This window comes from Callorhinus ursinus, unplaced genomic scaffold (genome assembly GCF_003265705.2).
Source record: "Callorhinus ursinus isolate GAN/ISIS: 27379988/994484 unplaced genomic scaffold, GSC_fseal_2.0 scaffold54, whole genome shotgun sequence".
Lineage (NCBI taxonomy): Eukaryota > Metazoa > Chordata > Mammalia > Carnivora > Otariidae > Callorhinus > Callorhinus ursinus.
Window position 1 is genome coordinate 6,462,031 of NW_027397116.1, and position 67,833 is coordinate 6,529,863.

At 43.3% G+C, this 67,833-nt stretch overlaps 1 protein-coding gene and 1 pseudogene across 4 annotated transcripts; one reads left to right on the forward strand and one right to left on the reverse strand.

Moving 5' to 3' along the window:
* Positions 1 to 31,669: 31,669 nt before the first annotated feature.
* LOC141371023 (cytochrome c oxidase subunit 7A2, mitochondrial pseudogene) lies at positions 31,670 to 32,020 on the reverse strand (annotated as a pseudogene).
* Positions 32,021 to 42,671: 10,651 nt separating this feature from the next.
* SLC30A10 (solute carrier family 30 member 10) lies at positions 42,672 to 60,568 on the forward strand. Of its 4 annotated transcripts, none has more exons than XM_073884059.1 (5): positions 42,672 to 44,090; positions 45,721 to 45,798; positions 52,467 to 52,706; positions 55,327 to 56,455; positions 60,127 to 60,568. In XM_073884059.1, the coding sequence occupies exons 1-4, from the start codon at positions 43,943 to 43,945 to the stop codon at positions 55,824 to 55,826; spliced, it is 966 nt and encodes a 321-aa protein (XP_073740160.1). In that variant the 5' UTR covers positions 42,672 to 43,942; the 3' UTR covers positions 55,827 to 56,455; positions 60,127 to 60,568. The 4 variants fall into 4 exon arrangements, with proteins under 4 accessions (XP_073740160.1, XP_073740161.1, XP_073740159.1 ...); XM_073884060.1 differs by having other exon boundaries at positions 42,678 to 43,440; XM_073884058.1 differs by having other exon boundaries at positions 43,948 to 45,061.
* Positions 60,569 to 67,833: the final 7,265 nt, after the last annotated feature.

The following is a 67,833-nucleotide window of genomic DNA, read 5'->3' on the forward strand; positions in this document are numbered from 1 at the left end:
TACTAAATAAATGATACCTAATGTTATGACCGTGCAGAGTCAACTGTAAGTTGCTCCTAATTTGTAGCTTTAATTAAGAATACTTACTTTGGCTTCTATTTTTTTTTTTTTTTTTCTGCAAGCATAAACGCTCTTAAGGACAAGGTTTTTTTAGTGGGTCCATGACAAAAGGTTGAAAAGTAGATCAGAGGCTAATAGCCACATTTTGTCCCATAGCCCATTTTTGTCCTATAGCCCCCCATAGATTTTGGAGGAGGTGGCAATCACTGGTGCAAAGACAAATCCCCAGACTATTTTTCAAAGTTTCAGATGAGTAGAACTAATTTCAGAAAAGCTTGAAGTTTGCCGCTTTCAAGGTATTCACTATTTTTTTTTAAGGTTATGTAGTTCCCTTTTTTTTAAATTTTTATTTTTTTTATTGTGTTGTTAGCACCATACGGTACATCATTAGTTTTCGATACAGTGTTCAGTGATTCATTAGTTGCGTGTAACACCCAGTGCTTATTACAACACATGTCCTCCTTAATACCTGTCACCTGGCTACCCCATCCCCCCACCCCTCTCACCTCTGAAACCCTCAATTTGTTCCCCCGAGTCCATAGTCTCATGGTTTGTCTCCCTTTCTTGATTTCTCCCCCTTCAGTTTTCCCTCCCTCCCCGTAATGTCCTCCCTGCTGTTCCTTATGTTCCACGTGTGAGTGAAACCGTATAATTGTCTTCCTCTGCTTGACTTATTTCACTTAGCATCATCCCGTCCAGTTCCACCCATGTTGATGCAAATGGTGTTCATCCTTTCTGATGGCTGAGTAATATCCCATTGTATATACGGACCACATCTTCTTTATCCATTCGTCTGTTAAAGGGCATCTTGGCTCCTTCCACAGTTTGCCTATTGCAGACATTGCTGGTAAGAACATTGGGGTGCATGTGGCCCTTCTTTTCACTAAATCTGTATCTTTGGGGTAAATACCCAGTATTTACTAGGTAAATTGCTGGGTCATAGGGTAGCTCTATTTTTAACGTCTTGAGGAACCTCCATACTGTTTTCCAGAGTGGCTGCACCAGCTTGCATTCCCACCAACAGTGTAGGAGGGTGCCCCTTTATCCACATCCCCGCCAACAACTGTCATTTCCTGACTTGTTAATTTTTTTTTTTTTTAAGATTTTATTTATTTGACAGAGAGAGACGTAGCGAGAGAGGGCACACAAGCAGGGGGAGTTGGAAAGGGAGAAGCAGGCTTCCCTGCGGAGCAGGGAGCCCGATGTCAGGCTCCATCCCAGGACCCTGGGATCACAACCCGAGCCGAAGGCAGACTCTTAATGACTGAGCCACCCAGGCGCCCCTCCTGACTTGTTAATTTTTAAAGGTATTCACTATTTAAAGGAACTCTCCAGCAAGTAATTATGTTAAGGAAGGAATCCTTCACCCCAAATCTGCTCATGATAAATTGCTTTCTTTCTTAAATTGAGGTTCAGCTAAAATACCAAAACTTTTTCAAACATCTTAAGAGTGGTGCTGCTTTTCAAGAGGGTGCATAAACCTGAATCCAAAAGAATCCAAAAGATATCCTTTAAGAAATGATCAGTATTTTACATGCAGATGACGGCCATTAACTAAATATAATGACCGACAGTCACAGAAGTGATTCTGAGCCTCGTGTTTGTTGCAGCAAAAAGAAAACACACAGGTCAGGGGATATTTACTGCCAGCTCTGCTCACTGGGACTACTAGTGTGTATTACCTGTTAGCCATCTCTAGGTTCATCCGTGACTGTTTAAAATAGTTCTTAATTATGCAGGTAAATCATGGGAAGCCTTTATTAGAATCAGTAAGAGCACCTCATCCGGCCTGCTGCTGCAGAGGCTGTGAGGCTTGAGATCACAGACCACTCCACAGAGCGAGCAAAGAGAAGACATTTTGGCTAGAGAGTCTGCACATAGCACCCGACTTTATGCCTGATTGTGGCTGTAAATAGTAAGTCATCTGTTACGAAACTCCGGTTTTTAGGGGTTGTCAGCGTCAGAAGTCTGGGGAGACAGTTGCCGCTACCCTGTTCTTTTCAAACCTGTCTTTGGCCCTTTGCTTGTCACTTTCTCTGTGTCTAGAAAATGCTAGCCATTTATTTAATAAATTTGAGTGCCTGCTCTGTGCAAAGTGCCAGAGCATCTAGTAGTGAGTAAACATGATTTTTCCTCCTCTTGGCTTTATCTCCTTGATGTCTATTTTAGCTGCAAAATCAAGCAGTTGAGTGGACAGGGTGGTGGAGCAATGACCCGGGCTGAGCACTGTGAGGAGACGTAGCCTCGGTGAGGTGATCCCTGCCAACAGCAGCGTGCTGACGGCTATCCTGTGCTCGCCATCATAATAGCTGGAAAACTAAATCAACCCCGTTCTGCCACACCGCCAGGCTTAAAACTACAGATACAAACACATTTCCATGGCTCAGTGTCTTTGTTCAACTTTACTGGAGGATTTAAGAGTTTGGAACGTCAGTAGTACTGAAATGATATAAAAATGTTTAAAAATAGCAACAAAAAGTGTTTTATTAATTAAGTCTCATGTAATAGGGATATTTCAAAATATATTTTAGGTATGTTACCAAAACTAAATTTTGGCACTCACTGGGCGGCTCAGTCGGTTAAGTGTTGACTCGGTTTTGGCACAGGTCATGATCGAGCCCCACGTTGGGCCCCATGCCCAGTGCGGAGTCTGTTTCAGATTCTTTCTCCCTACCCCTCTGCCCCACCTCGTGCTCACTCTCAAATAAATAAAATACTTAAAAAAATAACCCTTTCTTGATTCCATATCCCTTTAGCCTTAAAGTAAAGCTTTTGTCTACTTGCCAGCTCTGATTCGTCTTTTCCGTTCTCTGGAACCCACGTCATTTGCCCTCTTGCTAAGGTCACCGATGGCCTCCACAGTGGTAAATTGAGCCATCGTTTGCACTCCTCCTTTTGCTTGCTCTCAGCATTTGCCTGGCTGATTCCCCCTCCTCTTTGAAACACGTTCTTCCTTGGCCTTCAGAATACGGCACCCTCCTATTTTTCCTTCTGTGTCTCTGGTCCTTCTCTCTCATCTCTTCGTATTTTCTTCTCTTCCCAATTTTCTCCGTTTCCTTGGTGACCTCCTGCTTGTCAGCATTCAAGTTCGTGTATTCCCAGCCTGTCTGTCTCCCCTGAACTCCAAACTCAACACCTACTTAGCATTTTGACCTGGCTGTCTAACAGATACGCCAAACAAGGGCATTTCTACCCCTTGTTCCCACCCTGACCCTACAGCGGCCGTCTTTGTCTTACCTTCATTTCAGTTGTAACATCAGGCCCAAACCCTAATGTCACCTTGACTGTTCCCTTCATACCTCACTTCCAATTGCCCAGCCAATGCTATTGACTCTAACCTCAAAACATGTTGGGATACACTCATGTGTATGGTGGGTGTGCACCTGTAGAGCCACACAGGGCCCTGTGCTTGGTTGAATGCTCCGTGGTTGCTATCTTGAAATTCTTTTTTTTTTTTTATAAGATTTTATTTATATGAGAGAGAGAGAGAGAGCAGGGAGAAGAACAGAGGGAGAGGGAGAAGCTGACTCCATGCTGAGCACAGAGCCCGATGTGGGACTCCATCTCACAATCCTGAGATCATGACCTGAGCCAAAGTCAAGAGTCAGAGTCTTAGCCGACTGAACCACCCAGGCGCCCTTGTCTTGCAATTCTTAATAATGGAAAAAAGATTGCAATTGTGATGGAATGACAAAATTTATCATCGTAACCATCTTTAAGTGTATGCTTAAGTATTAAGTATATTTGCATTTTTGGGGAACCAATTAGCAGAACTTTTTCATCTTGCCAAACAATGTCCCCTTCCCCTCAGCCCCCTGCAACTACCATTCTAACTTTCTGCTTCTATGAATTTGACTACTTTAGATAAAGAGCTCATGTAAGTGGAATCATACAATATTTGTGTTCTTGTGTCTGCTTGTTTCACATTGCATAGTGTCCTGTAGTAGCATGTGTCGGAATTCCCTTCCTTTTTAAGGTGGAATAATATTCCATTGTATGTACACATGTATGCATGTATACACATGTATACATACACACACACACCACGTTTTGCTTATCCTTCCATCTGTCAATGGACGCTTGGGTTGCTTCCCCCCCTTGGCTATTGGGAATAGTGCTGCTATGAACATGGGGGTGCAAATATCTCCTTGAGAGCCTGCATTCAATTCTTCTCGATATATACTAGGAAGTAGAATTACCGGATCAGACAGCAGTTCTATTTATAATTTCAGCTTAAAGTTGCTTTATCTTTTCTGAACACGAGGAATGTTTTTCTTGTCTTCTTTATGGAGAATGTTTGGAAGTAGGGTTCTTGTTTATTGCAGATCAACGGACAAGGCAGTAGAAAAATCACCCTAGCTTCATCTTTGGCTTTTACTAATTGTAGCTCTGATCAGTGGCTTAGTGACCCCTAGAGATGTTCCCTGTTCCATGCACTTAACAGAATTCAAAATATTTACCCACCGGCTAGACAAGACATGATGTTCACGTCAAATGGCTCATCTCACCAGAGTAGTTATTGTACACCCCGAGACTGGAGAGGCTGAAGCCACGGATGGGCTTCTGCATGATTCAAAGACACAGAGGCTCTTGGCTTTTGTAATGAAACACACAATAAACAAACAAACTCCCCTCGAGTCTGCATTTGAAGCTGGTGTCTTCACTTTCCATAAGTCCCAGTTCACGTGACATCTCTTGCTTAATTGCCCTTTAAACTGTTTTATAGCTTTATAGCAGCCTATAAAAGGTGATTTCCAAATATGACAAGTGCTGAAAGGCTGAAGGGGAGAGTTATCCAGGAGTCATAACAACTAAATCTGTAGCTTGCTCCCCTAACAGCTCACCCTTCCCAGGAGAGGGCGAGGAATAAGCCTGAGAGCCGGGCGCCATGGGGTGATACTCGGAAAGAAGCTTCGGATTAATCCTCATGTGCATCGTGAGCATCCTCCTTGTGGTGCAGCTAGTGATCGCCCACATAAGCAGCTTCCTCTCCTTGGCCTCCGATGCCTTCGCTGTCCTCTCCCACTTGGTGTCCATGATCATAGCTCTGTTTGGCGTGAGGGCCAGCAGCATAAAACAGAACAGGAAGAGCACTTACGGCTTTCTCCGGGCAAATGTGGTGGGAGCATTGGGCAACTCCATTTTTGCCGTGGCTCTGATGTTCAGCATCCTGGTTGAAGCTGTCAAAAGGTATATTGATCCCCTGAAGACAGAGGAGCCCTGCTTGTTCTCAGTGCTGGAATTATCAGGCTGTTCTTCAATGTCCTGAACTATGTCATCTTGGACTGTTGCTACTGCTCGGCACACGGGCCCCTGGGGGACGCTGGAACAGGTAAATAGTCCTCAGATGTGCTAGCAGATTTGGTGGGCCTCACGTCCGTGAATTTCCAGGAGATCTTTCTCAAAGGAATTGCCTCCAGTCCACCGTTCCTTGCGAGCTGGTGGGGCAGCGGGCTGCTTTCATCTTGGGTGAGGGGGTGGTCTTTTTTTAAGTTTTAGTCACCGGGAATGAAAAGTGTTCAGAGAGGTAGAGAGGGAGTAAAGGTATTGATCTAGTACGAAGGGAGCCATTTGAAAGGAAGCAGATATTGAAAACAGTCTCATTTAATTAGAGGCCAGATGCAACATGGCTGTGTTTGAATTTAAAAATAATATTTTTGTGTTCCCCATAAAATACGTTCAAAAAAAATACTAACCTACCTAACCAGCTGATATCAAGCCAAGTGTCAAACAAGTGGCTGGGCTGATAAACTCTTAGGAATATATACTGGAAGAATTTATGTAAAACAGAGAAAAAAATAGAGGAGATGATCTAGTGACTTAGTTCTTTTTAAGATGGAACTATTTGTACTTATTCATTATATGCATCCATCCTATTTGGGAAAAAGGAAAACTATTTCCACGTGAACCTTTAGGTGGGACTTAAGGTGGGTACCAAATGTACTGGGTCATCTGTCAAAAGATGGAGTTAAATCTTGGATGAGAACAATAAATCTAAAGTAATAAATTCATAAGATAAATTAGGAGATGGAAACATGTTTCTTTATTGCCACAATAGGAATTAAATATATATATAAAAACTTCTTGCAGAAGAGAGAAATTTCCAGCCCCATCACATGAACAGACCAGGTTCAAATCCTGGCTCTACCACAGGGCAGCATTAGAGTTAGCTCACCTAGCCTGTCTGCCCACAGGTAATACGGAGGTAGGAAGGACTAAGTGAGATCCTGTGTGTTCAGCACTTAACAGGCACTTGGTAAAGAGTAACTGTTGTTTTTTAAAAAACCAACATGCAAGACTCTGAATTATGTAATAATCCAGTAGCACTGAATTCTAATTGCTCATCTGGACTCTAAGAAATTTCAAGATATTTCTTACTTGATGCTAATGAGTTTCCTCTCACTAGTAGGGGTGTTCTGCTACTAAGTCTGGGGAGCCTTGGCTCTAAGATTGCATTTTTCATTGTATTCCTCCTGTGTTTGCTACCAGTGTTAATTGTGTCAGTTGAGTCCAGTCCCTGATCCAATCTCTGTCTACATTTTCCTATTGGAAGAATGTATGTTATGAGAGCACCTATAGTATGTAATAACTATAAAAGGGAACAAAGAAGAAACTAGAACCAATATCTTTATTCGTTTTAATGAATCCATGAAAGCCTCATCTTTGAAAAAGACAATAATGAATTAACTTGAGACCCTAAACGTTGTTTCCATCAGTCATCATGTAGATATTATTACTGGAGATTCCAGATTATAAAATTCACATATTTGATATAAGACAAGTATTCATTTCTTATTGCTAATTATAATTTCAAGGCAAGGAAGTGGATTTCTAGCAAATGATTAATGGAACTGTTGCCGTCACTGAACTTCCCATAATGTTTCAGACGTGATATACACCTGCATATAGCAAAGGAAATTTAGGTAAAGGGTTTGATTCTTTGACCAGTGTGAAAATTGATAGACAACTGTAATTTTATTTTTATAAATTGAATTATCGGGTAGGTCTTAGTTCAGGTCTTGTTTGGGAAGTGGTGCTTTCCAATGTCTATGTCCATGCTAAGATGACAAAAAGAGGCTTAAGACAAATATTTATTTCACCCTGACCATATCAGTTTCTATTGCCTTAATTCCAGAATATCTATCTTCTTTTATTTTTTTTAAAGATTTTATTTATTTTTTAACAGAGAGAGACAGCGAGAGAGGGAACACAAGCAGGCGAGTGGGAGAGGGAGAAGCAGGCTTCCCACCGAGCAGGGAGCCCGATGTGGGACTTGATCCCAGGACCCTGGGATCGTGACCTGAGCCGAAAGCAGACGTGTAACGACTGAGCCACCCAGTCGCCCTATCTTCTTTTAAAGGGCTGGATGCTATATATTTTGCTACTTTAACCAAGTATAGTGTTAGGTATACACATACAGCCAATAAGACCCATAGTCTTGTTCACTTCATTTTGGTAGCTTTTGGTACTGCATTATTCTATTAGAAATTTCAGAAAGTTTAAACCCTCCAAGTAATTTTAGCATTGTTACTTAGCTTCTATTACATTCTATTTTGAGTTAGGTTTCAGCACTTTTACTAAAACGTACATTTTGATATCTTTCCCATCACTTAAATAAGTTTAAAGTAAACTTTTGGATGAATTTCATACACTGACATTAACCTAATTTTAATTGTCTTCTGTTTCAAGAAGAAATGTGATTAATCCATACATATTAATTTATACCAGGAGGTATACAATATGAGAGAAAAAATGACTCTTGACTTTAGAAGATTTGACCTAATGGATAATTATTATATCCTAATTTATTAGGATAAAGAATTTCTATGTGTCTAGAACCCTAACTTGTAGCTCTGTGGTACCTCCTGGTTTAGTGATCAAAAGCAAGATAACCCATCACTGTTTCCATGGGATCTGTGGCCAGAGAGAGTGTTTACTTAGCAAGCCTTCAGTCTTTCCTGGAGACTGTGGATCTTTAACTCATTCTGCTTGATCTGTCTCATGTGGGAATTGATACCAGTTACATCTGATGTTTGACATCATAGGAAAGTAAAAAATAAGGCCACTAACTTTAAATTAAATATGAACAGAATAGACTGTCTATACAGCTAAGTCTTAAAGCATCTCTGGGATTCATGGACTAAGACAAGTTGGAGAATCAGACAGATGGAGCCAGAAATTAAACAAAACAAACAAACAAACAGAAGAAAACAAAAAAATTCTGCGAGAAAGGAATGTGTAGAAGATTCAGCTGAGATGAAGGAGCCTGGAAGTTCTGGGTCAATCCCTTGCCGGCATGAGTCCATCCCTAACATGAAAAGTGATAGGGGAGGCAGGTGGTTTTGGCTAAAGTAAAAGGCAAAATGAAAAGAGTAAAAATCTCAAGCATGAAAGAAAAAACAGACAAGAGGGAAAGTCTGAAATGTGGATGGCTACGTGTGTGTTTGCAGAAATGGCAGGGGGTTAAAACAACATGTAGATTCGGATCCCAGGAGATATGTGACACCAAGGATTTTCTTTCTCTAAACTTAGGAACTAAATGTGCTTTGTTTATGTTTTTTTCCTACTCCTTGTTTATTTTATTTTCCTTGACTTTCACTGTCTTTTATATCTGTATTTTATTTTTGATTATTTCTCAGGATTGAGTTTTCTTTAAAATGAAACGAATAGAACTCTCTGTACCCTTACCCAAAACTTGAACAGATAGATACCTTTATGTGCATTGGCCTTTATTTTAAACCGGAGGCAATTTCATGCAGCCCTTTCTGGGCTGGATTAGGCTTGCCATTTAGGTAATGTATAGGTGACAAATTTATATCTGAAATATCTGCTTTTTATTTTATCATTTTTTTTTTTTTACAAAATGCCTTTCCTTTGAATTTCCTTGAATTGTTTTTGAGTCCAAATTGTGCTCATTTTCTCCCTCCCCCCCTCCCTCCCCCCCTTCCTTCCACCCTCCATGTTCTGTCCCCCTCTTTCTCACCACCTCTGGGGCATGATGTTCCTCCAACCACATCTCTGGAGGCAGTGGCAGCACAGTAATCCACAAAATTCCTGGTTGCTGAAGGTTTTAACACACTGCTAATTGGTTGCTCTCATCAGCTCCTAGTCTAAACTAGTCAGGACTCAGGCCTCTAGCCTGACGGGAGCCTTTCACCTGGACAGTCCTGTAGCCCCTGAAAGCAAATCTAGTTTCCTTTCCTCGTAGAGTAAATTCGATCCAGAGACTAGCAAAGCAAGCAAGGCTCTGAGAGTTTCAGGAGGGGCAAGAGGGAATCTGCTTCCTCCTCCCAGTAGCAAATACCATGCATTCACTAAGGGGGCAGAAACCGCCCAATCGAACGTAGCTTTTCACACTAATCGTTCAGAGGCAGGATTGGAATGATTGGGAATTTGCAATAATTATTGTATAATTTTAAGAATCACGCTTAATTCCTGAAGCTGGTACTTTGCCGTTTGTCCATATCTGACACCGTTGTTTTCCAAGCACTCCCTCGGGTTTTGAACAATTAACTTCCACATGTGGGTTCAGTGGTAAGTAAACACACGCCTGTCACAGCGCACAGTATCTGTCCCACGGTAGATGCCTCACGTACTCCCTCACGTCTCTTTCCGTCTGATCGTGGCGCCTTGGGGAGCCCCTGCCCCCTCTGGTTGCCCAGTGACAGGGCCCTGCGTCAGTTCTAGGGAGTGAATAAGAAAGATTAACTGAAGATTGAAACATAGGAGCTATTTCACATTTGTGAAGTCAAATTCAACTGAAGAAAAAAAAGAGGATAAACCAGCTCCTTGTTCTCAGCCATTTTCTTCTAACATATAGAGGCTGCTCTGACTGATATCTGGGTTAAATTTTCATGAAAACCAAGTGTTTATTGACATCTGTGGGATGTCAGGCACTTGGAAAGTGTACAGACAATAGTCCTAGCACTGTGGGCATACATTTGGAGAACTGTATGTTTTATGAAAGAATTAAAATGCATTGCCTTGAATTGGAGAATCGTATGTATTATGAGACAATATTTGCCTATTTTCATTTACAGACAAGAAAACAGAGGCTGAGAGTCAGATCCGCAATTCCATAGGTAGTTCATGGTAGAGTTACAAAGAAATGACAAGGTTGAGGCTAGGCCCTTAATTAAAGGCCCTATTCTGCTTCACCAAGAAAAGAAAAACCGTGGAAAATCGCTTGGCAATAATCACAAAATAGCACGTCAAAAAGTGCCAGTGAATACACCAGAAAGCAAATCCCAATTCCAGTAGCTTAGTGACCTCCAGAAAATTACTCAAACTTTCTAAACCTCAGTTTCTCCACCTGTAAAATGGGTAGGTAGGATCTATCTCATAAGGGTGTTGTGAGGATGAAATTACAGTGTGTGTGTGAACTGCTCAACGTAGCACCTGGTGGTGGTGGTTGGTAGTGATTGTCTAAGGGCTAAAGGGACAAGGAATGAATGAAATATGAGGAAGACCCCCTCTGCAGACAAGTCCCTTGCTCTACCCCATACCCATGACTGGCAGCCCGCCTTATCCCTGGCCAACACTCATCATTGTTTGCTGTTAGTTATACATTTGATCAATACAGGTCCATCTCTAGTCCTGGAAAACCACACAAACATCTATCTTGCTGATGACTGGTTAGCAGCATCCTTAGTGGGGTAAACCAGGAGGAGCAGGGACCAGTAACTGGAAAATACAGGCTCTGGAACTTCTTCCCTCATTCCCTGGGTCTGATAATGGAGAAGATACATAACGATTTTGAGCCTCATCTCATGTATCATTTCACCGATTTTCAAGAATTGATATGCTTTTCTTTTGATAAATAATAATACCTTCACCATGCATGATTTTTCAAAGGGTTCTTATAAACATTACCTTCCTTGTCTTTCAGTGCTCAAGGTAATACTTTGTAGAAGGGCATTGCTTATATTTTTCAACTGTTAAAAATTATATATTTTAAACTGTTGTAATGGTATTAACATCAGACTATGTCACTCATTAAAATAATGCAAATGAAGCTCGTATTTCCAAGTTGCAAACAAAGAAACTGAGGCACCAAAGGTTTTAAGGTTAACCCAAAGTTGATGCTAGAACCAGGACTTCGCATTTCCATATCTCTATCCTGCCATAAGGTGATTTGCCTTTTAAACATTTCCCTATAGTTCTGTCTAGCGAGTAGTGACATTCCCATTTTCTTTACTGAGAGGCTTCATTTTCCAAGAAGGTGGGCTGAAAGTAAGCTAATTATTTTGGTTTTCTTTTGGCCAGATGCTTACAAGATATAAAGAATATATTTATTATTTTTCTCCTCTGCCTTGGTCTTCCGACAGAGACAATAGTCAATGTGGTTTTTATAAAACATTATGTATCATTGTCTCTGATGACTATGATAGGCCATCATTTTTTGTAAGTGGCAATAAATCTAGTGACTCCATTTTCTTAGAAATATCTTCCAAAGTCCATGTCCTGATATTTTTTGTCTACCTCTGAGAAGGCGTCTTGAGAAAATTTTGAGGGAAGTAAATTTCACTGAAGTATATCTGCTCTTGTTTTTTTTTTTTTCAAAGATTTTATTTATTTATTTGTCAGAGGGAGAGAGAGCACAAGCAGGGGGAGCGGCAGGCAGAGGGAGAAGCAGGCTCCCCGCCAAACAAGGAGCCCGATGCAGGGCTCGATCCCAGAACCCTGGGATCATGACCTGAGCCAAAGGCAGACGCTGAACCGACTGAGCCACCCCGGCGCCCCTGTTCTCTTGTTCTTTATCTGCTGGGACAACACTAAAAATGTATCAGTCCAATAGGCAATAGGAAAAAGATGATCCTTAACTCAGGCCAATGAGAACTCGAGGTTGGTTCCTTAGAGGAGAGCGGCAGAGAAGTCAGGTTGAAGGAGGCACTGTCTGGATGGGCCACCTGTTTTCTGTAGAATTCTTTACCTGAAGAAACTGCCTTGAGATTTGGTAGGACCAGATAGAATGGAACTAACAACCAGTTTTATAGCTGGTGCCTAGAGTCAACTGAGGACATTGTTGGGACATTATGGGACCAATAAATAACTTCCACCTTGAGTCTAGAGCTAAGTGAGGATTAACGGATCAAAGATAGGTAACAATAAAAAGAGTAGCCTAGTTCCTGATAAAAGCTGGATTGGAGAATGTACCTTGAATGTCACAATAGGCTCAGCAGTAAACTTGCCCTTCCTCTTAGAAGCAGAACTCAACAACTGGGGGAGCAGAAGTGGGCCCCCAAACAGAGAGTGTACATTCTCTGAGGCCAGGCTGTTGGAAGGGTAAAGCCCAGGAGGGGCTGAACCAGGCTTCTTCCATTCCTTCAACTAAACCCACCAGTGAGAGAAGACCTTCCCACTCCAGGAGTGACTTCTTACCTGAAAGTTGGAGCGGGAATGAAGCGTGTCAGACAGAGGACCCCTTAGCGGGACTCTCATGGAAACACGAGACAAGCAGGAACAGAGATCTCCCATTTACCCTCTGCTGCTTCGTGTATTCTTCACTTGTGGCTCTCCTTTCGGGACTAGAGGAACAGTTAACAGGACAGAGTTGCCCACTTTCTGAAGGCTTGGGCTCCCAATACCAACCACTGTTTCCGTTGGGTATTCTTGGGACCAGTGCTTGGCAATTTTGATACCCGCTAAGGACTGAAATTGATTAGAACTGTAAGTGTATCAGTGAAATCAACCCTAAGACCACAGGTGGTCAGTATTGCTCACTAGAAATTACACAGTGACATGAAATGATAGCATCAAGATATTTTCATAATTCAATTTCAGCAATATAAAAACACCCCCAATTTAAATGTGAATCCCTTCACAATATCAAATTAGGAGAGGAAAATTAAAACCCAAATTAGATATGTTTGACCTGATGCGTTCCTATCCAGAGAAATCAAAGCGTCTGATTATTAATTTAGAGGACAGATCAAAGGTGTGTCAAAATAAAACCATAGAACCCCCAGTCTTGTTCACTTTGAGCTCAATCTCAGGTTGAGTGTCTTCTCTGCCTGGTAGAGCCAGGGTTCCTCCAGTAGTTTTAGCTTGGGTTGTTTTCCACTGGGATGAATATCATTCTTCAGGACGTCCATGTTGGATAAGTTTGGCACCAAGACTTCCATGTACTCTGCCTTTTAAAGATCTCTTTGTCTTTGGAGGGGCGCCTGGGTGGTTCAGTGATTTAAGCGTCTCACTTTGGCTCAGGTCATGATCTCCAGATCCTGGGATTGAGCCTCACATCAGGCTCCCTGCACAGCAGGGAGTCTGCTTGTCCCTCTGCCCCTCCCCCTGCTTGTGCTCTCTCTCTCTCTCTCTCTCTCAAATAAATAAATAAAATCTTTTAAAAAAAGAGGGGGAATGCCTGGGTGGCTCAGTCAGTTGGGTGTCCAGCTCCCCACTGAGCGAGGAGCTTCTCTCTGCCCCTCCCTCCCCACTCTCTTTCTCTAAAATAAATACATCTTTTAAAAAAAGATCTCTTCATCCTTGGTTTTCTTCAGTTTTGCTACAATTTCCCTACATAAATTTCTTTTTATTTATCCTTGTGCTTCCCAAATCTAAGCATTTGTCTCTTTTAAATTCCAGATTTTCAGATACCATTTCTTCTAGTTTTGCTTCTCCCCTGTTCCTTCTATTTTCTCCTCCTGCAACACTAGTTAGATAATATCAGATCTTCTCATTCTGTCCTCCACATTTTGTACACTGTTTTTCATATTTTCCCCTTTATGTTGTTCCATGTTACATTCTAGATAGTCTGGGCAGTTCTTCAGATCTGCCTTCACTTTTTCAGAAACTGATACTGGTACAATGTGTGTGTAAAGCTCTGTGCCACTTTGCCACATGTGTAGATTTGTGTAATCACCACCAAAATCACGATACAGAGCTATTACATTACCAAAAGGCTGTTCCTCTTGCCATGTTTTTATAGTCATACCCACTGTCCCTACACTCACTCCCTATCTCTATGCCCTCAAAACCGCTTCTCCGTTTTCATCTTTATTATAATTTCAAAAATGTTATGTAAAAATAGAATCATACATATGTGACCTTTAAAATTGGCTTTTTTCTTTCAGTATAATGCCCTTAAGATCATCCAAGTTCTTGTGTGTATCAGTAGTTGGTTTCTTTGTATTGCTGAGTACCATTCCATGGTATGGATGTAGTCGGATTTTTTAAGCCATTCTGCCAATCGTATGCCTTTGAATTGTTATATTTATACCATTTACATTCAGTGCAATTATTGGAGGTGAGGGCTTAACCATTTCGTTTTTATTTTCTGTCTGTTCCTTCTGTTTTTCATTTCTCTGTTTTCCTTTTCCTGTCTTCCTTGAACATTTTTTAGAATTCAATTTTGATTGTCCTATTTTTTTTAGTTTTTGAGTATATCTTGGCATAGCTTTGTGAGTGGCTACTTTAATCATTGCATGGCACACACCTAATTTATCCAAGTGTGTCAATATTGTGTCAGTATTTCACCACTCTGAGTGAAGTGTAGAAGACTTACCTCCCTTTATGTTCCATTATCTTCCCCCATTGATTTATTATTATTGTTATTTTTAGAGGAGGGAGGAGGGGCAGAGGGAGAGGGAGAGACAGAATCTTGAGCAGGCTCCACGCCCAGTGTAGAACCCAAGATGGGACTCGACCTCACAACCCTGAGATCATCACCTGAGCTGAAACCAAGTCAGACGCTTAACCGACTGAGCCCCTATGTTTCCCCATTTATCGCTGTTTTAGGTCACACTTGTCCCTGAGACCCTGCTCATCCTCTTTTTAGGAGTAAGTAGAATTTTAATCCTTAACTTATTTTGGAAACATTCATTTTCTTTGCTTTTTGGTTTTTTGAGTGGTTTTCAGCCTCTTTTTTTTGCCTCTTTAAATTTTTTATTGTTATGTTAATCACCATACATTACATCATTCGTTTTTGATGTAGTGTTTCATGATTCATTGTGCATAACACCCAGTGCTCCACGCAGAACGTGCCCTCTTTAATATCCATCACCAGGCTAACCCATCCCCCCACCTCCCTCCCCTCTAGAACCCTCAGTTTGTTTTTCAGAGTCCATCATCTCTCATGGTTCATCTCCCCCTCCGATTTACTCCCCTTCATTCTTGCCCTACTGCTATCTTTTTCTTTTTTTTTTTTCTTAACATATGTTGCATTATTTGTTTCAGAGGTACGGATCTGTGATTCAACAGTCTTGCACAATTCACAGCGCTCACCATAGCACATACCCTCCCCAATGTCTATCACCCAGCCACCCCATCCCTCCCACCCCCGACCACTCCAGCAACCCTCAGTTTGTTCCTGAGATTAAGAATTCCTCATATCAGTGAGGTCATATGATACATGTCTTTCTCTGATTGACTTATTTCACTCAGCATAACACCCTCCATTTCCATCCACGTTGTTGCAAATGGCAAGATCTCATTCCTTTTGATGGCTGCATACTATTCCATTGTGTATATATACCACCCCTTCTTTATCCATTCATCTGTCGATGGACATCTTGGCTCTTTCCACAGTTTGGCTATTGTGGACATTGCTGCTATAAACATTGGGGTGCACATACCCCTTTGGATCCCTACATTTGTTTCTTTGTGGTAGATACCCAGTAGTGCAATTGCTGGATCATATGGTAGCTCTATTTTCAACTGTTTGAGGAACCTCATACTGTTTTCCAGAGTGGCTGCACCAGCTTGCATTCCCACCAAAAGTGTAGGAGGGTTCCCCTTTCTCCACATCCCCGCCAACATCTGTCCTTTCCTGACTTGTTAATTTTAGCCATTCTGACTGGTGTGAGGTGGTATCTCACTGAGGTTTTGATTTGGATTTCCCTGATGCCGAGCGATGTTGAGCACTTTTTCTGAGTCTGTTGGCCATTTGGATGTCTTCTTTGCAAAAATGTCTGTTCATGTCTTCTGCCCATTTCTTGATTGGCTTATTTGTTCTTTGGGTGTTGAGTTTGTTAAGTTCTTTATAGATTTTGGATACTAGCCCTTTATCTGATATGTCATTTGCAAATGTTTTCTCCCATTCTGTTTGTTGTCTTTTGGTTTTGTGGACTCTTTCTTTCTCTGTGCAAAAGCTTTTTATCTTGATGAAATCCCAATAGTTCATTTTTACCCTTGCTTCCCTTGCCTGTGGCGATGTTTCTAGGAAGAAGTTGCTGCGGCTGAGGTCGAAGAGGTTGCTACCTGTGTTCTCCTCTAGGATTTTGATGGACTCCTGTCTCACGTTTAGGTCTTTCAACCATTTGGAGTCTATTTTTGTGTGTGGTGTAAGGAAATGGTCCAGTTTCATTCTTCTGCATGTGGCTGTCCAATTTTCCCAACACCATTCGTTGAAGAGACTGTCTTTTTTCCATTGGATATTCTTTCCTGCTTTGTCAAAGATGAGTTGACCATAGAGTTGAGGGTCCATTTCTGGGCTCTCTACTCTGTTCCATTGATCTATGTGTCTGTTTGTGTGCCAGTACCATACTGTCTTGATGATGACAGCTTTGTAATACAGCTGGAAGTCTGGAATTGTGATGCCGCCAGCTTTGCTTTTCTTTTTCAACATTCCTCTGGCTACTCGGGGTCTCTTCTGGTTCCATACAAATTTTAGGATTATTTGTTCCATTTCTTTGAAAAAAGTGGATGGTATTTTGTTGGGGATTGCACTGAATGTGTAGATTGCTCTAGGTAGCATGGACATCTTCACAATGTTTGTTCTTCCAATCCATGAGCATGGAACGTTTTTCCATTTCTTTGTGTCTTCTTCAATTTCTTTCATGAGTATTTTATAGTTTTCTGAGTACAGATCCTTTGCCTCTTTGGTTAAATTTATTTCTAGGTATCTTATGGTTTTGGGTGCATTTGTAAATGGGATTGACTCCTTGATTTGTCTCTCTTCCGTCTTGTTGTTGGTGTATAGGAATGCCACTGATTTCTGTGCATTGATTTTATATCCTGCCACTTGACTGAATTCCTGTATGAGTTCTAGCAGTTTTGGGGTGGAGTCTTTTGGGTTTTCCACATACAGTATCATATCATCTGCAAAGAGTGAGAATTTGACTTCCTCTTTGCCGATTTGGATGCCCTTTGATTTCTTTTTGTTGTCTGATTGCTGTGGCTGGGACTTCTAATACTATGTTGAATGGCAGTGGTGATAGTGGACATCCCTGCTGCGTTCCTGACCTTAGGGGGAAAGCTCTCAGCTTTTCCCCATTGAGAATGATATTCGCTGTAGGTTTTTCATAGATGGCTTTTATGATATTGAGGTATGTACCCTCTATCCCTATACTCTGAAGAGTTTTGATCAAGAAAGGATGCTGTACTTTGTCAGATGCTTTTTCTGCATCTATTGAGAGGATCATATGATTCTTGTTCTTTCTTTTATTAATATATTGTATCACGTTGATTGATTTGCGGTTGTTGAACCAACCTTGCAGCCCAGGGATAAATCCCACTTGGTCACGGTGAATAATCCTTTTAATGTACTGTTGGATCCTATTGGCTAGTATTTTGGTGAGAATTTTTGCATCCATGTTCATCAAGGATATTGGTCTGTAATTCTCCTTTTTGATGGGGTCTTTGTCTGGTTTGGGGATCAAGCTAATGCTGGCCTCATAAAATGAGTGTGGAAGTTTTCCTTCCATTTCTATTTTTGGGAACAGCTTCAGGAGAATAGGTATTAATTCTTCTTTAAATGTTTGGTAGAATTCCCCTGGGAAGCCATCTGGCCCTGGGCTTTTGTTGGTTGGGAGATTTTTGATGACTGCTTCCATTTCCTTAGTGGTTATAGGTCTGTTCAAGTTTTCTCTTTCTTCCTGGTTCAATTTTGGTAGTTGATACATCTCTAGGAATGCATCCATTTCTTCCAGGTTATCTAATTTGCTGGCACAGAGTTGCTCATCATATGTTCTTATAATTGTTTGTATTTCTTTGGTGTTGGTTGTGATCTCTCCTCTTTCATTCATGATTTTGTTGTTTTGGGTCATTTCTCTTTTCTTTTTGATAAGTCTGGCCAGGGGTTTATCAATCTTGTTAATCCTTTCAAAGAACCAGCTCCTCGTTTCGTTGATCTGTTCTACTGTTCTTTTGGTTTCTATTTCATTGATTTCTGCTCTGATCTTTATTATTTCTCTTCTCCTGCTGGGCTTAGGCTTTATTTGCTGTTTTCTCTCTAGCTCCTTTAGGTGTAGGGTTAGGCTATGTATTTGAGACCTTTCTTGTTTCTTGAGAAAGGCTTGTATTGCTATATACTTTCCTCTCAGGACTGCCTTTGCTGCATCCCAAAGATTTTGAACAGTTGTGTTTTCATTTTCATTGGTTTCCGGGAATTTTTTTAATTCTTCTTTAATTTCCTGGTTGACCCATACATTCTTTAGTAGGATGCTCTTTAGCCTCCATGTATTTGAGTTCTTTCCAAGTTTCCTCTTGTGATTGAGTTCTAGTTTCAAAGCACTGTGGTCTGAAAATATGCAGGGAATGATCCCAATCTTTTGGTACCCATTGAGACCTGATTTGTGACCTAGGATGTGATCTATTCTGGAGAATGTTCCATGGGCACTAGAGAAGAATGTGTATTCCGTTGCTTTGGGATGGAATGTTCTGAATATGTCTGTGAAGTCCATTTGGTCCAGTGTGTCACTTAAAGTCCTTATTTCCTTGTTGATCTTTTGCTTAGATAATCTGTCCATTTCAGTCAGGGGGGTGTTAAAGTCCCCCACTATTATTGTATTGTTGTCAATGTGTTTCTTTGCTTTTGTTATTAATTGCCTTATATAATTGCCTGCTCCCATGTTAGGGGCATAGATATTTACAATTGTTAGATCTTCTTGTTGGATAGACCCTTTAAGTAGGATATAGTGTCCTTCCTCGTCTCTTATTACAGTCTTTGTTTTAAAATCTAATTTGTCTGATATGAGGATTGCCACCCCAGCTTTCTTTTGGTGTCCATTAGCATGGTAAATGGTTTTCCACCCCCTCACTTTCAATCTGGGGGTATCTTTGGGTCTAAAATGAGTCTCTTGCAGACAGCATATGATGGGTCTTGTTTTTTAATCCAATCTGATAGCCTTTGTCTTTTGATTGGGGCATTTAGCCCATTTACATTCAGGGTAACTATTGAAAGGTATGAATTTAGTGCCATTGTATTGCCTGTAAGGTGACTGTTACTATATATTGTCTGTGTTCCTTTCTTGTCTATGCTGCTTTTAGGCTCTCTCTTTGCTTAGAGGACCCCTTTAAATTTTTTTGTAGGGCTGGTTTCGTGTTTGCAAATTCCTTTAGTTTTTGTTTGTCCTGGAAGCTTTTTATCTCTCCTTCTATTTTCAGTGACAGCCTAGCTGGATATAGTATTCTTGGCTGCATATTTTTCTCGTTTAGTGCTCTGAAGATATGTCAGTCCCTGCTGGCCTGCCAGGTCTCTGTGGATAGGTCTGTTGCCAATCTAATGTTTCTACCATTGTAGGTTACATACCTCTTCTCCCGAGCTGCTTTCAAGATTTTCTCCTTGTCTCTGAGACTTGTAAGTTTTACTATTAGATGTCGGGGGGTGGACCTATTTTTATTGATTTTGAGAGGGGTTCTCTGTGCCTCCTGGATTTTGATGCCTGTTTCCTCCCTCACATTAGGGAAGTTCTCTGCTATTATTTGCTCCAATATACCTTCTGCCCCTCTCTCTCTTCTTCTTCTGGGATCCCAATTATTCTAATGTTATTTCATCTTATCATATTGCTTATTTCTCGAATTCTGCCCTCATGATCCAGTAGTTGTTTATCTCTTTTTTTCTCAGTTTCTTTATTCTCCATCATTTGGTCTTCTATATCACCAATTCTCTCTTCTGCCTCATTTATCCTAGCAGTTAGTGCCCCCATTTTTGATTGCACCTCATTAATAGCCTTTTTGATTTCGACTTGGTTAGATTTTAGTTCTTTTATTTCTCCAGGAAGGGTGTCTTTAATAACTTCCACGCTTTTTTCAAGCCCAGCTAGTATCTTTAAAATCATGATTCTGAAATCTAGGTCCGACATTGTACTAATGTCCGTATTGAGTAGGTCCCTGGCAGACGGTACTACCTCTTGTTCTTTTTGCTGAGGTGATTTTTTTCATCTTGTCATTTTGTCCAGAGGAGAATAGATGAAGGAGAGAACAAAATGCTAACAGGTTAACAATGTCCCCAGAAAATATAGTCTAAACAAATCAGAAAAGACCTGAAACCAGGGGAAAAGAAAGGGAAAGAAAGAAAAAAGAAAGAGAAAAAAAAAAAAGATAAAGAAAAAGATAAAAACAAACAAAAACAAAACAATACAAAAAAACCAGAATATGATCAAATATGATCAGGCTAGTGCATAGATCAGTGCCACACACTAGATTTTGGGTGTATTTTGGTCTGTTAGAAAAAAGTGCCTCCTAAAATTTTAAAGAAATAAAGACATATATGTACAAAATAAGGGTTGATACAATGAAGGGATGGAATATGACGGTAAAGATGTTAATTATAAAAAATTTTAAAAGAGGAATTGATAAGGTGTTTGGAAAAAGAAAAAGAGGATTAAAAAAGAAAGAAAGAAAAAAAAAGGGGAGAGAATGTGATCAGGCAGGATACTATAACAAAGCCATACACTAGTGATTTAGGGTATATTTTGATCTGTTAGAAGAAACTGTATCTCAAAATTTTAAAGAGAGAACAGCTTATATATATGTGCCAAAAATAAAGGTAACTACGATGAAGGGATAGCATATGACTCTAAAAAATGAAAAATAATTTTTTTTTTAAAAAGGGATTGATAAGATGTTGGTTGAAAAGGGGAAAAAGAAATAAAAAAAAACAGTTAAAAAATTAACTTTGAAAGACTAATGAATCATTGTAAAAAAGCCATGAATTCTATGTGCAATATTCCCCTAGTGCTGGAGTTCTGCCATTCTCATTGATCGGTAAATTTGGTCTTGGCTTGCTGGCTGTTCCTGCTGATCTTCTGGGGGAGGGGCCTGTTGCTGTGGTTCCCAAATGTCTTTGCCAGAGGCGGAATTGCCCCGCCCTTGCCGGTCCAGGCCATGTAATCTGCTCGGCTTTGCTCTCGGGAGCTTTTGTTCCCTGCAAGCTTTTGGTACAGCTTTGGAGAATGAAAGTGAGAATGGCGGCCTCCCAATCTCCGCCCCGGAGGAGATGAAAACCCGGGGCCCCGCTCCTCAGTGCGCCCCCAGAGAAAAGCAGTCACTCCCGTCTCCCTGGTCTCCGGCCGCACTCCGTGCTCACCGGGCCTGTGACCGAGCGTTTCTATCTCTGGCACCCGACCCCATGTGGAGTCTCCAAACCCAGCAGATTCCCTGCGGTGCGCTCCCGCGCCGCTCCTCCCGGGGGAGGGAGGGGAGTCTCCCCGGATCTGCCGCTTGTTGGGTCCCTGCTGGAGGAGCCGTGCCCCGACTGGGCCGCGGGTCACAGTCTATGGCAACCCCGAGCTGAGAGCCCGCGCCTCGGCTCCGTCTCTGCAGCCGGGTTCCCCGCTCCGATCCCTGGGAGCTCTGCCGCACTCAGGCACCCCCGGTGTTTCTGTGACCCCGAGGGTCCTGAGACCACACTGTCCCGCGAGGGTTCCACCCCCCGCTTAGCCACTGGAGTGACATCCCTCCACGGAGCCGACTTCTAAAAGGTCCGATTTTGTGCTCCGCGGCTCTAGCACTTGCCAGAAGCGGCCGACGGAGGCCCCCTCCCCCGCCGTCTATCCTCCCGACTATCGCCTCGGATTCACTTCTCCGCACGTCCTTCCTTCCAGTAAGTGGTCGCTTCTCTGTTCAGAGAGTTGTTGCTACTCTCTTCTTCGGTCTCCTGTTGAGTTCGTAGGTGTTCAGAATGGTTTGATCCCTATTCAGCTGAATTCCTGAGACCAGATGAAATCCAGGTCTCCTACTCCTCCGCCATCTTCCCCCTGCCCCCAGCCTCTTCTTTTTGAAGTGTTTCTTTTTTCTTAATACTTTTCACATCTCTGTGATGCCGCCAGTGTTCCCAATCCGACTCTCGTCTAAGCTGCTGGGGACTGGCATTACCTTTGCTAGCCATTGCACTCACACCAATGCCATCAAACTTGGATCCCATGTTTTCATCCAGCAGGTGACCATACTCTTCAGCAGATGCACACAAACTGGAGTCATTGTGATTTCTCTTTTGTTTTCTCAGTATATTACCCATTCATTATAAAGGATATGCTTAGGAACAGCCAAATAGAAGAAATGCCCCAGGCAAGGGATGGACGAAGGCATACAGAGCTACCATGCCCTCATTGGGTGTGCCATTTTGCCAGCACCAACCCAGAAGCTCCTGTTCAGCTTCCCCCTCCTTTCTCTCTGTTGTTCAGATAGGGTACTTTCTATTATCTTCAGGTTAGCTGATTTTTTCCTTTGTCTTCTCCCCTCTACTGTCAGCCCCATCCACTGAGGTTTTTTTGTGTTTTGGGGTTTTTTTTGGTTATTGCATTTTTCAGTTTTAAAATTTCCATTTAGTTCTTCTCTATTTGTTGACACTATTTTTTCATTTATTTCAAGTATATTCATAATTGCTTGCTGAAGTATTTTTATGATGGCTACTTTAAAATCCTCTCAGCTCCTCCTAACATCTGTGTCATCCAAGCATTGGTATTATTTTTCATTCAAGCAGAAATTTCCCTGGGTTTTGGTATAATGAAATATTTTCAGTTGAGTTCTGGACATTTGGGGTCGTAGGAGACTATGGATCTTATCGACATTTTCTGTTTGAGCAGAACTTCTCTGACACTGTGCTTGTGGAAGGGGTCCTGCTTGTCATTGTAAGATGGGAGTAGAGGGGCACTTGGGTAGCTCAGTCGTTAAGCGTCTGCCTTCGGCTCGGGTCATGGTCCCAGGGTCCTGGGATTGAGCCCCGCATCGGGCTCACTGCTGGGCAGGAAGCCTGCTTCTCCCTCTCCCACACCCCCTGTTTGTGTTCCTGCTCTCTGTCAAATAAATAAATAAAATCTTTAAAAAAAAAAAAGCTGGGAGTAGAAGTCCACATTCCCACTTGGCCTCTGTTGACATTGGGCAGGAGTGAGAGGTCAGGCTCCCCGTCAGGCCTTCACTGATAACACTCCAGCTAGGAGGAGCAGGGGCACCTTCTACTGAGTACTTAATTTTAGCTGTTTTTCATTTATGTTGCTTTGGTCTCTACTCACACTTTCCACATCTTCCTTTATTCCTGTATATTAAATATACTTAGTTTATGTTCTATAGCTGTTGTTTCAACATCGGCAACTTTTACATGTCTGATTTTGCTGTTAATTATTATTTTTTTAATTTTTAAAAGATTTATTTACTATTTTAGAGACAGAGAGTGGGGGAGGGGCAGAGGGAGAGAGAGAGAGAGATTCTCAAGCAGACTCCTGGCTGAACGTGGAACCTGACAAGGGGCTCAATTTCATGACCCTGAGATCACGATCTGAGCTGAAATTAAGAGTCAGACGCCCTACCTACTGAGTCACCAAGGAGCCCCTGCTATTTATTATTTTTGCTGCTTCTCTCAAGGTGGCTTCCCTTCTCTGGTTTTATGTGTTTCATGATTTTTTAGCGTTGAACTCACTCAAGTTCAACGGAAATTTCTCTGAGGGAATTCTTTGAGGAATAGACTTTAAGTACATTCTTCTACACAAGATACGCATTTGTTTCTGTCGGGTACCTGAGGGTATTACCAGCTTGTGAGCACATAATAAAATTCTTTGCTTGAGAGCTCTTGTTGTTGTTGTTGTTGTTACATGACAACACAGGTAATGTAAACTTAGACGGCATTCCCACATGAAGCCATAGTATAGTTTCAACTTCCTGTGGGAGAGTTTTTCCTCTTCCCCCATAACCAGGGCTGAAACATGCAGTTTCTTTACTGTCTCCTTTGTGTCAGTGAGGTTTTGTTTGTTTGATGGTTTTGTTTCACTTCAACCTTTCACCAAGGAATTTCTCTTTGAGGGGATCTCTGATCCAATGTCCCGCTTTGCATGGATCTAAGTTTTGTCTCTGATGGCATCTGTGTCTATATGGCTATTAAAATCCAAGGCTGGAACATTTGTCTTTATCAGAAAGATATTCCTAAGTCAGATTCTGGCTTCAGCTCGTCTTGTTGGATTTTGAGTTTCACTTCATTTTTGGCCCCTGGGTATTATCTTAATTTCCTGTCACACTTTTTTGAAGAGTTCAAAGAAGTTTGACAGAACCACATAATGGTATCCCAGAGTTAGAGCCCTTAATATAGATGTAGGTTCCCAGAACTCAGCACCTAGGAGCGCCTGGGTGGCTCAGTTGGTAAAGCATCTGACTTTTGATTTCAGCTCAGGTCATGATCTCAGGGCTGTGAGCTCGAGCCCTGCATTGGGCTCCGTACTCAGTGGGGAGTCTGCTTAAGATTTTTTCTCTCCCTCTGCCCCTCCCCTATGCATGCGCTCGTTCTCTCTCTCTTTCTCTAAAATAAAAATAAAAACCAAAGAACAAACCAAAAACATTTTTTAAAAAAAGGACTCAGCACTTAGAATAAGCCAGGCCCTCATTACCTCTTACAAGGACTAGCAGAGACTCAAGGCTGTCAGGGACAGAACAGCAGACAGAGGGCGTCCTCTGGTTTTCCGCCTCTCTACAATGCCAGCAAGATGGAGCCAGACTGGCCAGGGCCCAGACCCGCATCCTTAGCTCCAGTGGTTACAAGAGGTTAATTATGTACCAAGTTTTCCACATCTGGTAAACACACTGCATCCTCTCCCAGAGAGTGACATTTAAAATATTGCTGCCCGCTCACAGAATTTAGAAATTTGCAGCAATGGTATCCCAGGCTCCATATTTTATTTGTGGCATTTTTCTTTCCCAATCAGTGTGCATGTGTGCGTGTACGTGTGCGTGTGCGTGTGTGTGTGTGTAAGAGAGAGACAGAGAAAGAGAGGGGAGAGAGGAAGGGAGGGAGGGGGGAAAGAGGGAGGGAGGGAGGGAGGGAGGAAGGAAGGGATGAAGGAACATTTTGGATTCCATTTCCATCTTGAGCTCCTGTGCTCTGTTTACACTCACTCTCCTGTGAGCAGGCTTTATTCAATGGAACTTCCTCTGAGGGAATTCTCAGGGACTGTTGCCCCTGCCTTTAGCTCCAGAACCACTGAGGTTTGGGAATCCTCCTCTCTGAGGAAGCTTCTCCCTCACTCCACGTTTGATCCCACCTGAGTGTCGGGCTTAGCAGATGTCTGAGCTGAAGCTATTTTGAATGTGTGCAGGTGATCCTATCGCTCCCTCTCCTACTTTATGCTTCTGCAGACATCGTCTTTCCACAGGCTGGGGATGTTTCAGGCCTTGGGTGGCGTATCATCCTGCTAAATCTTTTGTTCTGACATTTGGGAGGGAGGTGCTTCTAGTGTTTTGCTTCCTTTGTGTCCTTTTCTCAGAAACGCTCAGTGGAGTTGCCAATGATTTAATGGTTTAATCAAGTTCTTAAAACTGTTCTTTCCTTCTCCACCACACATGAGGCCGGCATTTTTGTTGGACCTTTTTTTTTTTCACTTTGTCATTGTTTTTTTGGGGTCAGACTTTTGTTTTTCCCACATAGATTTTTTTTCCTTATCACAGTGAGAAAAGTGAAGTCAGTGTTTTCTGGGTCTGCCAAAAGCAACTGTTGTCCAAACAAATCATGTCAACTCTCACCTCTCTGAGTTGGATCACCTCATGTGAGAAGCATTTTCCACTTAAACAAAAAATTTAACCCTATCCTATTCTTGCCTCAAGCCCCTTCCGCGTGTTTCATTCTCCCTGAGCCAGTCCTGGAGTCCTGACTGTCCTCTTCTGGGCCTGTCCCCACAGGACACAGGCAAACCCCTACATCAGCAATAACTGTTTTGATTTGAAGCTCGCCTAACAATGCCTTAAATATTCTACGCTAGTCTTCCTAGGCTTCTTCTCTCAAAGAGTTCCAAACTTTATGGAAGCTTTGTATAGCCGTGCCAATCTTTACACAGTGGTTCCTTGTTCTGGTTGCTGCATAATGAACCACCACAAATGTAGTGGCATAAAACAGCAATCATTGTATGATACTTGGGATTCTGTGGGCTGGAATTTGGAAAGGAACCAGTAGGAACAGCCTGTCTGCTCCACGATGTCTGGGGCCTCAGCTGGGAAGACTCTGTGGATGGGTTAGCGGCTTGATGGCAGGTGGCGGCATCATCATCCGGCTGGAAGCTCTCAAGGTCTAGGACTGCTGACAGGACCACTGGCCAGGACGTCTCAGTGTAGCTTGGCTTCCTCACCCTGGAGTGGCCCCTGAATGTCTTATATGGTATCTCAGGGTCTCAAACATGAGCACTCCATCGAACGAGGTAGATGCATCAAAACCTTTTCTGGTCCAACCTCACATTCTGTGGATTACAAGCAAGTGACATCATAGAAGGCGTGTCAAGCCCATGGACCCACTTCTTTTTTTTTTTTTAAGATTTTATTTATTTATTTATTTATTTGAGAGAGAGCATGCCTGAGTGGGGGGAGAGGCAGAGGGTGAGAGAGAAGCAGACTCCCCACTGAGCAGGGAGCCCGATGTGGGACTCCATCCCAGGACCCCGGGATCATGACCTGAGCCAAAGTCAGATGCCTAACACTCTGAGCCACCCATGAGCCCCCTATGGACTCACTTCTGATGGAAAGAGCATCTGATGGAAGGAGCATCAAGGTCACCCTGTGGAAAAACATGTAGAATAGAAGATATGGTTGTGCCCATGTTTGGAAGAAGCAATCCGCACAGTCTGCCCTCAAGCTAACAAAGCATATCACTTCCACATACAGAATCCACTCCCCAGGACTGAAGTGTCCTCCCATGGGCCACCAGCTTCTGGCCCAGGCTCTTGGTCATCTTAGTCGGGGCCAGGCCGAATGAGGCTCCTCAGGCGCAGTTCCTCAAGTATCTTCCCTCCATCTGAAGATCTGTGAACTAGAGATACAAAGGACCTGCTCTCCGTCTACCCAACAAACAATGGTGGGGAGGTGGGGGGGGCAGGACAGACATCACGTAGCTGCCGTATTCCCCAGTTGCTTTTACTTCAGACAATAGTCACAGCTTTAAAAGGATGACTTTTAATAGTTCCCCAGACCTGGTTCTCTCTGGTGAGGGTGGAGGCATTCCAGAGCCCAGTCAGCTATCTGAAATCTTGCCTTTCTGCCTCTGAACTGAAGGACTTCTTTGGTTCCCAGTCCCCAGGCTGATCTGATCTAATCCCCTCCTTAAGAATATTTAGAGATGTGTGCATTTCCCTTTCTTTTTTGTGTCTGTTTCACTTCGGGAAAACTGCCTTCCTCTGGTACAATCTTCTTGTTTCTGAGAGCAAACTACTCTCACTCTCCCTCACTGCACAGTAAGACTGAAGCATAGAGAAAAACCAGTCTTAAAACTTAAAATTAAAAAAATAAAAATGATAAAAATTAAGAAAATAAAATAAAAAATAAATTTAAAATAAATTAAATAAAAAATAAAAGTATATACATAAATTTAAAAAATATAAAAAATTTAAAAACCGCATGCTCATGAGGGCCTATTGAAACAGCAGGCATTTTTTTCTGGAAGGCAGTGAGCTGCTGTGATTCGTCAAGGTCAAAATACTGCCAGGCTCACACTGGAGACTTCAAACCTCACAGCACCTGCTCTGGTCCCTCCAGGAGCCTCAGTCTCCACGGGCTACTTTGGCCTGTAGATTCTTAGCTTAATCCTTCTCCAGGCTCCTGCCAACCAGGATGTTAGGGCTTTAGGGACTAATAAGTTATACCCTTCTCTTACTCTCCTAGGTTTGGAAACAACTGATAGATAAGATATAGATGACATCTGAACATAATGCCAACTTTATTGTAGATATGACATAGTCCAGGATATGGCTTAGATGCGGAGCAGCAAAGAGCTTGTTAATAGTTCTTCCCAGAATTAAACTCATCCACCCAGTCCCAGACCTCCCTGCACCAGGGCAGTGCCTTAGAGTCCCTCCTGGACGTGCGGACCTGGATTGCAGGTCTCTGTGGGGACGCAAATCTGGAGAAGAAAGGTCAGAAGAAGTCAACTGAGCATGCTCCGCACTTTCCCCCACACCTAGGAATTGGAGTAGTTACTCTGCTTCTGAGAAAAGCTGCGGAAGGGACAGAATGAGGTGAGGAGGGTTATTCCCCGTGGAGGTGTCCCTGAGGAAATGCAAAGCTTGGGGAATGGAGAGTCTCCTTAACACAAACAAACCGCTGTGAGCTCAAATGTGAACCACGTTCGTTCATTCCCTTCTTCCTTCCTTCCTTCTTTTCCTCCTTCCCTCTTTCTTTTATTCTTTTGTCTGTTCTTTCATTTCCTGTCACCCTGTGGGCCACAGAGGGGGCCAAGTGTCAAGGAAGTCTCCCTGAAGAAGTGGCTTTTGAGACCTAAGACAGGAGGAGGAGGAGTTGAGTGGGGTAGAGAATGTTCCAGGAGGAGGGAATAGCTTCAGTCAAGTCCTGGAGAGTGGATTGGGTGAGATAACCAAAGGGATGAGCTTGGATAGAGAGGAGTAGTGGGCTTAAGACTGTCCTGGGACACGCCAACATTTAGAAGTGGAAATGGAAAACCAGGAGGGTACATTATTCAGCAGTTAAATGGAGAGTCTTCAAAAAGGAAAGCAAGGTTTTCAGTAACAAATGTTGCCTAGGATTCCGAGATGAGCATAGAAAACCAGTGGATTCCGGCATGAGGAGCTCATGAGTAACTTTCACAAAGCCCTGTCCATGGTTTGGTGGAGAGGGAGGTGGCATTGTGGGACGGGGGGGTGGGGGGTGGGGGTGGCAGAGAGAATGGTATTTGAGGAAATAAAGACTATATGACGGTGTTTTCTGGAGTTTTTCCTTTGGAGGGAGCAGAAAAACGGAGTAAGAATAAGTTCTCCTGCATTGCTGAGGAATCGAAGTAAGGAAAGGTCATATTTAGTCGGCCATTTTATTTTTTTAATTATTAAATTTATATTTCTCATGAGTCATGAATGTGGAGAAGAGGAGAAAACCATTCTTAGCACTTTATAATAGGCATAGGTTCTTGGTCAACAACTGACCAGAAGGGTCTGGCTGCAAGTGACAAAAACCCACCTTATGCTTGCTTAAGCAAAAAGGGAACTTTTATGGGTTCACATAATTAACTTGGAACCGGAGACTGAAATTCCATTAGAGATTCTCTTTCACTGTCTCTCATCTCTTTCTGCTTCCTTTCCTGTTGCAGAATGAAGGATCTGGGGAAGAAAGCAAGGGGAGACATAATTATTAGGCGCTCTGAGTCACCTCCTCACTGCCTTAGTGGCCAGACAAGACAGGGAACCTCTCTCTCTGATATATTTTGAAAACTTCAAGAGAAGAACTCTGGCCCATATTGGATCAGGTGCCCATCATTTGAATCAAGCACTGTGGCCAGGGAATGAGGAACTATGTTTGGCTCAACCTTAGTTATATGCCCACGTCTGTGTCCAACGGGACAAGACATCTTACCAGAAGGAAGCAGGGAGGGGTTCTAGGCAGCTGAAAACCCTGGTGGCACCATTTACATTAGTGGTGGTTACAAATAGCAGTGCTTGCTTTCTAGAACTCATGTTGATTGTGGCTTCTTCATTGTAACAACAGCAATGCCTTTTATTTGTCTATGTATTTGTACCTTCATTGTCTTGTTTGATGTTCAAAATATCGACGTGCACTGAGTAGTAGGAGGTTCTTATTTGCATTTTACAGATGAGAAAACTGAGGCTCAGACATTTAGTGACTGGTCTAAGTTGTGCAGTAATTCAGCACCAGAAGTCAAGAATCTTAGCTCTCCAGATATCATTTTAATACTTAACACAACTTCTCATTTTGTGACGGTAATAAAGTTCTCTTTTTTGGTCCAGTCACCTATCTCTGTTCTTCTGCCACGTGATAACAGATGAGAGAGTCATGATACACAAAGAAACACAATAATGATAGCTGAGAAGTTGGGAGTTTCAGATTTGTAAAATATTTGAAAGTATTTTTATATACTTAAAATATTTTATTAATCAAAATATTGATTCATAATGCATCTTATTAATATTTTCATTCCTAATACATTTTACTAATCGATAGCTAATTAGTTCTAAGCCAGATAGATTATTTGAACCCAGGGGAAATAGACAATCTTATGAAAAACAGGGTAATCTAAATAACTGTGAGGACGCCTGAGTGGCTCAGTTGGTTGGGCGACTGCTTCGGCTCACGTCATGATCCTGGAGTCCTGGGATTGAGTCCTGCATCGGGCTCCCTGCTCAGCAAGGGGTCTGCTTCTCCCTCTGACCCTCCCCCCTCTCATGTGCTCTCTCTCTCTCTTTCTCTCTTTCAAAATAAACTTAAAAAATAAATAAATAAATAACTGTGAAGGGGATGGCCCATTGTTACTTATCAGAAATCAACAATATTGCTTTTTGGAGCAAGATGGCAGAGGAGTAGGAGACTTGGATTTCCTCTGGTCTCAGGAATTCAGCTGAATAGGGATCAAACCATTCTGAACACCTACGAACTCAACAGGAGACCGAAGAGGAGAGTAGCAACAACTCTCTGAACAGAGAAGCGACCACTTACTGGAAGGTAGGACGTGTGGAGAAGTGAATCTGAGGCGATAGTCGGGAAGATAGACGGTGGGGGAGGGGGCCTCCGCCGCTTCTGGCAAGTGATAGAGCCGCGGAGCACAAAATCGGAACTTTTAGAAGTCAGCTCCGCTGAGGGACGTCGCTCCAGTGGCTAAGTGGGGGGTGGAATCCTCCCGGGACAGTGTGGTCTCAGGACCCTTGGGGTCACGGAGAGACCGGGGGTGCCTGAGTGCGGCAGAGCTCCCAGGGATCTGAGTGGGGAAGCCGGCTGCAGAGACGGAGCCGAGGCGCGGGCTCTCAGCTCGGGGTGGCCATAAACTGTGATCCGCGGCCCAGTCGGGCCACTGCTCCTCCAGCAGGGACCCAACAAGCGGCAGATCCGGGGACACTCCCCTTCCTCCCCAGGGAGGAGCGGCGCAGGAGTGCACCGCAGAGATCTGCTGGGTTTGGAGACTCCACACGGGGTTGGGTGCCAGAGATAGAAACGCTCGGTCACAGGCCGGGTGAGCACGGAGTGCGGCCAGAGACCAGGGAGCCGGGAGTGACTGACTGCTTTTCTCTGGGGGCGCACTGAGGAGTGGGGCCCCGAGTTCTCAGCTCCTGCGGGCGGAGATTAGGAGGCCACCATTTTCACCCTGGTCCTCCAAAGCTGTACCGAGAGCTTGCAGGGAACTAAAGCACCCGAGAGCAAAGCCGAGCAGATTACATGGCCTGGACCGGCAAGGGCGGGGCAATTCCGCCTCCGGCAAAGACATTTGGGAACCACGGCAACAGGCCCCTCCCCCAGAAGATCAGCAAGAACAGTCCGCAAGCCAAGACCAAGTTTACTGATCAAGGAGAATGGGCAAACTCCAGCACTAGGGGAATACTGCACATAGCATTCATGGCTTTTGTACCATGATTCATTAGTTTTTCAAAGTTAATTTTTTTAACTGTTTTTTTTAATTTTTCTTTTTCCCCTTTTCAACCAACATCTTATCAATCCCTTTTTTTTTTTTTTTTTTTTTTTTTTATTGATCCCCAAAGAAGAACTCATTTATTTATCTGGTCCATAGAGAGCAGAATGGAACTGAACCAACTGCCTGCTGAGATGATAAACTGAAGTCAATCCTGCTTCTTGGGAAATGAAGCCATAGCTAGCTGATATATGGCATATGCTGTTCCACCAACTGTAAGGATCATAGTGGCTCTATACAGGAGGGCATCAGCTACTCCACCCTTCAGATGCACTGGAATTCCATTATCCTCCTGAAATAGCTTTTGTTTCTCTGGAACTTTATTTTCAAACTGCCTGCGTGAAGCAGTACTTATGGTCCTCTGGGCAATCTGACGAAGAGCCAGCCGATTCCACATCTTGGCTCAGTTACTATCCACTTATCAATCCCTTTTTTAAAAAAAACATTTTTTATTTTTCATTTTTAGGGTCATATTTTATCCCTTCATCGTAGTTACCCTTATTTTTGGCATATATATATAAGTTGTTCTCTCTTTAAAATTTTGAGATACAGTTTCTTCTCATACCTCAAAATATACCCTAAATCACTAGTGTATGCCTTTGTTCTAGTCTCCTGCCGATCACATTCTCTCCCCTTTTTTTCCTTTTTTTTTTTAATCTTCTTCTTTCGTTTTTCAAACAACTTCTTATCAATTCCTTTTATAAAATCTTTTATAATTTTCATCTTTACAGTCATCTTCCATCCCTTCATTGTATCAACCCTTATTTTGTACATATATAAGTCTTTCTTCCTTTAAAATTTTAGGAGGCACTTTTTTCTAACAGACCAAAATACGCCCAAAATCTAGTGTGTAGCACTGATCTATGCACTAGCCTGATCATATTTGATCATATTCTGTTTTTTTTTGTATTGTTCTGTTTTTGTTTTTATCTTTTTCTTTTTTTTTTTCCTTTCATTTTTCTTTCTTTCCCTTTCTTTTCCCCTGGTTTCAGGTCTTTTCTGATTTGTATCGAGTATATTTGCTGGGGACATTGTTAACCTGTTAGCATTTTGTTCTCTCATTCATCTATTCTCCTCTGGACAAAATGACAAGATGGAAAAAATCACCTCAGCAAAAAGAACAAGAGGTAGTACCGTCAGCCAGGGACCTACTCAATACGGACATTAGTACGATGTCGGCCTAGAGTTCAGAATCATGACTTTAAAGATACTAGCTGGGCTTGAAAAAAGCGTGGAAGTTATTAGAGACACCCTTTCAGGAGAAATAAAAGATTTAAAATCTAACCAAGTCGAAATCAAAAAGGCTATTAATGAGATGCAATAAAAAATGGGGGCACTAACTGCTAGGATAAATGAGGCAGAAGAGAGAATTGGCGATATAGAAGACCAAATGATGGAAAATAAGGAAACTGAGAAAAAGAGAGATAAACAACTACTGGATCACAAGGGCAGAATTCGAGAGATAAGCGATACGATAAGACAAAACAACATTAGAATAATTGGGATCCCAGAAGAAGAAGAAAGAGAGAGAGGGGCAGAAGGTATATTGGAGCAAATAATAGCAGAGAACTTCCCTGATGTGAGGAAGGAAACAGGCATCAAAATCCAGGAGGCACAGAGAACCCCTCTCAAAATCAATAAAAATAGGTCAACACCCCGACATCTAATAGTAAAACTTACGAGTCTCAGAGACAAAGAGAAAATCCTGAAAGCAGCTCGGGAGAAGAGATATGTAACCTACAATGGTAGAAACATTAGATTGGCAACAGACCTATCCACAGAGACCTGGCAGGCCAGAAAGGACTGGCATAATATCTTCAGAGCACTAAACGAGAAAAATATGCAGCCAAGAATACTATATCCAGCTAAGCTGTCACTGAAAATAGAAGGAGAGATAAAAAGTTTCCAGGACAAACAAAAACTAAAGGAATTTGCAAACACGAAACCAGCCCTACAAAAAAATTTAAAGGGGTCCTCTAAGCAAAGAGAGAGCCTAAAAGCAGCATAGACAAGAAAGGAACACAGACAATATATAGTAACAGTCACCTTACAGGCAATACAATGGCACTAAATTCATACCTTTCAATAGTTACCCTGAATGTAAATGGGCTAAATGCCCCAATCAAAAGACAAAGGCTATCAGATTGGATTAAAAAACAAGACGCATCGATATGCTGTCTGCAAGAGACTCATTTTAGACCCAAAGACACCCCCAGATTGAAAGTGAGGGGGTGGAAAACCATTTACCATGCTAATGGACACCAAAAGAAAGCTGGGGTGGCAACCTCATATCAGACAAATTAGATTTTAAAACAAAGACTGTAATAAGAGACAAGGAAGGACACTATATCCTACTTAAAGGGTCTATCCAACAAGAAGATCTAACAATTGTAAATATCTATGCCCCGAACATGGGAGCAGCCAATTATATAAGGCAATTAATAACAAAAGCAAAGAAACACATTGACAACAATACAATAATAGTGGGGGACTTTAACACCCCCCTGACTGAAATGGACAGATCATCTAAGCAAAAGATCAACAAGGAAATAAAGACTTTAAATGACACACTGGACCAAATGGACTTCACAGACATATTCAGAACATTCCATCCCAAAGCAACGGAATACACATTCTTCTCTAGTGCCCATGGAACATTCTCCAGAATAGATCACATCCTAGGTCACAAATCAGGTCTCAATGGGTACCAAAAGATTGGGATCATTCCCTGCACATTTTCAGACCACAATGCATTGAAACTAGAACTCAATCACAAGAGGAAACTTGGAAAGAACTCAAATACATGGAGGCTAAAGAGCATCCTACTAAAGAATGAGTCAACCAGGAAATTAAAGAAGAATTAAAAAAATTCCTGGAAACCAATGAAAATGAAAACACAACTGTTCAAAATCTTTGGGATGCAGCAAAGGCAGTCCTGAGAGGAAAGTGTATAGCAATACAAGCCTTTCTCAAGAAACAAGAAAGGTCTCAAATACACAACCTAACCCTACACCTAAAGGAGCTACAGAAAAAACAGCAAATAAAGCCTAAGCCCAGCAGGAGAAGAGAAATAATAAAGATCAGAGCAGAAATCAATGAACTAGAAACCAAAAGAACAGTAGAACAGATCAACGAAACGAGGAGCTGGTTCTTTGAAAGGATTAACAAGATTGATAAACCCCTGGCCAGACTTATCAAAAAGAAAAGAGAAATGACCCAAAACAACAAAATCATGAATGAAAGAGGAGAGATCACAACCAACACCAAAGAAATACAAACAATTATAAGAACATATGATGAGCAACTCTGTGCCAGCAAATTAGATAACCTGGAAGAAATGGATGCATTCCTAGAGATGTATCAACTACCAAAATTGAACCAGGAAGAAAGAGAAAACTTGAACAGACCTATAACCACTAAGGAAATGGAAGCAGTCATCAAAAATCTCCCAACCAACAAAAGCCCAGGGCCAGATGGCTTCCCAGGGGAATTCTACCAAACATTTAAAGAAGAATTAATACCTATTCTCCTGAAGCTGTTCCCAAAAATAGAAATGGAAGGAAAACTTCCACACTCATTTTATGAGGCCAGCATTAGCTTGATCCCCAAACCAGACAAAGACCCCATCAAAAAGGAGAATTACAGACCAATATCCTTGATGAACATGGATGCAAAAATTCTCACCAAAATACTAGCCAATAGGATCCAACAGTACATTAAAAGGATTATTCACCGTGACCAAGTGGGATTTATCCCTGGGCTGCAAGGTTGGTTCAACATCCGCAAAGCAATCAACGTGATACAATGCATTAATAAAAGAAAGAACAAGAATCATATGATCCTCTCAATAGATGCAGAAAAAGCATCTGACAAAGTACAGCATCCTTTCTTGATCAAAACTCTTCAGAGTATAGGGATAGAGGGTACATACCTCAATATCATAAAAGCCATCTATGAAAAACCTACAGCGAATATCATTCTCAATGGGGAAAAGCTGAGAGCTTTCCCCCTAAGGTCAGGAACGCGGCAGGGATGTCCACTATCACCACTGCTATTCAACATAGTATTAGGAGTCCTAGCCACAGCAATCAGACAACAAAAAGAAATCAAAGGCATCCAAATCGGCAAAGAGGAAGTCAAATTCTCACTCTTTGCAGATGATATGATACTGTATGTGGAAAACCCAAAAGACTCCACCCCAAAACTGCTAGAACTCATACAGGAATTCAGTCAAGTGGCAGGATATAAAATCAATGCACAGAAATCAGTGGCATTCCTATACACCAACAACAAGACAGAAGAGAGACAAATCAAGGAGTCGATCCCATTTACAACTGCACCCAAAACCATAAGATACCTAGGAATAAATTTAACCAAAGAGGCAAAGGATCTGTACTCAGAAAACTATGAAATACTCATGAAAGAAATTGAAGAAGACACAAAGAAATGGAAAAACGTTCCATGCTCATGGATTGGAAGAACAAACATTGTGAAGATGTCCATGCTACCTAGAGCAATCTACACATTCAGTGCAATCCCCAACAAAATACCATCCACTTTTTTCAAAGAAATGGAACAAATAATCCTAAAATTTGTATGGAACCAGAAGAGACCCCGAGTAGCCAGAGGAATGTTGAAAAAGAAAAGCAAAGCTGGCAGCATCACAATTCCAGACTTCCAGCTGTATTACAAAGCTGTCATCATCAAGACAGTATGGTACTGGCACACAAACAGACACATAGATCAATGGAATAGAGTAGAGAGCCCAGAAATGGACCCTCAACTCTATGGTCAACTCATCTTTGACAAAGCAGGAAAGAATGTCCAATGGAAAAAAGACAGTCTCTTCAATGAATGGTGTTGGGAAAATTGGACAGCCACATGCAGAAGAATGAAACTGGACCATTTCCTTACACCACACACAAAAATAGACTCCAAATGGTTGAAAGACCTAAACGTGAGACAGGAGTCCATCCAAATCCTAAAGGAGAACACAGGTAGCAACCTCTTCGACCTCAGCCGCAGCAACTTCTTCCTAGAAACATCGCCAAAGGCAAGGGAAGCAAGGGCAAAAATGAACTATTGGGATTTCATCAAGATAAAAAGCTTTTGCACAGAGAAAGAAAGAGTCCACAAAACCAAAAGACAACCGACAGAATGGGAGAAAACATTTGCAAATGACATATCAGATAAAGGGCTAGTATCCAAAATCTATAAAGAACTTAACAAACTCAACACCCAAAGAACAAATAAGCCAATCAAGAAATGGGCAGAAGACATGAACAGACATTTTTGCAAAGAAGACATCCAAATGGCCAACAGACTCATGAAAAAGTGCTCAACATCGCTCGGCATCAGGGAAATCCAAATCAAAAACCACCTCATACCAGTCAGAATGGCTAAAATTAACAAGTCAGGAAAGGACAGATGTTGGTGGGGATGCGGAGAAAGGGGAACCCTCCTACACTTTTGGTGGGAATGCAAGCTGGTGCAACCCCTCTGAAAAACAGTATGGAGGTTCCTCAAACAGTTGAAAATAGAGCTACCATATGATCCAGCAATTGCACTACTGGGTATCTACCACAAAGAAACAAATGTAGGGATCCGAAGGGTACGTGCACCCCAATGTTTATAGCAGCAATGTCCACAATAGCCAAACTGTGGAAAGAGCCAAGATGTCCATCGACAGATGAATGGATAAAGAAGGGGTGGTATATATACACAATGGAATAGTATGCAGCCATCAAAAGGAATGAGATCTTGCCATTTGCAACAACGTGGATGGAAATGGAGGGTGTTATGCTGAGTGAAATAAGTCAATCAGAGAAAGACATGTATCATATGACCTCACTGATATGAGGAATTCTTAATCTCAGGAAACAAACTGAGGGTTGCTGAGGGTTGTTCAGTGGTGGGGGGTGGGAGGGATGGGGTGGCTGGGTGATAGACATTGGGTAGGGTATGTGCTATGGTGAGCGCTGTGAATTGTGCAGGACTGTTGAATCACAGATCTGTACCTCTGAAACAAATAATGCAACATATGTTAAGAAAAAAGAAAAAGAAGAAGATAGCAGGAGGGGAAGAATGAAGGGGGGGAAGTCGGAGGGGGAGACGAACCATGAGAGACGATGGACTCTGAAAAACCAACTGAGGGTTCTAGAGGGGAGGAGGGTGGGGGGATGGGTTAGCCTGGTTGTGGGTATTAAAGAGGGCACATTCTACGTGGAGCACTGTGTGTTATGCACAAACAATGAATCATGGAACACTACATCAAAAACTAATGATGTAATGTATGGTGATTAACACAAAAGTAAAAAATTTAAAAAAAAAGAAATCAACAATATTTCTGGGAATGATGCCAGCCAGAAGGTAAAGAAAGCAGCCACTTTTTGTCAACTGTTTACTATTAGAGCACCATGCAGGCTCTCCACTATGCTATCTCCTTTGATTCTCACAGCCACCGTGTGACAGGATGATATCTCTACCTCCAGATTATAAATGAGAACACGGACCTCAGAGAAGTTAAGGGATATGCCCAGTTGCTAATAATGGATAGAGCCAAGATTATATCCCAGACTTGAGTGGCTCCAAAACCTAGGTGTCTCTCCTACATAACCTTGAATGCTGAACCGGTGCCTTTGGCAGATAAAGGTAAATGTATTTATTTATAGGTTTTATTTTAATGCACGCACAATTATTCCCGCAATTTCTTGGGCAAATGGACTCTCTCATTTTCATATACAGTAGTTGCGTGGGGTATGTTCTAGGACCCACAGTGAATGCCTGAAACCACAGATACTACCAAACACTATATATACTATGTTTTTTTCCTATACATACATATCTATGATAAAGTCTAATTTATAAATTGGACGCAGTAAGAGATGAACATAACAACCAATAATAAAATAGAATAAGTATAGAAATGAACTGTAATAAATATTATGTGAATGTGGTTGCTCTCATAATACCTTACTGTACTGTACTCACCCTCCTGGTGATGATGTGAGATTTAGTACCTTCATGATGGCATGAAGGCAGGTGGACGACGTAGGCATCGTGACATTGTGTTAGGCTACTATTGACTTTCTGAGGCTACATCAGGAGGGTCACCTTCCAGATCATACTGGAAGGTGTGCAGGTGACCAAAACTGCAGAGAGTGGAACTGTGGATGAGCGGTGGAGGGATGGACCCTAGTCTAAAGAATAAGGCGAAGCTAGCGGTGAAGAAATTTGCTGTTTGTGTGGAAATGTTTCTTTTTTTTTTTAAGATTTTATTTATTTTTTTATTTTTTAAGATTTTATTTATTTATTCATGAGAGACAGAGGGAGAGAGAGAGGGAGAGAGAGAGAGAGAAGCAGAGGGAGAAGCAGGCTCCCAAGGAGCAGGGAGCCCGATGCGGGACTCGATCCCAGGACCCCGGGATCATGACCTGAGCCGAAGGCAGACGCTTAACCATCTGAGCCACCCAGGCGCCCAGTGTGGAAATGTTTCTGATGGCATTCAATAACACGTGTAAAAGCTTTTTGTAAATTATTAAGTGACACGGAACTTAACTTATAGCAAAAACGATTCCTGGGTTTAGAATGCATATTGGGCAGGGGGAGAGTTTCTCCGTTTCTTGTACCTCTGAAGGTTTTTGTTTTGTTTTTTGCTTCCATTTGAATTGGAAATGGTCCAAAAGCTGATTTTTTTTTTCTCCTATTCACCAAGCAGGAAGAGTCACACCCAAATGCTGTCAGTAAGTGATGAGTTTTGGATGATGTATTTCTTGACTTCCCAGTTTTGCCTCTAATCCTTTCCCCCTTCCTCCCAATAGCCATGTCCCTTTCCACTTGCTTGTTCTCACTTACCTCCCCTCCCTCCCCAGATGTCACTCATAGCACTTCCCAGTGAGTGTCTCGGGGTGCCCTTGGGATCTGCAGATGGTAAGAAGCACACAGACCAGAGCTGCGGTGCCCACAAAGACTAGCCGACCCCAAATAACATGGCATTGTTACTGCCAAATGTATCAAATAGCCCAATCTCATTATCTCTGGTGGGGTATACAAATCTAGCCATTTGTTTATACCTGTGCACTCAACAGTTGGTAGCTTGCCTTCCGATACTTTGTCTTAGTCCATTAAGGCTGCTAACGAAATACCACAACCTGGGATAAAAAATAGAAATTTGTTTAACACTTATTGAGCCCTTCTTATAAGCCCAGCACTCCACTAAGCAATTTACATACATTTTCTCACTTAAGCCTCGTGACAACCCCATGAGATAGATACTATTATTATCCTTGGTTCACACACATGAATAAAAAGAAAGTTGTAAGGAACTTGCCCCAAGTCTCTCAAGTGAGTAGCAGAGCTGGGATTTGGTTCTGAGTCTGTCTGACTCCAAAGGTCAAATTATTATTTTTTTTAAAGATTTTATTTATTTATTTAACAGAGAGCGAGCGAGAGAGCACAAGTAGGCAGAGAGGCAGGCAGAGGGAGAGGGAGAAGCAGGCTCCCCGCCGAGCAGGGAGCCCAATGTGGGACTCGATCCCAGGATCCTGGGATCATGACGTGAGTTGAAGGCAGGCGCTTAACCGACTGAGCCACCCAGGCGCCCCAAAGGTCAAATTATTAACTGCCACGCTACTCAACCTTTGAAGTTTTCTTAAAGCAAGTGCAAAATTAAAATTACCTAGAGTCTTTTTTTTTCAATAAGAAAGTTGTATTATTTGATGTTGTGATGAGGCTTGCATTCTGACCACTGCCTAGTGCTAGGAACAGATGCACCACTTTGCTATAAGAAAGTGGCATTTTGGAGAAATCATGGGGGTGCCACTTGGCAGGCTGATGGGCATAGCTGTAAATTCATGTGGGAGCCACCTCCTTCTAAGTGGGCTGCAACTCACAGCATTGCTGAGTAATTCGCCCATTCAAAGTGGAGTTGACCACTACCTACTTCTAATCTTTTTTACACCTCATGCCTCTATCATTAAAAAAAAGTGTGGTTAGGGGAGCCTGGGTGGCTCAGTCGTTGGGCGTCTGCCTTCGGCTCAGGTCATGATCCCGGGGTCCTGGGATCGAGGCCCGCATTGGGCTCCCTGCTCCATGGGAAGCCTGCTCCTCCCTCTCCCACTCCCCCTGCTTGTGTTCCTTCTTTCGCTGTGTCTCTCTGTCAAATAAAATCTTAAAAAAAAAAAAAAAGCGTCGTTACCTCATGTAAAGGATCTCTTGAATTTAATGTATTCTAAAAACTTTGAGGGACAAGATGCATACTTTTGGGTACAGAAAGTATCTGTGTTACAAATTGTTACAAATATACATATTTATAACACGTGTAAAAGCTTTTTGTAAATATACATAAATTCACCAACAAGGAGCATAGGAGAGATTCCTCAGCTGCCTGGAGAAGCCATTTCCTTTTAGAAAGTCCTCAAGTATTATCATGCTCTGAGGGTTTGGAGCTGGGCTAATGGTGAGAAGTATCCAGTTTCTGATGATGTATTTAAATTCTGGAGGCAGGAGCTATGGGGAAAAAGAGCTACATCCTCTTTGGAATAATAACTCAGTCCCTTGGATGAGATGTCCATTCTCTTCCTTGAAGGGAGCATCATCTCTGGTCAACTAGAACAACAATAAAAAATGAAAACAAAAACAGCTGCTTTTTCAATTTCTTAAAAAAAAAAAAAAGTTGGTTAGTTTCTGGTTCAATACCGGTGTAGGAAGAACTTTCAGTGCTATAATCTCTACTTTATAAATTGTAGCACATCAAGTCCTACTCCAACAAAAAGTGAACTTAAAAATATCCTTTCATTTGTTTAGAACAAAAGGAGTGTTGAAAGTGATCAAATTAGTATGATGTGGGGGCGAGGAATGTAAGCTCCCGAGTCTGATGCCTGGATCGGATCCCCATTCTATCACTTAACATATTGTGTCATCTTGGGCAAGTTACTTAAAATCTCTGGGCTCTAGGTTCTTCACCTATAAAACAGTGCTTGTTTTATGAGTCAGTTGTGAGGATGAAATGAGATTATGTCTATAAAGTGCTCAGCACAGGGTTGGGCAGTCAAAGCCCAATAAACAGAAAGAAGCTGTTGAAACCTCCCCATCTACGGGAAAGTGTTGGAGACAGTCTAAATTTTTGTCACTTAACTTAGATTATATATGTTCTTTTTCTATATATAAACTATATATATCTATCTATCTAATCATGGTTAGCTAGTCAAAGCATTTCTCTTGAGTGCATTTTGTTGACACCCTCAGCCTATCTTGAATTCAGGAACGAGGCCCTGGGCAGGGCCCCTCACACAGAGCTCCTTCCTCTGCCTTCCCAGCTGCCTGCCAGGTTTTCCAGTTCCATCAACCACCCTCCTGGGGCAGTGACACAATTCTCGTTATCTGCCTTCTGTTAGGAGAGCGACTGGGTAACAGGCACAAGCGATAGATTTCTGCTGACCTGGGGTTTTTCTTTCAGCTGAGAGTGACACAGAAATGCAATCAGCAGGGCCTGGGTGAGCTCTGTCAAGTGATTTCCACCAGGCCCCTGTCTTGTTTCCACTGCTTTGCTTGCTGTCATATGTTACATGTTGCAGAGGCTTCATGGTTTGAAGACAGGATAAGCCAGAAACCGGGGTATCTTTCTCTGTGACCGAGTGTGACATCTGGGGTTCAAAAGTAATTCTTGCATGCATGTGCCATCGTGCTAATATTAATACTAGTGTGCTGATGATAACGTGTGCCCACGTTGCCCATCCCTCCTCCTGCCCAGTCTCTTCTTCCTCACCCCACACTTTTTCTTCCTGTCTTTTTTTTTTTAAATCAACAGCTAACAAGTTGTTGAGTGCTTACTATGTGCCAGGCACTATTATAATGACTTTACACATATTAACCCACTTAATCCTCACAAACATATGAGAAGACACTACTATTATTCCCTTCCTACAGGAGTGAAAACCAGACCAGGCATTAAGGAATTTGTCCGAGGCCAAACAGCTTCAAAGCTTTCATCAGCCTTTCTATGACTCTTTATTTCTTTTAAATCACTGACCATTTGAATACTCGTGTTTAGAGATACTTTTTTTTTTAGAAGATTTTATTTCATTTATTTGAGAGAGAGAAAGAGTGAGAGAGAGAGCACAAAAGGGGGTAGGGTCAGAGGGAGAAGCAGACCCCCTGCCGAGCCCGGAGCCCGATGCCAGGCTCCATCCCAGGACTCCGGGATCATGACCTGAGCCGAAGGCAGTCGCTTAACCAACTGAGCCACCCAGGCGCCCTAGAGATACTTTAAATGATCAGTTTCCTCAAGTTCTCAGTGTAGGGGTATTTTCTTGGAGCCGGGGAGGGAAGGCTCAGTGGGCTTCTTGAGTTTGGATGCTCATCTTGTGTAAGGTGGCACCTTCAGGTCAAGGACATTTTAGCATGCTTGTCAGGGTCCCTTAGCGCTAGAAGACCAGATTGGGGTTCATAAGGGTAAGACAATGAATGAGGCGAGAATCAGAGTGTGCTACTAGTGGACACAGTTATTTCCAAGTCCAAACCACATGTGTTTCAGGAATGGTTAAAGTTCAGGGGTTAGGGACAGGAGGGGGGAATAGAGAGCACCAGACTTCACAGTCAGATCCTTTTTTGGGAATGAGAAAAGAATACAAAACAAAAAGAAACCAAGAAAGAAAATTGCAAGGGCTCTCCCACCCCTTTCCCTGAACACCCAACAGCAAACACCCTTCCTTCTTCAAGGATTCTGGTGGGCGGCCTCTCCCAGAGTCCTGGGGACAGTTCTCTTTTGGATAACTTTTAATTGGAACAGAGACTGTCGTCAACAGGAAAGGCTTTATTTGGAGTAAACCTTCATGGAGGTCAGTAGATTGAACTTTGAGTATCAGGTCATGCTGTGAGGGACACATGGGGGTGAAGGGAATATTCTGTGCCATGGAAAAATGAGATGACCCAGAGGAGGCCTTGTCCTGACTTCTTTGGCGGTCAAGCGACTTGCGTCGACCCCCCCGGGGAAACTGATTTCTGAGCGCTGGGTGGGCGGGCCATGCTTCCAAAAAAGTATGATCTGTGCTCTCCTCCAGGGCTGCCTGCAGCTCACCTGGGGAGGGAGGCGCTGGGAGGGGAGAATGGGGGACAAGGGACCACGTCGTGCCCTGAGGCGGGTGACGGGAAACGAGAATGCACTCTCGGCGCGAAGGCCACGCGCAAGGAGGGCCGATACAATAGCTAGAGCGCGCGCGCCAGTGGAGCGGGCATGCCGAGCGAGGGCTCAGCTCCAAGCTCACGAAATGCAGGGCAGGAAGCCCCCTGAAGGTTGGGCAGGGTTGGCCGGGGCCTCCCCGGGCTAACGTGGAATCTGTAATGCCAGCAGCGTCCGGGCCCGTACGTGAAGGTGTCCACGTCCACCGCGGCGAACACGCCCCACAGCAGTCAAGGTCCTTACCGCCAGGAGTCAACAGTCAGGTCACGGGGAGGGGAGAGACCCGGGAAGCGGGGTCTGGATCGGCAGGTGAACCCCCCCCCGCCCCGCCCCCCGCCAATGCCTCAGGGTGTCTGGGAGGAGGGCGCTCCAGACACGCCCCCTGTCCCCAGCAGCTCCCCCTCTGCCCAGCGCTATCCTAGAAGGCCAGACATTGGCCCGTGGCCACCTGCCAAGTGGGGCCGGGACCCGGGACCGGGGGAAAGGGCCTCGGAGGCGGCCTGAGGGCCCTCAGAGACTGCCGCCGCGGCCACTCCCTTAGACTCTGGACGTGCGGGGACCGGGGGCGCTCTGCCTCCGCCGTATAAGAAGCGGGAGCAGGGCCCCGCAGCGAGGCCGGAGGCGGGCTCGGGGCTCGGCCGCGCAGGGGCGCCCCCACCGGCGGCGGCTCGGCGACATGGGCCGCTACTCCGGCAAGACGTGCCGGCTGCTCTTCATGCTGGTGCTCACCGTCGCCTTCTTCGTGGCCGAGCTGGTCTCGGGCTACCTGGGCAACTCCATCGCGCTACTGTCCGACTCCTTCAACATGCTGTCCGACCTGATCTCGCTGTGCGTGGGGCTGGGCGCCGGCTACGTGGCGCGGCGGCCCCGCGGGGGCCTGGGGGCCACCTACGGCTACGCGCGCGCCGAGGTGCTGGGCGCGCTGAGCAACGCCGTCTTCCTCACGGCGCTCTGCTTCACCATCACCGTGGAGGCCGTGCTGCGCCTGGCGCGGCCCGAGCGCATCGACGACCCCGAGCTGGTGCTCTTCGTCGGCGCGCTGGGGCTGGCCGTCAACGTGCTGGGGCTGCTCATCTTCCAGGACTGCGCCGCCTGGCTCTCCTGCTGCGGCCCCCGCCGCGGCCGCCCGCCGCCGCCGCGCGACCAGCCCCAGCCGCCGGCCGAGGGCCGCTCCCCGCGCGCGATCGCGGGCCCCCGCCGGCCGTCCGCCGCCACCCGCGGCGTGGCCGCGGCGGAAAGCAAGGAGGAGCAGGGGGCGACCGTGTTCTCCAACGTAGCAGGTGCCTTTCGGTTGCATCCTCTGGACCTCTCTGCCTTGCCCTCCTCCCGCCCGTCTCTTCCTCCGCATCCACGCCCTCTTTTTCTTTCTGGCTGTTGCTGCGGCTGATTCTATGTTGTAAAAAATCCGTGTCCTCTGCAGCCCGGCTTTAATTCTCTGCTGCTAACTTATGACATTCCCCACAGTTTCTTTTGTTTTCTCCTGGATCCTCAGGCCCCCTCTTTTTTTTTTTTTTGCCTCTTTCCCCTTATTCTGTCCGCTTCGGAGTATTGCTTTTCTTAAAAATCAGTTATTATTGGGCAACAGATAGCAACCCCCAGCCGTTGCCCCTTCATCAGATGCTGTCTGCACTTTGTTTTCTCCCTTCCCCTTTGCCCACCCTTCTACCGCCCTGGGAGTTATGGGTTTGGGGGTGGGGGTGGGCTCCCACTTGCCTCTTTTTTTTTTTCTAAACTTGAATGGAAGTGTGAATGAAATCCAAAGGTGGATCACAAGGCTTATATCAAGGCCAAAATGTACTATTCTGGGCTGTGTGTGTGGAGAGGTAGGGGGTCTGATGAGCTAGCAGGAGTTTAAAATAACAAAACCTTTTTTTGAGTCCATTGGTTCTTTTTGTTTGTAGAACTTATACACAACACAAGGTTTCTTCTTTGAATGCAGGTGATTCTCTGAACACCCAGAATGAACCAGAAGAGACTATGAAAAAGGAGAAAAAGTCTGAAGCCCTGAATATCAGAGGTAAGATTGGCTCCAGGTCAATTTGAAACGCTTGTCTGTAATACATACGGACTGTGCTGTACTCTTCGTTTCTGTTTGCCTTTTAATAAAGTGTGTTAGAAAGTAGGCCGGTTGCACGAATAGACTATGACCCTAGTCTCTTACCTAATCCCTGCATTGATTCTGAGTGACACACTAGTTGCTAATGATTTATCCTTGCTCCACTTAGATCCAGGCTAATGCTGCCTGTTCCAGAGCCTCACAGATCAGTAGCATGCTATTACTTTACTTGATTTTGCCCAGTCGTGGGTATTGCTAACGTAAAATGAGGCTGATTTTATTTGAATGTAATTTTGATCAAAGTGAGAAGAGAGCGGGTGCCTGCATCCAACGTGGCATTGCTGACTGACCCTCACGCCTCACTTATTTCTGCCAGAAATCTGTGTCTGGGATGGGTCTCTTGGCTTCCTTGAATCTCTACTTCCAGGCCCAGAGCGGAGGGTTCTGGTGAGGCACGTGGAAGGCACGTCATTAGCATTCTCCCTGCCTTGTGCTCAGGGTCACAGGCGCTGGGCAAAGGTTAGCCCAGGGAGTTCGGAGGTGCATTTCTCACCAGATACTGACATTGTATCCAACATCTCTCTCTTCCAACTTCTTGGGCAGAGACTTTGCCCAGGTCCTCCATCTCAACTTGGAGGATTTCAACAAAGATTATTTAAGCCTTTACTTCCAGATGATTTGGGGGAAAAGCCTGTGGTAGGGCTTAAATGGAAATAACGTAAAGAAAAAGTAGTCATCTGGGAGACGCTTTCATTTTTGAGAGTCTCCCATCTGTTTTACAAAGTGATACCTGGAATGGATCTGTAGGGAAAATCAGAAAAAAAAAAAAAAACCCCGACAATAACAACAACCATACATGAGCTCCTAAGAATTTCTACGTGAGTCAATTTTTAAAAATTGAACGGCAACAGGGGAATTTCTAAAGTGCTTGGTGGTGAATCTTTTTTGGAAAGAGAGACTCTGTAATGAAAAATCACTATCCTTTCTCTTTCTTTGGGTTCAGTTTAAAATATAATATATGCTATATATATTTTAGATATCAAATACATACTATGTATATTATATATATATCATAGATTTTCCATAGCACTTTAATTTTGCAAAGCACATTCCGTTAATTATCCATTCTCATGCTGTAGAGGAGGAGAACAGGTAGGTGAAAAGAGGCTGAGAGGACTTAGGAGTGGGACCAGTAGATATTGTGACCTTGTTTGGGAAGCATGATATATGAAACTTGCCGCATGATCATGAAACTTGTCGCATGATCATGAAACTTGTATGATCCGGCCGATCTTGAGTCTAAAGTTGTTGGAGCTCCTGGTTGGAAAAATGCCCTCGGTAGAGCCTTGCTTTAGCTGGCTCGGCCCTGTGCTCCACAGGTACTGAGCAGCGCGCACCTGTAGCTTCCACCAGAGGTGAATGATGCGGTGGCCGAAAGTTTGAGATCTGGGCTCAGGATGCCGGGGTCTGGGGTCTTGGCTCTGCTGTTGAAGACTCTGACTTGGGGCAAGTTTGGGGACTTCTCTAAGCTTCCAATTCCCTCATCTTTTAAATAGTGTCTACTTGAGGGGGTGACTGTTCGATAAAACATGTCAAGTGCTTGGGCGATGTGGAAGGAAAAGCCTGTTAATGGAGTGCATGCTTTGTGCCAGACACCGTGCAGGCGTGAGTCACTCGCATTTGTAAGAATCTCATCAGGTGGGAGCTGTTGACTGTCAGGTAGTGAGTGGAATTGCTGGGCTCAACCCTGCTGCCGAGGTGAGGGTAAGCGCTCCGGGCCCTGCCGTGGCTCCCAGGAGCCTCTCCTTCTTTCTTTCAGGCCAAGTGGGAGGCTGGCCTCCCCTTAGGTCGTGTGTCCTCATCTCGGAGCCATGATTCAGAGAAGGCGTAGAAAGGCCTTAGTGGGAATGGACTCCACCCCCTCGATTTGCAGATAAGGAGACAGGGTCCCGTGAGTCTGGTGACTTCCCAAGTCACCCAGGCTGGCAGCTGAGGCGGGGCTGGGCTCCTGGGCTCCTACTTCTCATTTCCACCTCTTCCCAGTCTTGCACATTGCCTGTGCACTCCACGCAGGGTGGCTTGCTTCTCCAGTGTAGACAGTCCACTGGGTGGTTACACTTATTTTTTTTTTTTAAGATTTATTTATTTACTTATTTGAGAGAGAGAGAATGAGAGATAGAGAGCACGAGAGGGAAGAGGGTCAGAGGGAGAAGCAGACTCCCCGCTGAGCAGGGAGCCCGATGTGGGACTCGATCCGGGGACTCCAGGATCATGACCTGAGCTGAAGGCAGTCGCTTAACCACCTGAGCCACCCAGGCGCCCTGAGTGGTTACACTTTTGACCTTTAAGCCACTGCTTGAGAAAACAGGACTGTCCCCCCAGATCTGCAGGGGAGCAAATGACTGGCGGGGATTCTTGTGAACAAAAATCATTTCTGGATTTTCATTAGTGTTTCTCTTATTTCAGTGGAAAAAAACCAAATGCCTTCTGAGAAACACAGTCCATCTTCTGCAAAGCACAGTGAAACCACAAACCTTTATAAATTCTCGTCAATTTTAGTTGTTGATTTTATTTAATAGGATCAAATGTGATACATTAAAAACTGTTGCAACAGAGTGTCAGAAAGATTATTAACTTTTTGTATTTCAGTACAAATATAAATAGATAAACTGCAATCCTGACATCATTTGAAAATAAGTCTCCTTTGATGAGATTTTTTTTTCTAATTGTTTTTTTCCAGTAAGAAAGAACTCCTCCTTCCCCATAACCACTTGTTAATGCCCAGGGCTAATGCACTGTGTTTCTGGTTATCAACACATTCAACAACACTGATGGCTTTTTTAAGGCCTGGGACACATTAAATTCCAACTTATGTCAAATTGCCAGTTTTTCTGAGTTTTTAAAAAAATCTCAAGACAGGAAGTGAGGGCCAACTGTTGAGGTGTCCTGTCATTGCAAAGCTCCCTTGTGAACAGATAATTGAGCTGTCTACCAAGTGTCGATCTTCGTCTCTCAGATAATGCTGCCTGACTTATCTTTCTGAATCACAGATGTGATCCCATCAGAATCTGCTCAGAAATCTTTGCTGCTTCCAGAATAAAGTCCTAACACTGCTGACATTCAAAGGCTTGCTGTTCCGGTGCCAGTAGTCCTTTCTAGACATTTCTGCCCTTTTCTTCACCCCTTTGCTGCCCCACCACCTCTCCTAGACCCTGAACTGTCTCTCCTGCCCCTCCATCCCCATCTAAATGCACACCTACAGCGAGGTGACCAGTGCTCAGTCAGGCAGATCTGGTTCAAGGTCAACCTCTGCCTTTTACTAGCTGGGTGACCTTGGGCAAGTAACTTAACCTCTTTGAGCTTCAGTCTCCTTGTCGGTATAATGGAGATCACAACAGCAGCACTGTGCGGTTGTGAGTGTTGCATGAGTGGCTGGAATAGCACAGAGGACACACTCAACGAATCGCGCTCATTACCGTTGTCTCCATCAGTTCTGGGCGCTTCATCTCAGTGGGCTTTCAGACATCGTTTCAATAGACTCTTCAGAACTAGTCTCCGAGAGAAGTGTGACAGATGCCGTTCTCATCCCCATTGCACAGAGGAGAGTCCTGTGACTAACAGAGGTTGACTTTGGCAAGGTCCATGGCTCACGGAAACCGTCAGGGTCTGTGACTTCATTCTGAGGGCACCCCGCTGCCTGTCAGTCACGTCCCCATCTGCAGCCTCCCTGGAGCTCCCTGCCTGGAACACTTCCTCTCTGAGTTCTCTCTGCCTGGAACTCTGCTGCCGGTTGAGGTCTGTCCCCCCTTCAGAGTCCTGCCCAACTGCCCCATCTCTCAAGATGCCATCCTTGAGGTGTCCCCTCACAGGGACTCACCGCCCCCCAACTCCGAGGTTCCTGGTGCGCTTCTCCGAGGATCCTGCCGGTGGACTGTGGTCCCTGGAGGATAATGACCAGGCCTTCTTCATCTTTGCACAGGAGGCCAGAAAACACACTCTAATATCCAGTCTCAAGAATTTAAGGAGATCATGCTTTAAGCAGTTTTTCAAACTGAAAGCCATGATAGTTTGGGTCACAAAATCAATTTATTAGAATATGATCAGCATTTAGAAAATGAACCAGAATTGAACGAAATAGAATAGAAAGCAGTAATAAATCACATGTTGGGACAGGCTTTGTTTTTTCATGCTTGTTTCAGTGCGTGTCTCTGTGTGTGCTAGGAGGCAGAACCGGATTCTAACTGTGGGTTATGGGGAAAACAAGTTTGAAAGCTATTTTATATAATTGTGAGGGGCTAATAGTGAGATTTCTTAGGAGGAGAACCTGAAATGGGAATCTAGGACTTCTGTGAGGAAGGATGCACAGTGGTTCTCTAGTTAGACTATGCCAGATTTATATCCCTACTCGGGCACTTTCTAGTTGTGTGATCTTGGATAAGTTACTCAGCTATTCCATGCCTCAGTTTCCTCATTTGTAGAATGGGGAGAGTAACCACTTCAGAGAGTCCTTCAAAGGACTTAATATGTAAATACATGGAACATACTTACAACAACGTCTGATGCATATATGTTAACTGGCAATACAATTATTATTATTAAGTAAAAGGCAGCAGCTATTCTATGTCATGGGAGTTATGACCGACCAACCAGAAAATACTGTTTCATTGAGTGCCACATTGTATGCTTCTAGTGCCAAAATATAAACACAAGAAATGCAGAGCATGACCCTCATCCTCACGTCACTTTGTGTCTCATGGAGGAAACGAGGCTGTCATGCAGGAAACAGAGGATGACAACTGTCTCAGGCAGTGAAAATGATGTCAAGTGCAGATAGGAAATACTTGGTCTTCATATTTTTATAGTATCACTTTGTACTGCCCTGGGGAAGGTTCAGGCTTTGATCTTCAGGTTTCCCTGGAGGAACAAGGTATATAAGACCTACTTTTGGGATTTTCTCTTTGTGGCTCGGGACAGGGACTGGGGAGTAAAAAAGCTCTTTTGTGGGTGGGGTGGGGGGAAAGGGGCACAGAATTAGAAGATGGAATTGTTTAATGTATTTGTTGAACCAGAATTCTGTTCTAATACCTAACCATTCAGCGAGAAGGAAATATGGAGATATTTTTTATTCCTGTATTATTTTGGGGTGGGGGGCGAGGTGGCCACAAATTGCATTTAGTATGTTTACAGAATGCTATTTTGCCTCTGATGCTACTCAGCTACTCAGAATCCTAAAAGTATTGCTAAAAAGCAACATTAGCCCAATTAAAGCATCTTCCAAGTGAGACTGTTTGGTTGTAGCCACAAGTGAGTTATTAGGATTTTAGATTATTATTAATTCAACTGAATGGATCTGTGGGATACTTGGAGAGACAAAATGAATCTTTCTTAATCTATATGCTTTCTTCTAGAGCAGGGCTCTGGGAGTTTTATTTGAGTTTTAATCCCCTGGTGATCTTGTTAAAAATGCAGAATTGGATTCCACAGATCTGAGGTGGGGCCTGATTCTGCATCTCTCACCAGCTTCTGGGGGATGCTGATGCTGCTAGTCGGCACACCATGCTTTGAATAGCAAGCGTCTTTTGTTTTCTGCAAAAAAAAAAAAATCACCTGGTGTTTATATTTTTATAATCCTTCTGACAAGATTTTCACCTAAATCCCAGTTTAGTCTGTGTCTCGCATACAACTGGACACCCAGATCTTCTGTGTTAGGATTGCATATTTTCTGTATCATAATCAAAACCTTTAAGGTTGAGTCCCTTGATTAAAGGCAACCACGATGTTTGTTATTATCTCTTTAATTTTAATTTTATTTTATTGTGACAAATGGCTCTTTATTCAGTGGCAGTGTTGCTGGAGTCCCTTCTTAATGACCTCTTGAACCAGTTTGAATGACCCGGACTAAGTGAGGAGTAGGCAAAGACACGTAGGGAAGGGGGGAAATGGATCAAGGAAGAGGAAAGACAAGGAATAACAAGAACAACTCTCTCTCTCTCTCTTTTTTCTTTTTTTTAAAGATTTTGTTTATTTGTTTGACAGAGACAGAGAGAGCACAAGCAGGGTGAGCGGCAGGCAGAGGGAGAGGGAGAAGCAGGCTTCCCACGGAGCAGGGAGCCCGATGCGGGGCTCGATTCCAGGACCCTGGGATCATGACCTGAGCTGAAGGCGGACGCTTAATGGACTGAGCCACCCAGGTGCCCCAAGAACCACCCTCTTGATATGTTTTAGTTCCTTCTCCTCTTAAAAATGTTTAAAACCATTTAAGTCGCAGATACTTGTTTGAAAGAATAAGAAACCATTTGCACAGCCTCTGTTTTCCAGTTTGGTGCCTTCTGATGAGTGGCAGGCCGCGGTGGTGAGGCACCATGGGCAGATACAGTCCCTCTTCCCACTGGCGTCTGTAGCTCAGAATCTTCCTAGGCTGTTGCTGGGTCCTGGGATGGTGGCCTAGGGTTTTGTTTTCTGCAAAGTAGCGGACTTTTTAATTTTTTTCATTCGCATCCATCCTGCTGTTTTAACCAAAAGGAAAACAAATAGCAACTGGTCTCAGACTTGGGAACCCGGGTCACTGAGCGTCACGCAGCTCCCGAATTTGAATCGGTGCCTTAGCGGTCTTTCTTTCTTCCTGGCAGGTGTACTTTTGCATGTGATGGGCGATGCCCTGGGATCGGTGGTCGTGGTGGTCACGGCCATCATATTCTACATGCGTCCCCTGCAACCTGAGGACCCATGTAACTGGCAGTGCTACATCGACCCCAGCCTGACTATCGTCATGGTCATCATCATTTTGTCATCTGCCTTCCCACTCATCAAGGAGACTGCTGCCATTCTGCTGCAGATGGTCCCCAGAGGAGTTAACATGGAAGAGCTGAGTAAGTCACATGATGCTTATCTAGAACCATGCCCGCTTAATGCTCCTCCGGCCAAAGGGCCAGCGTTATTTCAGAACCGTGTTTGATTTATGTCTCCTGAAGTACTTTAAATCACCTGGCAATAGAGACATCTATCATATGTTTGGTAGCCTAGGAAGATGACTCACAGCTCCAAGAACCAAAGGTCCTTTGCAACCCATGACTCTCTGACTCACCTGGAAATTTTTGAGAGTATAGTGTTGGGCAAGACCTATGCCTCGGCTCTTACGTTCACATCAAGGCTTTATTTTAATTCCCATAAGGTTACCCTGCCAAGGACTTGATTTTTATTCTCCTTATTCAGAAAATAGGAATCATTCATTCGTATTCTGGATCCTGCTTTCTAGCTAATTGATTTTTTATGGGCACGAAAGTCACCGTGTCTCTTATAACACCATAAAAAGGACCCCTTTTTAAATTCAGGTCATTCATGACCTCCTTCAGTAACGAAACCTGTCTCTTTGCTGTGCTCAAACAGAAGGTCAAACTCTCACCTTAGTTATATGCATCTGAGCATACATAGTTTAGAGACTTTGCAGAGTTTCTAGGTGGGAACTATCCAGATGTTGGTGAGACACTGAATGTGCAACTTTATTTCTAGTGTTTCTAAATGGAGATTATGTTTTTATAGAAGAAGAATTTTCTTGCATATTTGCTGTTATACTATCATTGCTTCACCAGTGAGCCAGTCACCATGAGATAGAGCCCGACCCACTATGAGGCTCAAAGTCGGAAGACCTTACTTCATGACAGATCCCTGAAATGAGGTTTGAATGGGTCTTAATACATTGTATGTCCATGGCTAGGCTTTCCCCTGTGAGGGTGTGATTTGCGGTGGTCAGGGTAGGTCATAGCCCTGTCAGCCCTCTGTTTAGTAGCATGCATTGGGACCAGCTGGTCGAGCCATTGCTAACAGCTGGTGCTTCTCCTAGTCTTTTCCCCTGGATGTTCTTTTCACCTTTTGGAGCCTCCTCTTGGGCAGCATTGCTTCGTTTACAGTCTCAGAGTCAGTTAGGCGTGGTCACCTCTCTGGCTGCTTTGCGGTACAGAGTTAAAACAATCAGCCTTCATTTCCTGCAATCTGCTATCTGCCCAGTGCGGCAGGCAGAGGAGGTGGGGGGTTGGGGAAGGAGATACCCAGGAGCAGATAGGCAGCATGGTCTCTACCTTCCAGGAGCTTGTTTTCCAGTTGAAGAAACAAGATAAACATATCAAAATGATTTGTGATATATAATGGCTTATATTGCCTTTTAACAAAGTTGTGTGTGTATATATATATATTTAAAAACGTTTAAAAATAGATGGTAATAACAGTAGCAACACTTCTATGACACTTATTATATGCTAGTAATGTTCTAAGTGCTTTACTTATATTCACTCATTTTAATCCTGCAAGTAAACCTACGGGGTACTCTCATTATTATTCCTGATTTACAGATAAGGAAACTGAGGCACTGGGGGCTAGCTAAATTACCCAAGGCCATGTCTAAACTGGGATTCAGACTCTGGCTGGCTTACAGGGTCTTTGCTCAGAATCACTATTCTACACCATCTCTCTAAATACATGCTCATTTGAGAAAGTATAGAAGATTTAAATAAAAAAATAGAAATCTCTCATGATCCTGCCACCCAGAAATTACCACTTTTAATATTTTTGAGTCAGTCATTCAATGAAACAAGCTTTAACCTACATAAAATTTTTGTGTGGGTATATACACTGATGTTTGTTTTAAAAAAAGGAAGAAAAAAGTGCCGTATATACAGTATAACTATTTGCTTTTTCACGTAAAGATATCTTATATACTTTTCCTCATGTCTTTAAATATGCAACTTACTTGTTAATGGCTGTTATATTCTTTTATATAATTGATTTAACTATTTCCTCATTTCTATTTTTTTCATTAATACAAAGAACATTACCCAAACCATTTTTGTACATGAATGTTAGGGTATTTCCCTGTAGGTTAAATTCCTCGTACTAGAGCTGTTGGTAAGTTTTTGGTCCATATTGCCAAGTTCTCCCCTTTCAAAAAGGCATCCTACTTTATGCTCCCAACACAGCCTGTTTGGGTGTCCATTCCCTTGAACCTTGGGAATTCTTCTGGGTGTTGTCGAACTTATTTTCTTTTCTTTCTTTTTTTTTTTAAAGATTTTATTTATTTATTCATTTGAGAGAGCGAGAATGAGAGAGAGAGAGAGAGAGAGAGAGAGCACATAAGAGGGGGGAGGGTCAGAGGGAGAAGCAGAGTCCCTGCTGAGCAGGGAGCCCGATGCGGGACTCGATCCCAGGACTCCAGGATCATGACCTGAGCTGAAGGCAGTCGCTTAACCAACTGAGCCACCCAGGCGCCCCCGAACTTATTTTCTTGAATTGCCTTTTATGGGTTCATGATGGATGGCACAGGGACGCAGAGAAGAGAAAGAAGATTATGGGAAAATGTACCCATACAGATAGAGCTCTTTTTCTTCCCATTGTAAATACACCGTTTTGGTGAGAGTGCCTTCAGGGACCATGTCCCTCCCGTAATGGGACCTTGTTTCCAGGAGCCTTTCTCTAATTGTCTGCTCTTCCTTCTTGTAGTGAGTAAACTCTCGGCCGTGCCCGGGATTAGCAGTGTACATGAAGTGCACATCTGGGAACTTATAAGCGGAAAGATCATTGCCACCCTGCACATCAAGTATCAGAAGGACAGGGGCTATCAGGACGTCAGTAGGAAAATTCGAGAAATCTTCCACAGTGTGGGAATCCACAATGTGACCATCCAGTTTGAGCAGGTGGACTTGAAGGACCCCGTGGAGCCGAAGGACTCGCTATTGCTCTGCAGCTCACCCTGCATCTCCAAGGGCTGTGAGAAGCAGCTGTGCTGCCCCCCGGGGGCCCTGCCTCTGGCCCACGTCAATGGCTGTGCGGAGCACAACGGCTGTCCCCCCCTAGACACCTACCCAAGTGATAGCTTCGGTAGGCACGAAACAACACAAGTGGCTGTTGAAGTATCTTTGGACAGCTGCCTGAGTGACCACAGACAAGCTCTTAGCAAAACTCAGGAGGACCAACATTATGTCAACAGCACACATTTTTAATCTGGTCCCCACATGAACAGACTGCGTAGATGAGGCGCTCTGGCTTGTGGAAGGACCTCTGTGGGCTGTAGACACTGATCAAACTGGCGGTGTGCTCGCTCCGTGTTCAACAAGGGGCTGGTGGTCTGGGATGTTAATTGCATGTGTCTGTTAATTTCTGTGTGACCGAGAAGCCCTTTACATTGTCCCGGGTATCTCATGCTGCTTTTCCACAAACTCGTCGTTTCCGTTTGCGCATTTATTTTGAGAAGCCAACTGCGCTCACATACGTGTCAGGGACGCTGAAGGCTGGGACTCCATGGCTGTGGCCGCGGGATTCAAAGTAGTTCCTATTTTAAAGTGATTGGAACGTGTAACTGACTCTCAGGTGAGCTCGTAGCCAAGTACATCGAAAAAGCTTAAGAATCATGATAGCTCTTTTTTTTTTTTTCATTCCACTCGAAGATCACAAAAAAGGAACGTTGGATAGTCCTGTCACTGTGGAAATTTTTTTCTTTGACTCATTTTCGAATAAATGTAAAGTGAACACCTATGGGAGTAGAAAATATTCTCAGAACATGCGAGGGCATGGAGTTCATTGGGGGAAGACAGGAAGAAAAGGCTTTCTGACCACCTCTTCATTTTGTGAGGTAGAGACAAAACTAATGTTTACTTTCCGCTGTGAAATGAATGACAGCTGTAGGGTGCTCCAGATGTTTAATGCATAAAATACTTTTTTTTTTCACTTGGAAGTATGGGAATATTTCCACTTCCTAAGGTATGACACAATACTTAAATGTTGTCTTGCAGAATCAGTCCAGGTGGGGACTGTTCTCATTTATTGCTTAATGACTTATTTGTCCAAATTTCCTTTGGGGTTTTTTTTTTTATATGATCACACTGATATGTGTAACCTTTGCCAGGAGAACATGGGTATTCCTGAGATAGAAGAATATATGACACTGAGTATTCATTCCTGCCAAAAAACCAAGCTAGATTGACTTTTCTTTCACTAGGCATATTTTAAAATATTTATTGTAGTTGCCAACTAGTAACTTGTTGGTAAAGTGTACGTGTAGGGAAAAATGAAAATTAATTTAATTGCTGCCTTTTAATGTGTTTTGAGGAACTTACGATTTTCTTTATTTCCTTTTCTGGCTCTGACCCATATTACCAATTTCAAATAAATTTATTAGACTCTGATTTGAATCCATAATTGACTTACATTAGTATTGAAGAAGGCTCTGTCCTATATTGAACACATTGTTTAGGCAGTAGTATTTTAATCAGAACAGTCTCAAAATAGGTCTGAGAAAGTGGAGATGCCCTCATAGAGAACTAGAGTCTTCCCTGATGGGTTGTAAAATTGACTGGCAATGGTCATCTGTTAGGCTCCAGGCACAGAGTTCTGTTTAGAATCTGCATGGGAGTCAACAGAAATGCTGGGTTGGTAATGGAAAAAGCGCCTGCATTTTTGAGCACTAATACCAGCTTTAAAAAAAAAAATGTCTTAGTGTTCATTCTAAGGCTGAAATAAGTAAGCGGTTGTGATCAGTAGGATAGGAATTTTTTTCATTCATTCCTTCAAAATTTATGATCTGGGTTTAAATTGGCCATGAAGGGACGCCTGGGTGGCTCAACTGGTTAAGCGTCTGCCTTCGGCTCAGGTTATGATCCCAGAGTCCTGGGATCGAGCCCCACATCGGGCTCCCTGCTTAGCAGGGAGTCTGCTTCTCCCTCTGCCTGCCACTCCCCCTGCTTGTGCTCTCTCTCTCTCTCTCTCTCACAAATAAATGAATAAAATCTTAAAAAAAAAGAAAATGGTTAAAAAAAACTTTAAAAAAATAAATAAATTGGCCATGAATAAGGTAAATGCATTTTTACCCCTAGGAGTTTATTGGACTTGTCTCTACAGCCAAAAGAGGGGTAAAAATAAGACAACACTTTCATTTTTAATACTAAAAGTACGGCATGTACTCAAAAAAATCCGGGGGCTTCTCTTTGAAGCTCACCACCGTGATGAGTGGATGAAATTCTAGACAAATGTTGGTTGAGATGTCTTGACTGGAACCAAAGAAGAAATCTGTCCCTCACTTCCAGATTTGAAGGTCTAATTTGATTTCACATCGTTCTGCTTTTATTAAAAGATTAGAATTTTATAGTTTCTGTGCAGTTGGCTAAGGAAATGTGCACTAGTTTATATCCAGATAATGTTCTCTAAGGAAAAGGCACTTAATTCCGATATATCTAAATTTACCTCAGAAAAGTAACTTGATGGACACTTATTCACATAGAGTTCATGTGAAATAATCCCTTTTAAGACAGTTTGAATGTGTTTAATGTTTTCAGACAAGCTGATTAAGTGCAATATTTTTGCATGGGGCTAGGTGGTTTCCTTAGTCATCTCCGGCACTGTGATGCCTGCAGTCTGGGATTTTTACTTGGGTTTTACTCTCCCTTTAGTTGTTTCTGTATTTTAATTCTCCCAAGGAAAGGCAGGACTTTTCTTTTCCTCTTTGAGCCAACCTTGCCTGGTGGTAGTAGTTCTGATGAACAGTGGTTTTACCAATACTGCTTTCCTCTGAGATTAGAAAAATGCTATCGTTTTACTTTAGTGTTCCTGTGTGCTTAGGTCAGTTCCAGAAATCTTTCTCTTTTTTTAAGGAAATGAAAATAATTTTTTAAAAGTTTAGAGCATCCTCTGTGTGTCAGGTCAGGACCAGCCATCCTGCACGCTAACCTGGATGGCGCTTGCTTCTGTCCTCTGTCCTTCTATCTCCATAGAAAGAGTCCTTTCCCCATTATTTCAGCACCGGCTCTGGGATGTCCTGTGTCTGCTTTCATCTTCCAAATGTCAACATTGGTTTTTGAAAATAGAGATGAATTGTTTTCATGACATTTGGCCATTATGAATATTCATTAGGACTACCAGGCTCCATTGTGGACAGGAAAAAAAAATGTATGATCCCTCTAATTATTGATAAAGCATCAATAAAATAGGGAGACATTGTTTGAGGAAGGATTAAAAATATTCTCTATATTGGTTACTTTCTTTTGCTTTTTGCCACCAGCTGGCCAAACTCTAGTGGGGGATAAATCAGGAATGCCAAAATTCAGTAGGAAAGAGTGCTTTCAAGATCAAAGAAATCACTAAGGTGGATTTGGGATTATAAGGCAGCTGCCCCGTAAGTAGTAAGAATTTCTGTTATGCTTTCTCAGCATTAGTGACATTTTCAATTCCTTGCTGTGGGGGGCTGTCCTGTGCATGGTACGATGTTGCACAGCATCCCTGGCCTCTGCCCACTTAGATGCACACCCATGAATCGTGACAACAAAAAATGTCCCCAGACATCGCCACAATCCTCTGCAGGCAAATTGGTCTCTAGTCCTGAGCCACTGAGTTAACCTAAGGGTAGTTGAGAATTACTGTTGATAGAAGTCCCTCCAGAGCTCTGTAGTCATGTTAATAGAATCAGTTCTGCAGAATTCACTCTTCAAAAAAAATATTTTTCAATATTTTTCAAGGAGAGATCAAACTGTTCATCAAAATGACAGTCAACTCTACATAGGAACTTCAGACATTTAAAGAAAAGGTATAATTTGGGGGGAAGAAAGGCTTTCCAAATCTGATTATGCAGATCAGTCAATACAACAGTGAAGGAGATGAAGAAAAAAAGCATTTGTTCTCACTGTTCTGTCATGACCCCTTCAACTCACGAATGTCCTCAGTTTGATGAACTCCCTACAAAATGAGACCAGAAAATACCAGTATGATTGATTCTTGGGACTAAGGTGTTTAATTCACCACCAGTTTTAAACTTGATGATGTTTCTCCTATTGGTTCCAGACAAGCAGCTTAGCTTGGTGCTAAGGACGAGTTCAGATGCTAAAAAACAATTCTGTATTGTCTGTGGTTAGCTTAATCCTTTGCCAACTCATATCACATTTTTTTCCTGGAAGGCAAGGTACATTTCCTGCTTTTAAATATATCTTTACACTCTTGCAATTAAAGACTGCAAAAAAGGACTATATTAGAAAATAAAATGAGGAAACGCGACCTGATTTGGGTTTTGAATTTAGACCGAGCATGCCTGTTCTCTAGCTTTGCCTTTCGTCTGCTAAGTTGTTACCTATTTGTACTTCTGAGTGTATTTGCACCTGAGTCGCCGCAGGTAGGAATGAAGGTATTGAATCAGGAAAGTAGCTGCTCAAATGGAAATTGCCTCAGACCCTAATCCTCACTGTATGTAATCCAAATGTTCTTATGAATTTGGAGATTAGATAATATGGATGTGTCACCTTCGGGAGCTTCTCTTTTCAGGTGTTTTATTCTGGACATTTTTGTTTACATGGAACTTTCTTGAATATGGCTGGATGGATCAACTGTCTCCTCATGGTACAAAGCCAGGCCAGCGATGATGAACCTGCTGTGAATTCTAGTGGGAATCATCCAGGAAGGACGGTGATTTTTGGAGGGAGAGCGACCCCTTCCAGGAGGTCTGAAGTTAATGTTGCAGTATTTTGGAGTTCTGTTGCTTCAAGTCTTCCTTCTGTCCTCACAGGTGATTTTGCCAAAGTGTAATTGTCACATTTGTGGGAACTATTAAAACTTTAAGATATAAAGTTTAAATAACTCATTACTAATTGCATGGGAAATCCCCCAGTAATATATACACATGCGTGCCTGTAACAGTGAAAGATGTTCAATGGTGCAGTAAAATAAATTTAAAAAACCACACACACAATGCATGACTGAGATGTTTGTGGAAATCAGACGGATAACTCGAAGTGGTGGAACTCATTTTGTCTTTGCCGCTTACACTAGTCAGTTTATTCCTCAGTTAATGCTTCAGATCGGTTTTATACTAATGTGGGACTAAGTCTCCATCTCTGCTTTGCTGCAGTTTTCTCTGTACCCCCTGCCACTCTCCACCACCCGCAATGTCACAGGGCCCGTCTTGGCAAAAACGTCCCAAATTGACACAGCTTACTACTTACTGTAGCCTGGACTGACCTGGTTTTCTCGTGGGGTTTGTGCGGTGCTGGGCTGCCCAGCCGGGTTCATGGAGGAGGGGATCTCCTGGGATGTAGGGAATGGCGGAGAGGCTAGGCTTATTTTGGAGAAGGTCTATAGATTTTAAGGGGAACAGTCTTTTGTTCTTCCAATTGTTTTTAATCTGATCAACCCATCGACTGATAACCGACATGCAGGCACTTACTGGAAACTGTGTGAGTGGTTCTTGCCTCCAGGGAGTTTATAGTCTACATTGGAAGCTAAGTAAGGCAGTCCAGCTTTGTGGGAGTTTAAGGAGACCTACTCATAACCTGGGGGGGTGGGGGTGGGGTGGAGGATCTTGTGCTGAATGGGCTTTGGTGCTCAGATGTACACATCCCAAGCCCTGGGCAGTATCTGCAGAAGAACAGGGCTGCACACTTTAGGACCATCAACTTCCCTCCGCAATGAGTCTGCAGGATGGAACAGAGGACTGAGCTTGGGACTCAGAGTACAGGATGTCTGACTACTCCATCTAGTGTGGGGAACCCTGTCTCCTCTGTGTCTCCCCCCTGCTTGATGTTTCTTCATAGCACTGTCACTTTGTAACATTAGATTATACATTTACTCATTTATTTCCTGTGTCTCCCACTAGAATAAGGCTACGTATGATCCACGGCTGTGTTCTTCAGCCCCCATCCCATGCTTGGAACAGTGTCACAGGACCTGGCACCAATAAATACTTACTGAATGAACGAATAAACATATGAATGAATGACTAGGTTCAACTTTTGGTGTTACCAACTATAGGATTTGGACAAATCCTTTAACTTCATTGAGCTTCAGAGTTTTGTTTTGTTTTTTCCGATGGTGAAGGCTTGTGCTTCCTTCCTTGTGGGGTCATTGGAGGAGTCCTAGGAGACAGGAGAGCAGAGTTAAATGTCAACTGATTTTGTTATCTTACGTGTTCAACTTGGCATTCATGTTTTTCCTGTTCTTATCCTGCCTCCTCCCATCTCTGTAATTCCATTTTGTCAATTAAATACCGTTTAAAGCGAATTGGCATTAAATAGTGCTACAATCCACACTCGTGAAGGTGAGGAGGAAAGGCTTCACGGAAGATGTGGCATTTGAAATTGACCTTGGAGTAGTTCAGTGGGTGTAGAAAGGGCGGGGGAAAGGACATCCAACCTGAAAGCTTAGACTTAACTCTTTTTTTTTTTTTTTTAAAGATTTTATTTATTTATTTGAGAGACACAGCGAGAGAGGGAACACAAGCAGGGGGAGTGGCAGAGGGAGAAGCAGGCTTCCCGCGGAGCAGGGAGCCCAATGCGGGGCTCGATCCCAGGACTCTGGGACCATGACCTGAGCCAAAGGCAGACACTTAACGACTGAGCCACCCAGGCGCCCCCCCTCTTTTTTCAAAAGATTTTTAGACTTCATTCTTTAAGCCCTTGGCCCCAAAGCTTTTGTGGGAAGGGGGTGCAGATTGGAGAAATGCCGATACTAGACTATTCACCAGAAACAGTTTTATCCGGACGCCTTCTCCACCACACTCCGTGTTGCTTTGTTGTTCAGCGTTTGGAACACCTGCCATCTCATCTCCTGTCCTGCCTGGGGTCCTGAGCTCCACTAGCTGTTGCTGAGCGCTTGCTGTGTATGTCCTTGGGGAGTCTGCACACACTCCTCTAAATTCCCAGGGAGTTTCTCTCACTTCTACGGTCAGCTTTCCTTGGTGCATTTCTGCCCGAACCTTGCTGCTGTGTGTAATGCTGCCTTTACTCTCGTCCTGTGTCCATTCAGTCATTGTGCTCCATTAATGTTTTCTTCAAGGACTCGATGTCAGTCCCTGCTTCTCTAGTCTTGTCCCTGTCTCTTGGGTTCAGCTTGATCAGCTCACATCCGTGCTGTGGCAGAAGCCTCCTGACCAGCCTCCGGGCCACCTCCAAACTTCTGGTCAGCCTTGTTTCTCTCTGCTCCGGGAGGAAGGACAAAGGCAGCCTGTCCCTGAAGCTCCTTCTCTCACCTGGCCCCCAGCCTTATCTTCTCCAGCAGACAAGAAGCACGCAGATCCCCAAGGAAGTTAGAAGAGCAGAGGGTGTGAGGACAGCTGCTGTGTGGACTAGTAAATAGAGGGTTGCCTGAGTTAGGGAGTGAATATCATACCCGTTTCTTTTATGCTCGAAAGTCATTTTCACTTTTTCCAGTTTTGGATTACATTCTCTAGGTTACTTCCTTTCTGGTTTCTCTTCTTATGCCAATTTCTTCCTTTTCTTTGTTAATGGGTCTTGTGGCCCCACGGGGTGATTTCCGGTGGATGACACACTACAGCCCTCACAAACCTGGCGTCCTGATTCAGGAGTGCAACTGGAGAGGGACATATCCCGTGCCCAGCAGCAGAGCCATGATCTTTCTCATCTTTTTGTGAAGCAAAAGGCGGGCGGACTCTGTCACCTCATATTTTCACCACATGATCACAAATGTGGCTGCACCGTAACAGTGAGCTCCAATATGGAGCAAAAATGTTCAGCACGCCACACTGGTTCTTTTAGGCTTGGAGATGCAAGAGGAAATTGGCATGGGATTTACAACCAAGGGCTGCTGGTATTTTGCCTACATTTTCTCAGCGGAGGGAGCAGGGAGCAGAGGGGAGCAAATTCTCAGAGTGGCCCCGTTGATACAGGCTTGCGGTGGGCATAATAATCACCGCGTCTCCTATCTGCCTCACAAAGCTGGAACCTGAAGAAAATCATGCTGACTGCGGTGAGTTTGTGACTATAATCTGATGTTCAAAGGTATTCAGAAAAAAAGAATAGAATGCTTTTGGGAGGAGTGAGGCTTGACACTTGCTTTAAATAGCTCTAGCTTTCTGTTGTTTAAACTTCCCTGCATGGTACTTCCCAAGTGGGGAGACACGATTTGGCCCACTGCACCACTAAACCTACATGGCAGAAAAGTGCTTTAGGGAGAGATTCTATTATACAAATTAACATATGCTGTGAAGTATAGCTTAAAGTCTGGGCATTCGGCCTTCTGAGTTGGCCTGCCATTAATTCCTGGCTCTACCACTGATGACCTGCTTGGCTTCAGGAAGAACATTGTGAGTAAAAAAAGTTCTCCAGGCTTCAGTTTTGCCATCTGTCAAACAGGAGAAAATTAGAATTCCTGCCTCTTGACATTGTTGTGAGGGTGACAGGAGACTGCCCGCGTTGGGCTCAGCACAGGGCGAGAATGCTAGATCTTTAAAATGCCCACTCTAATAGGTAAGATTTCAAGTAGATTTATTCCCCCTTTTTAAGCTTTTATTTATTTACTTGTCAGAGAGAGAGAGAGAGTGAGCACAAGCAGGGGGAGCAGCAGGGAGAGGGAGAAACAGTCTCCCCACTGAGCAGGGAGCACGATGTGGGGCTCAATCCCAGGACACTGAGATCATGACCTGAGCCAAACACAGGAGTTGGACGCCTAACCGACTGAGCCACCCAGGCTGTGAGTCTCAAGACAGTCCCTGCAATACCAGGGCTGAGCTCTGTCAGTTTCCAGATGTCAAGGGGCCTTTGTCTCTTTCTTATATTTCGATACTTAGTATATTTGTGCTAAGCAGGCTGTGAGCATTTAAATCCTGATTAAAAGGCTACTTAGAAGCTGTTTGATCCTGAGCAGTTTCCTTCATCTCTTGGAACATCAGTATCCCTCACACCTTTTACAGGAGGTAGGGTACCTACTGCTTGGGTATTGTGAAAATGAAATGAGATCATGCAAGTTCCTGGCAAAGAGTCAGTGATCTTTAAAAGTTAGCTGTTTTTGGTGAGTCCCTCTGTTTCTGTCTTCCTCCATGACTGGCTCATTTTAGGACATGAATCAAATGCTCTCTCTCATTTTGCCTCGTTTTATTTCCTTGCCTCATGGGACTACTAAAAACAAAACAAAACAAAACAAAACAAAAAACCCTTTAGATATCATGGTTAGAAGACCTGCAGACACCTAAGGTTATTTGTAGGCATTCATTGGAAATACGCTCATGCCACTGCCATCACCACCACTGTCACCACTGTGACAGTGTCCAATAAGTAGGATTAAAGAGTCTGGCTAACATGTGTGTGGTCATGCAATTTGGGAGTGGCCAGATTATTATCTAAATACCCCAGTATCTGACTGTCAACTGTCAATAGATGTTTGTTGGATGAATGAATAAATGAGTGAATGAATGAATGAATGAATGAGTGTAAATGGTGAAATGTAGTTCACCTCTCACCTTGCAGCTTATCAAGCAGGTATTTTCTGTCTTTGACACCAACATTCACATGAGGCTCCGTTGTACAGATTACAATTCATGCTCAAGACTCTCATGCAAAGAATGCACAGGCAAGATATCTGCGGTTTCCAAGAGTCAACAGGGTTTGGGGGAGCAGATCTCCTATCTCCCCTGGACAGCTTGGGCTGCCACACCCACATCCACTGCAGGTCGTCAGAGCTCAAACAGATGTCTTGAGACCCACTGCTCATTTGATAAGATACTGTCCTTTGCTACTTTGGGGTTCTTGATGTCTCTTATTCCTCCTCCTTCCTCACCTCCCTTTTTTTGTTTTTGTTTTTTTTTTTTTTTGAGGGGTAATACAGAGTTTATGGAATTAGATTTTTCTATTTACAATGGACATCACATCCACATATTATTTAGCTGCTCTGCATGGGTACATCAATCCTAATGAGTTTAGATTTATGATGAATGGGCTTAATCATACAAACACACACATACACACTCACACTATTGGTTTAAAACCGTGGTGCATACATTTATTCCTCCTAGAAAGCCAGCTTTGATTAAAAACCGTTAGTTTCAAAGATCAGTCTGGGGGCGCCTGGGTGGCTCAGCCGTTAAGCGTCTGCCTTGGCCTCAGGTCATGATCCCGGGGTCTTGGGATCGAGCCCCGTGTCGGGTTCCCTGCTCAGCGGGAAGCCTGCTTCTCCCTCTCCCACTCCCCTTGATGTGTTCCCTCTCTCGCTGTCTCTCTCTGTCAAATAAATAAATAAAATCTTTAAAAAAAAAAAGACCAGTCTGATTTTGGAGATGGACCAAGATACACACTATAGGATTCTAAAATATATTTTAGCCATTTTGTACAGTTGCTATCTTATCGGACCACAGTATGTGTTTTTCAAAAGGACACTGATGAGGGGCACCATCTGGTGTTAACTTTGACCACAGCCAGCTTCTTCCCCCTTCTCCAAACACTGAGGACCAAGAATTGTCCATTGTGAAGACTGAACTTATTCTTTTGGCTTTAGAACATTTAAAAAAATTACTAACTGGTAATAAAGCAAAAAAGGACAGACACATGTAAAGGATTTGAGATAATTTCAAACCTCTAAGGAAAGCATGCTTAATAAAATAAGTCTTCACACTATATGTTTTGTTCTTCAACGTGTTTTTTTTAAATTAGTGATACATTCAGACTGTCTTTCCAAGTCAGGACATAAAGATCTACTCTATTTTTATTGATACCTATATAGTATTCTATCATGACTGTATCAACTTAAACATCTACACTCCTATTAAGAAATTTTACTTTGTTGGGGCATCCGGGTGGCTCAGATGGTTAAGCGTCTGCCTTCAGCTCAGGTCATGATCCCAGGGTCCTGGGATCGAGCCCCACATCAGGCTCCCTGCTTGGCGCGGAGCCTGCTTCTCCCTCTCCCTCTCCCTCTCCCTCTCCCATTCCCTCTACTTGTGCTCTCTCGCTCTGTCAAATAAATAAATAAAATCTTTAAAAAAAAAAAAGAAATTTTACTTTGTTTAGAAAAATGTACAGACTTTAACCTAAGTTTCATTGGCATTACTCAACTACTTTATGGGTATCACATGTGGGTGTGAATTTAGGATTAATATCATTAAAATGTTTCTGCTTTTTGCATCCCCCATAATTTTTTATAATGGGTATATGGTACTTATAGAATATCAGAGAAAAGTTATATAAAATAGTATTTGTTTCACGCATATTTTCCTCAGTTCCGAATCCCAGTAGTACTTATTGTTACTACCATACCACCCACGATTCGATGACATGTCTCATCTCTTCAAATAAATAGTATGTTCCTTGAGAACATAGATTGCATCTTAATAGTAACAACACTGACTTAACACTTCTAAGTGCCAGGTACTTGACTTGTATATATAATCTCGTGTGATCTTCACAAAACTCCTGCAAAGTCAGTTCACTCTTTTAGTAGCGAGGAAAATAAAGCTCAGAGTTTAAATAATTCACTCAGTTCAGTTGTAGTGGGGGCAGGTTTCGAACCAAGGTCTCTTTGACCCCAGTGCCTGGCCCTTTTCTCTACCCGTAAGCTATTTCCTACTTCAGAATCCACTGTAGCATTTGGTGCAGGGGTGGACACACAGTATGCATGTAATTACAACTTGCTGGCTTAAATATGGTGGAGGACAATACTTCCTCTAAAGACATTTCCCAGCCAGCATACCCAAGCCTGTCTCCTCAAAGGCTAAGTCTATACAACATGACCTGACCACATGTGTCTCCACTAATAATTCCTTTCTTTACAGCATTAACGACTGAATTCTCTTCAGCATGTTGGGCTTGAGATATCACAACATGGAAGGAGAAGAGGTAGGTGGAGAAGAGGTATAGTGGTTTTTGGAAACAAAAATTTTGCTGTAAGACAAAGGGTAAAGCTCAGTAGATCAGAGCAAATAACTACTATGGAGACCTGGTTATTGACACTGCAATATGGGGGTGCCTATTTATTAATCTCTTATCTAATAGTTCTTCGTTAGAATTCAGAACTGCCTAGTCACAGAAGAGGGCTTGCATTAGGAACTGCTGGGTGCTGGGAAAGCAAAACCTCTGGACTTTTTAATGTTTTTGGTGTGCTATTCCTTAGGAAAATAGCTACACCTCATGGTGATGTCATGGAGGCCCTGGGAAACAAGTCACGTCTTACTTATAGTCATGGTCTGTTCTTTCTTATTTCTTTCTCTTTCTTTCTTTCTTTCTTTCTTTCTTTCTTTCTTTCTTTCTTTCT

Excerpts from the sequence above, each read along its gene's own strand:
- SLC30A10 (XM_073884058.1), top strand. The coding sequence starts at position 44,458 with ATGGGCCGCTACTCCGGCAAGACGTGCCGGCTGCTCTTCATGCTGGTG. Across the intron at positions 45,062-45,720 it reads CGTGTTCTCCAACGTAGCAG|GTGATTCTCTGAACACCCAG; the intron begins GTGCCTTTCGGT and ends CTTTGAATGCAG. Across the intron at positions 52,707-55,326 it reads AGTTAACATGGAAGAGCTGA|TGAGTAAACTCTCGGCCGTG; the intron begins GTAAGTCACATG and ends TCCTTCTTGTAG.